The 71,745-nt window shown below is 40.6% G+C and overlaps 4 protein-coding genes and 1 long non-coding RNA gene across 5 annotated transcripts; 4 read left to right on the forward strand and 1 right to left on the reverse strand.

Annotated features, from left to right (window-relative positions):
* The first annotated feature begins 54 nt into the window (after positions 1–54).
* Positions 55–1,562, forward strand: LOC141637849 (epoxide hydrolase 1-like). The gene is made up of 2 exons (XM_074447270.1): positions 55–303; positions 1,188–1,562. Exons 1-2 carry the CDS (start codon positions 185–187, stop codon positions 1,432–1,434), a joined length of 366 nt encoding a protein of 121 aa, XP_074303371.1. The 5' UTR covers positions 55–184; the 3' UTR covers positions 1,435–1,562.
* Positions 1,563–3,464: 1,902 nt separating this feature from the next.
* Positions 3,465–17,078, forward strand: LOC141637834 (RNA polymerase II C-terminal domain phosphatase-like 1). Its single transcript, XM_074447254.1, has 17 exons — positions 3,465–4,441; positions 5,656–6,132; positions 6,394–6,604; positions 6,706–6,863; positions 6,945–7,015; positions 7,189–7,294; positions 7,401–7,484; positions 7,636–8,325; positions 8,575–8,638; positions 12,197–12,324; positions 12,417–12,470; positions 13,582–13,678; positions 14,504–14,721; positions 14,829–14,912; positions 15,411–15,476; positions 15,563–15,630; positions 15,980–17,078. Exons 1-17 carry the CDS (start codon positions 4,142–4,144, stop codon positions 16,083–16,085), a joined length of 2,982 nt encoding a protein of 993 aa, XP_074303355.1. The 5' UTR covers positions 3,465–4,141; the 3' UTR covers positions 16,086–17,078.
* Positions 17,079–19,604: 2,526 nt separating this feature from the next.
* On the reverse strand, positions 19,605–21,868 carry LOC141637844 (uncharacterized). The gene is made up of 2 exons (XM_074447265.1): positions 21,651–21,868; positions 19,605–20,304 (listed from the first exon to the last, which is right to left on the reverse strand). The coding sequence occupies exons 1-2, from the start codon at positions 21,866–21,868 to the stop codon at positions 19,605–19,607; spliced, it is 918 nt and encodes a 305-aa protein (XP_074303366.1).
* Positions 21,869–35,418: 13,550 nt separating this feature from the next.
* On the forward strand, positions 35,419–36,813 carry LOC141637824 (uncharacterized). The gene is made up of 2 exons (XM_074447244.1): positions 35,419–35,633; positions 36,099–36,813. The coding sequence occupies exons 1-2, from the start codon at positions 35,419–35,421 to the stop codon at positions 36,811–36,813; spliced, it is 930 nt and encodes a 309-aa protein (XP_074303345.1).
* Positions 36,814–57,572: 20,759 nt separating this feature from the next.
* On the forward strand, positions 57,573–59,915 carry LOC141637837 (uncharacterized). The gene is made up of 3 exons (XR_012541919.1): positions 57,573–57,726; positions 59,644–59,697; positions 59,825–59,915. It is a non-coding gene; the product is annotated as an uncharacterized LOC141637837 (long non-coding RNA).
* The last annotated feature ends 11,830 nt before the right edge of the window (positions 59,916–71,745 follow it).

The following is a 71,745-nucleotide window of genomic DNA, read 5'->3' on the forward strand; positions in this document are numbered from 1 at the left end:
ATTATATTTGTTTTTGCGTAAATTGAAGTGTTGAGGACTCAATATGTGTTGACGATTTTCCTGACAGGAACCTGGAAGAGCAGAAGCTGACTTCGGCCGTTTTGATGCAAAAACAGTGGTAAAGAACATTTACATTCTGTTTTCCAAGAGCGAAATACCGATCGCTGAAGAAAACCAAGAGATAATGGACCTAGTCACGCCTTCAGCTCCCTTACCCCCTTGGTTTTCAGATGAAGATCTTGAAGTTTATGGGTCTTTGTACGAAAACTCGGGTTTTCAGACTGCATTACAAGTTCCATATAGGTATAAATTTCTACCTCTCAACTTCAATTAATCTTCTGTAAATTGCGGTGTGGCATAACAATATCAACTCACTCATAGAGTTTATCCCCGGTTAAATATTCAACAAGTCCCCTTTAAAACGGGATTTTCCGTCCGAAATTAAGATGAACTTTTTACGGTAAAATGTAACCATTTTTGATAAAACGTTACCAAAGACAATTTTCTAATAAAATGTGAACAATAACATTTTGTCAAATGGTCACTTTTTACTACAAAATGACGACATTTCCGTCTTAATTTCAGACGGAAAAGACCCATCTGAAATGAGAATTTGCCTTTAACCTTTGCTGGATACCTAAAGATTTTTTGGTTTACTGCGCACCATTTTTATATATATGGATGTTACGACCCTTACTTAGCCGATATTTAACATCTGAATTCTGAACTCTGAAGTTGATATTGGGTTTATATATAACCGATACCAACCAATACTAAATCAAAATGGTTGATACAACGATTATAATATTCTTATCTTATTAGGAAAGATATACTATATTGAATAAGGAAACTATATATTTAGTAATATTGTATCTTTCCTAATAAGATAAGAATATTATAATCGTAAGATATAATATTATTATCTCTAATAGGTAGCAGGGGCGCTAGCCCCGCTGAAAAATGAAAATTTAGTTAAATTTTCGAAATTTTTACGAGTTTGCCTTATGTCCCTACTCGTTCACCTCAGGTGAAATTTTCCGCCCCCCTAACAGTAAATCCTAGTTCTGCCACTGACTGGCTGATAATTAACTGATCATAGATTGATGTATAAGCATATACAGCTGCTATGATATACAAAAGCTATATTAACTGGTATTAATATTGAGTTGCATTTTCTGTATGTCTAGGTCCACAACCGAGACATATGATATACTAGATCCGATACTGAGACAACCCGCATTGCTAATAATGGGTAGAAAAGATTACTTCTTCAAGTTTCCAGGAATACAAGAGAACATTGAAAGCGGAAAGGTCAAAGAGTTTGCCCCTGATTTGACCATCATATATGTACCTGAAGGTACTCATTTTGTTCATGAACAGTTCCCTGAAGTAGTCAATGAGCTCATCCTTGATTTCCTGGCTGACCATCCATAAAAACTCGACATCTTTTTCGTTGATAAACATAGCTATTTGAATCTAGTGCTGTTTGCAAAAACTTTGTAAGATGATAACTTTGCCGTAAACATTGTAAACAGTTGAATAGAGGTTTATTATGATTTTTTTTTTTTCGGTGCGCACTGGGTAAACCCTCGGGTGTACGTGATAGCCTGCAAACCACGTATATACCACGTAAGCCACCTGAGACTCCGAGAGTGATAGGCTCGAAATCTATTAGGCATGAACTCAGGCCAAGAATGCTCCACAAAATTTTGTTCTTGGGGTGGCTTGAACCTAGGTCTCCTAGGAAATTCATCGTAATAGAAGAAGTTGTTTATCGAGTCTTCTAGCTAAGAGGAAATTCCCACTCCGTAATTTTTTTCCACTTCACGTAAAATGTTTTTTTTTTTTTTTTTGGGTTCAAATGAACGTACTATGTCGCGGGTAAGATTCGAACCCCAACCTCATACTTGGAAATTGGAACAAGAGAGTTTAACCAGATGAAATTTTGATGAAAATGCATTTCCTATCTGCAACCCAACGACCCCAACTAACTACGTGCTTGTGCTTAACCGAAAAGGTCTTGGTCTTGGACTGCCCAGCCAGCCAATCATGAATAGGCTAGCCAGATCCATGGGCCGTGTAGCCTATGTACATCTCTGGTTTCTTGCTCTTTTACTTTTCAAGGGAGCCTACATGATTTATTAATGGATATAATTATTGTCCTTCTATTATTATCATCTTTCAATGGTTGGTCGCCGTCCCTTGAAAAAGTCAGTGAAAGTCGTACTTTTGTCATAAATGAAACTTAACTTTTGTTAAACAAACACTTCGTATGAGGTTGACTCATTTCAAACTTATACCTCGTATTTTGGTATAGAGAGGAGTTGTTTTTTCAGAAAAAAGAAACAAAAAAAATAGTTTGGTTGTCATTTTTTCCGAACAAAATGTTCTAAACTCCCTACCAGTCATGGGTAATTGGAAATGCCTATGGAATAAAAATTATACATTGACAATCAAACACGTTTGATAGATTCACATGAATTGTTAATTGTAAATTAATTCACATGATTTGTATTTTCTTAGGTAATTTTATTACCTTAATCAACAAAGTGACACCTTTTTATTGAGTGAACCAAACGCTCCCTCTTTAGTCTAGACCGTTAAATTCACCATTATTCCTCAATAACCCTACACCAAAAAATGATCAGGTTTGATCCAAATTTCTCCAATCTCATAATAACCTTCTAACTTGACTCGAATTTGTGTTCTTGCAAACTAGAGACATCCAATTATCCAACCCTACTAACCTACAACTAGAGTTGGACATCATTGCGAGCTGGTCTGCTCCACTCACGGGACTTCCCCAGTTCCCCTCCACTCCCTCCAGCCCGGCACCTTGGCCAACATGGCTCGTATAACCTACCCGAGTCGGTCTTGAGTTGTGATTGGTAAAGGCCGGCCCGATCACTTCCCCACCAAACCCACTAAGCCCGCTAACAAACTGGGCCGGTTTAGGGTCACCTCTTCCTCAGTTCGACCCGCTATGGCCCCAACCTCCCATTCTTGGCCCGAGGCGTAGACCGGGCCTCCTCCACAACAACCCGGCCCACCCCGTCCAATCCACCTAACCTGGCCTACCAATTACCTCTACCGACGACTAACACAATTCGCCCATATTTTTTTGTTTATGAGTCTCCCTATATTATACTCCCTCCTATTCATTATATTCTTCCCTTTATTTTTTACCCAAGAAATAAGGAAATTAATTTGGACCACACAAAACACACTACCCCACATGCCATTGAATTTGAACCACACAAATCAACCCAAAAAAGAAAATAGGGAAGAAAACCCGAATAACCGAATATGAAAATAGGGAAGAATACCTGAATAGGAGGGAGTAGTAGAATAGAAAAATAGGTGGAAGTCGAACCAAACTAGAAGTGTGGAACCTAAACCAAATCGTAACACCACTAGTCACAAAGAAGATGATAATTTAATCACAAGAAATAACAAGGTTTCTTAATTACGACCTCATTATAAAACCAATAAATTCCTCCCACCTCAATCACACAATCCCTACCTCATCACCTCAGCTTTTTTCCGGAGTTTCCCATTTTACCCCTAGGGTTTCTCATCGCCTCCCCCTTTTCCCTCTTTTAAATCGCCGATTAAATTTCACACAATACAACTCAATTTCAATAAATCGATTGATTACAGAAAACCTAATTAAAATCTTTATATATCAATCAACCAATCAATCAAATTACGAAATACAGGACTTAATAATCAATCAATCTATTGCTTCGATCGGTGTTCTTCTTTTTTCTACAGATCTGATTGTAATTTCTGCGGTTACGATTTACAAACCCTAATTTTCACCTCTTTTTGATTAGATCTGTGTTTTTTATTAATCTTTGATTGATAGATCCTTTAGTTGAAATCTGGATTTAAACACAAGAAGACCAATTGATTGATTATTTTGATTATAATCATCGTTAGTAGTAGCAGATCTAAAATTCTCGAGAACGTTCGGGTTTTGGTTGAGACGGTCTTCTCACATAAACGATAATTCTTTTGATATTTTTTTAGTTTCTCATGTTTTTTAATTATAATTATTGGTAATAATTTCTAAATCTGGGTTTCTAAAGGGTAAAATTGGATAGAATTAATTTAAATTACTAGATTTATATAAGAAAAGATGATGAAAACGGTGTTGTATGATGGGGAAAAAGTAGTAGGAGAAGTGGAAGTATACGTCGACGACAATAACAAAAACCCGAATTCATATGGATTAGTAGAATTGTTGAAGAAGGGGTTGAAGATTAAGGGATTATCAAAAGGAGGTGAAAGATGTCATCCTCTTGCTGTTCTTTATACAATTTCATCACAATCATACGGAGTTTGCTTCAAATTGATCGAGTTGAAGTCGTATTTTCATCCACAACAACAAGAAACGCAACTTTTTGGTTTGCATTCCATCTGTCTCAAAGAAAACAAGGTAACGCCAACATGACCTGGATTCAAATCCCGTCAGCACGAGAAAAAACTTTAGTTATTTGTAGTTGTAGCTTAGCGAGTAAAGACATAAGGTGACAATGAAGTTAATTTGATTGAATATGAATATTTGCAGATATTAGCTAGCTTAGCTCGTAAATACACGACAGACATGACTTGAGATCGAATCAATTAGTAATTTATGAGTTTGAGTTGAGATCGAATCAACTTAAATGAAGTCAACATACAATTAATTAGTAATTTAAATTAGTTTGCTAAGTAATCTCAAGTATATTGACCAACTTAAATGAAGTAGTATGATGAATAAGAGTTGTGATTTTGAGAGTTTTTGGAGTAATTTGAACATGGGTTTTGACCATTGACATGAGTTTTGAACTGGGTTAGTTGTGGATTGGATGCTGGACACACTAGATGAACAAACATGCCTGGGATTTGTTGATCATATAATGTAATTTTTGATTTATATTGACTAATAACCTAAATAATTGAAGAATTTGATGAATAAGAGTTGTGGATGTGATTAAAGACCTATTGGAGTAATTTGAATTTATGGGTTTTGGCCATGATTCGTGAACTGGGTTCGTTATAGATTCTGAACACTCTAAATTAAAGAAACTTGTGTTGGATTTTTGTAACATTTAAGTGTAATTTGTGATAAAAATTAGAGTAATCTTTAACTATATGGACCAACATAAAGTAATATGATGAACAGAAGTTGTAGTTTGGAACTTTCGGAGCAATGTATATAAGGGGTTTGACATTGACATGAGTTTGGAACTGGGTTGATTATGGATGCTGTATTCACTAAATGAGCCAAAGAGAAGAGGACTTTTATTATCTAATAAGTCTGCATAACATAGCTGATGTGGACATGGGTCTTGCTTAATGACATGAGTGGTGAACTGAGTCATTTGAACTAACTTAAGTGGTGTAATGTTCAATTTAGCTGGTACTGATGGAGCTGTATAGATCTGGACTTTTTCGGAGTTATGTAAATTTTGGGTTTTGACTTTGTCACTCAAAATCAGTCTATGTGTTTATTGTACATGAACTGTGTGCCATCTTTTGCAGCAGCTCCTTCCCTGATATAGTGCTATTAACTGTCACATACTGTCTTCCTGCATACAGCAAGTTGTTTGGATTAAAATTATTGATTAAATGATATTATAATGACATACTCTAATATTATGATTGCAGACTATAGTTGTGCCCTTTGGTGATGAGGAGATTCATCTTGTGGCGATGCGGTCTAGAAGGATGAATGGTGGAACCGCTTGCTTTTGGGGTTTTAATGTTGCCCCAGGGTTATATGAAGCTTGCCTTGGGATGTTGAACCCTAGATGTCTTGGCATTGTTTTTGACCTCGATGAGACACTGATCGTTGCAAACACGCTGCGTTCATTTGAGGATAGAATTGAGGCTTTGCAAAGGAGACTTAGTCTTGAAACTGACCCGCAACGTATTGCAGGCATGACGGGTGAAATGAAACGTTATCAGGATGACAAATCTATATTAAAACAGTATGCGGAAACTGATCAGGTAGTGGACAATGGGAAAGTTCACAAAATTCAAGCAGAGGTTGTTCCAGCGCTCACTGACGACCACCAAACTATTGTTCGCCCCCTGATACGATTACAAGATAAAAACATAGTTCTTACTCGAATAAATCCTCAGGTTGGTTTTCTGCAGAATTTGCCTGAAAACATGTATGCTATTTTTTTTAACTGTTAAGGGTGAAACGACTCTTTAGAAAAAGAGCAAACCCAGTGAATAAGAGCGAATTCTAGCATAGTTGCATACATGTATACATATGAAACTTGTGAGTTTATATCTCAAATGTTTTCATGCCTATAGGTCTGTTAATAACTTGGGCGATTTTTGTTATAGGCGTAAGCTGTCCTTGTTTGGTGATGTTTTAATGTTGTACATGCTCAGATACGTGATACAAGTGTTCTTGTGAGACTGAGACCTGCATGGGAGGATCTACGCAGCTACTTAACTGCCAAAGGTCGTAAACGATTTGAGGTTTATGTTTGTACAATGGCTGAAAGAGATTATGCTTTGGAAATGTGGAGGCTTCTTGATCCTGATTCTAATTTGATAAATCCAGCCGATGTTTTAGATCGTATTGTGTGTGTTAAGTCTGGTAAGAGTTAAAATAATTGCAAGTAGAGGATGTTCATGTTGATGAACTGGAGTTTTGTTATGAAATACAGTCACATTCATAGTTTTTTGTTTGTCTTATAGGATCAAAGAAGTCGCTTTTTAATGTTTTTCATAATGGCATCTGTCATCCCAAAATGGCTTTGGTGATTGATGATCGTTTAAAGGTGTGGGATGAGAAAGATCAGCCTCGAGTGCATGTTGTTCCTGCATTTGCTCCATATTATGCACCCCAGGCCGAGGTATATAATATGCTCCACCTGGTCACAAATTTCTTATTCCATTTTCCTTTTGTTTTAAGAAGTTGTAACTTCATATTGTAGGCAAACAATGCTATTCCTGTCCTCTGTGTTGCTAGGAATGTAGCATGTAATGTTCGAGGTGGTTTTTTTAAGTAAGTTTTCGAAACTTCTTTGTACTGTGGGAAATATTTTTGCCTTTTGGGAGTACTGTTTGTGCATTAACATTCTTTTACTTGCAAAAGTTTTCTCTCGAGTTCTTGCTTATGTTTGTGTGCTTCATATTTCTTTTCTTCTGGCATCATCTAACATGTGGTATTTGTCACAGAGAATTTGATGATGTTCTCTTGCAACGGATTAATGAAGTTTCTTTTGAAGATGATCTAAAAGACATCCCTTGCCCTCCTGATGTGAGCAATTATTTGGTTTCAGAGGTATTCTTCTCTTCTAAGAACGACAAGTCAAAGACGGTCTTCTGTATCTTCTCAGTTACCTGTCTCTCCTTCAGCAATATGCTAATAAGAATGTTTCGACTTACAGGATAATGTCTCTGGTTCCAATGGTAATAGAGAACCGATCTGTTTTGATGGAATGGCAGATGCAGAAGTTGAAAGAAGGCTGAAGGTAAGACTTTTATGCCCATTCTGTAAAGCTAGTTATACATTTTCTCTTCCTCTCTATGTTTTGTTGTTCCGGGCAGTCCTAACACAAGTTTGTTACTATTACTTCAAGAAAATTAGGCTCAAGGTTGTTTTTTCCATATTATGTTTCACAGGAAGCGACTTTAGGATTAACTTCTGCCCCTTCACTCTCACCTCTTACAAATGTTAATCTTGGTCTTGCACTGGCATCTTCTCTATCCTTCACTATGGCTGCTCCTCCCACAGCAATCCCTCAGGTTACTCCTCAAACATCAGTGACACCTTTCAATACCAACGTGTTCTCTCCAGTAGGACCTCCAGTTAAACCACTAGGTAGCATTGGTTCTCCGGAGCTGGGCCCGGGCTTGCACAATTCTACCGCCCCAGAAGAAGGGGAAGTGCCCGAATCTGAGCTTGATCCTGATACGAGGAGGCGGCTTCTCATATTACAGCACGGGCATGATGTTAGAGATATGTTGCTGAATGAGGCTACGTTTCCTGTCAGACCTCCACTACAAGCACCTACTATGGGCCCTGTTCCTGGGCCTCTGCCTATCGCTGGCCCTGGTCCGGGCATCGGTCCTGGCCCTGGTCCAGTCCAAGCTCCTGGTCCTGTTATGCGGATGCAATCACGAGGGAGCTGGTTTCCAGTTGAGGATCACATGAGCCCGGGACCACTAAGTCGACCATTGCCTAATGAATACCCAATTGGTCCCGATTGTGCACAATTTGAAAGGCAACACCCACCTCCTTTTCATCAAAGAATGGATAGGTCTACTCGGCCAGATCGATTTTTTCCTGAAAGACAGAGACCTCCTAGGGAGGTAAATTTGTCTTTGCATTTGGCTATTGCCTTGTGGCTAAAATCTTTGCTTCTTAAGTATCTACAGCAGTATTTTCTTTGTCCCACCTTGATTGTCACAGTAAAAGTGTGTTAATGTTGAAGATACATTTTAGAAGAAAAAAAGTTCTGTATTGCAGAAGTCAAGTGGGACAGAGTACTAAATGCTTATTCGTTGTCATATACTGCATTGCTACCAATATTATTCTAAGCTGAGTTTCCTCATCTGCAGGCTCAAAGAAGAGATGACAGACTAAGATTAAATCACTCACTACCGGGCCATCAGTCGTTCAAAGGTAATCAGTGAGTCAAAATTTAAATTTTGTCACAATAACATTGATTGGCCTGAACAGTAGCAGCACTGCCAACTTATTGGAGGACTAACCTGTTTGTTAAAACACAACTTATTAGAGGACTAACCTGTTTTTTTCAACTTCTTTGTATAAATTTTTAAATTGTAAAGCATCATTATTGTTTGCTTTCATCTGATCTTACCTGGTTAGATAATTTGCAAGACTCGTATTTGTTTTGAATCCTGGTAAAGTGCATAACTTTCTAAGTGCGTTTTTCCCCTCGATTATTAGGTTATACATAACAATTGCCTGAACTCTGAATTACTGCTTTAAATGCACCATCATAGTTACCAATTGTTCCCTTGTTTTGAATCCTGGTAATGTCTTTCACAAGGAAGATATTAGTCTATAACCATGGCTTTGGGTAGGTAATAATTAATGGTCTTCGAGAGTGGGACATTGGAATTAAGTAGCCTTGGTCAACAGAAAACAGTTGGGGTCTTGAAGGCTGAAGCATATGATAGAGGGTGGTTAACTATGTTTAGAATGTATGTATGACTATGAGACTGCGGGTTTGAATTTTGTATGTGATAGCTAGACAGAGGGATCCATGTCTTACCCCTTGGCTTTCTCTTGTTGCTCCTTTTAACTGTGGAAAATCAGTTAACGTCAGTCAATACAATTAAGCAACAGTAGAAGGTATTTTAGTGTTGAAAGTGTTTCTGTTGATCCAAATTTAAACAATTATCCTGGCACACATAATTGTTCTTGCTTGTGGTCCGGCCATTGGGATAGTTTTCACTTGCTTTGGTATGGGAAGGATACTTTGTATTGATGGGGTACAATTATCATTGGAGTCCACAACGTGTTTTGTGGAAGTAAAGCTCTTTACGGTTGTACGGAGTATATATTATTATTAAGCATCAAGATCAGACATTATCATAATTCAGAACACTAGTGTGATTGATATAAAGTTTTGAAATCCACCGCCATGTATGGAGTGTGTTACTCATAAAATGCTGGCATTTGAATGCTTACGTTAAGCCAATTTTTTTTGTAAATCAAGTTAGCTTCAGAGGATGAATTGAATATGCTGGATGTAGCATTTAATGATTTTTTAAATTAATTATGGATAATAAAATTATTAATAACAAAGCCTTCATGCTTAGTACTGTGTTTTTTACTTTCTTTGTTCTTTTGTGTTTATCCTAGGTGGCAGCGTTAGAAAGGTAAAATTTGATGCAACACAACTGTTAGAGTTTGCTCCAGACACCTGCCCCCCTGTTGTAGATGCCCAAGTTCAACACCATTTTTTCCCGTGGCCTAGGCGAATTTCTAACTATTCTGCATTTTTTGGGCATCGACGAGATAATTATAGGCCTTAGTTTGTCTACTTAGGTTTTTGTAAGTAGGTGTGAAATTTTGTTGTCATAATTATTCTTCAAGGAGGTATTCCAATGGTGCTTCTGCGACTTTTGAGAAATAAAAGAAAATTTGTTACTTGTTCAAACTGTGGGTAATCATCCTTTTAGGTATCTTTTAAGAGATCTTTTTGCTGCTATTGTTGCTTAATTGGAACGGTCAATTTCACAGCTAACCGATTGAAAATTTTGTTACTGCTAAATTCGTATGTCTTCAAAGGGTCCGTTTACTTATTTCAATGCTCTTGAAATATGCTGGTTTTACCACAACCCGGCTACATAGTGTTGTTGCTGAAACGTTGTCAAATTACTTCTTGGATCATTTGGTTACCTTCATGAAATGGGTTCAACCTAAGTAGTAATCCATATTGATGATCTTGATATCTTTTTGTCATGCGTTGAGATGCACCAGGACTCTAGTAAGAAGTTTCAAACTTTAATGGTTCTTAAAGGTGCTGCTTTCCGACTATATGTAAGATGGAGCGGTAGCTAATTGGGATCTATCTTTGTCCCGCTTGACCATCTCCCTCAACTCCTCAAGCATACTAAACATATTAGTAGCAAAGGGGCTTGTTAGTGTGACTGATTATGTTTAAGCGGCATTTGGTATTAACATCTGTTTGTACTGAAGGTAAAGTCTATCCTGATTATGGTAATGAACAAATAAAATGATGGTGAGAAGTTCTTTTGACTTGGTAAGCTTCTGTGTTATCGATATTGTTTGTATGTTGGCAAGTGTGATATACAAACACATATCGTATGTGTTCTTCTGACTGAGTTCATTGGTTGGACGACCAACATTATTGGTCTGCTGGTTGATGAATGAAGAACTGTCTACTGCCACAATTGTACTATAGTCTCTACCCGTTAGGACTAAGGATCCATGCTGAAACTAGTGTAAGCATGCATTCATTGAAGCTTTTGCTCTATTTTTCTCCACACATGGTTGAACTTATTCTCTACACTGGCGCGAGTTATCTGAATAGACTTGGTGTAAACTTTATGCAAGTTGACTTTGTGCCAAATGTGATGCTGTTCTGGTGGGTTGAGCTGGTTTTATCATACTAAAAGTGCTCATGGGATCTTTTCTTCTTCTTGTTTTAAATTGTGAACCACCTTTTTGGGTTTCTTTGCTATAACTGGGTGTTGGTTCTTGTACTTTCTCTTCAACTGCAACAAATAACGTACTCCTGAAGTGGAGATGATGTTATTGGTTGCTCCCAGTTGTGGCATCATAGAAGCAACTGTTACGGATCTTACCTTGTTAAGATTGTGCATTATGATCCTTTTATGTTTTTATTATATAATTATGTTTTGCAAGAGTTCTAGGGAGTAGGGACTATATGGCAAGCCCATGCTCTTGATGTTCCTAAATTGAATGATCACTTCAAGATTATTAGCACTTATATTTTTTTTTAATTCTTGTGTGTTATATTCTTGGAAGTATCTTTATTCTTCAACCATAGACTTTCATTAATGCTATCTCATTATGCTTCAATGAACTTGTAAGGATTGCCTGTTCATTTGAGCTTTTTTCTTGTTTAATGACTCATGATGTACCTCGTGTACTGTTTGCTTTGAGATATATCTCTCATTTTTTATGTCTTAAGCTTCTGTATTCTTGATTAGAAGAATAAGCCCTAAAAAACTTTATGTGTCACTTGTTAGTTGTTATGTATCTTCTATTAGTTCTGTAGTTGCTTTTGTGATCGTGTCTTGATTTGCATGTCAGTAGTTAGTTTGCGTGGTATTTTATATTGTGCGTCTTGATAAAAAAAAAGCATCTGCTGTAACTTAAGTCATGTAATACATTCTTCAGTTTGAGTTTCAGCCCAAAATGTGAAGTGTTCCTTTATTTGGCAAGTTTTTTTTAGTTATTAGTCCGTTCTTCTTCTTTGTTGTAAAGTTTTGGTATTGTAAACTTTTCCTCCTGTCTTCTAAACTAATTCTTTTTCTGCAATAAATTGTTTAAGTTGGTCAGGTAATTCATTCATACTTCATATGTTCAGTTAGGCATAGGTAAATTTCAGTATCTGCTGCATCACCCCTGAATATTATTGTTCCTTTATTGTGCAATTTTCTTAGTTTGCTTCGTAAATGTCAAGGGTTAAATACTTCTTTATTCTTGTCTTTTTCAAAGGTGATAACTTCCCCGTAAGTAGTTCATCAAGCAAGAAGAATTTGGAAGTTGTGTCCGAACGGAGCAATACATTTCCAGAAACTCCTTCTGGTGCTTTGCATGACATTTCAGCAAGGGTTGGAGCCAAGGTAATGCTTAGAATGCCATTAAGAGAGTTGGTAGCTTCGTTTATCCAATTGATTACCGTCTATATTTATTTGTGTATTTATCTGTTCTGTAGGTTGAATTTAGGACGCGCTTGGTCCCTTCTATCGAGTTGAGGTTCTTCATGGAGGTGAGCCTTTCTTACTTGCACACACACACACACATTTTTTTTTTGACTGTTCACATTGCCTTTTTCTTATCATCTATTTTTTTCAGTAACTCATCTCACACTACTTCTCCAATTTATTCCTTACGTTTAGTTCCTTCAAAATGATTATATTAACATTTTACTTATTACACTGCTCACTGCTCCGGTTGCTAGGATGTTTTAATCATTCATAACTGAGATATATTATTAGTTTTTGCATGATTTGCGTAGCCTTGCATAGGGGTCCTAGATCAATTCAAATAAATTCAAAATTTGCCTTTCACATGCATAGCTGGGGAAAGGCCATGTATCTTACTGTTTAAGTTTGCAGTTATGGACTTGTGACGTCTCATTGACTAGGAGACAGACCTCTGAGTTATAGTTTAACAGTCTTATCATCTGTGAATATGAAATGCGAGAAAATGTGCTGAAGTTGATAACAGTGTAGTTGAAACCCACAGGGTGCTTAGAATTTCCGTCATCTTACATTGCTGTAGTTTTGTCAAGTTATATTTTTTGGAGTTCATTTGACTTATCATTTTGTTAGTTATGAACTTATGATCTTAATGGCTTTAGTAGCCGTTTCCTTTTCGTCACGGCAACATTATTGGTACGAGCCTGTACAGCATACAGTTTGAATATTAGTGTGCCTTTTTGTTACAAGAAGTTATTTTAATATTCAAAGTTGCTAAGTAAGGTGCTGCTTTTAAGATAAAGCTTGCCTTTGTAGAGGCAGTCTTTTTAGGGTAACTAGATGAGAGTCTGTCCATTGCTTATGATGTGCATTTTTATCTGTATCTTTTTTTAATTATCTAGTAGAAAACCCTCCTGTGTAGTTTAATTTTTCTCTGGACTGTGTGTATGTGCCTGACTCATCTTATGAAGGTGTGGGTTATGTGACTGATTTTATTATGTATGCACAAACTACTTAGTGGTATCTACGATATAAAACCTAATCACTTTGGTGGTTGTCAAGTTCTTTTGTTAGAAGGCTGCCATAAAATGCAATCCATTGCATGATCATGCTAACTCCGTTGTATTTAGTCTTTTCTTGTCTTGCCATTAATTTTGGTATGGAATATCGCTTATGCAGGCTTATTTTGCTGGGGAGCGAATCGGAGAAGGAACCGGTGTTCAAAGAAAGGAAGCACAAAATCAGGCTGCAGAGGCCGCTTTGATGAATTTGGCTGGTGAGACCCCCTGCCTGGATACTAAATAACTAAACAGGAGTATATTTTTTTTTTCTGTGCTGCCTTCTTAATTATCCGCTAATATTCTTGGGAGCTTAGTATATATCCTTCATTAGTTTGCAATTGCTCATACTACATAGTACATACTCCCTCCATTCCAGTGAGGCAGTGACTCAATAAATAAGCCCCAATCCGCAAATTCCCCTCGCAGACCATATGGGACATGAGTAACTGAAGACTTGGGACATCATAGTAATTTATCTACAAAGTCCATGCACTGATTTTAATAAAGTTATGTTTATCTCAATTGTTGTACACGGATCATGTCTGCCTTTTCAATCTTCTAATTAAAAAACATGTTGCAATTGTTTTGAAAACATGTCAAGTGGCCAGTCAGTCTCTATTAAAAAGTAAATTCATTTCAAAATTTCACATGATTAAATGACAAGTGATAGGGCTTACCACAAAGGAAAACCTCATTTACATAAGCAACAATTTAAGTGCGTCATTCAAGTAAAGGGCAGGAGATGGGACTTCTTCCTATGTTGTAATAGTCTAACCAAAGCCGAAGTCAATTACAAGCATTCAAAACATGCTAAAGAAGTGATCACTTCACCTTCTTTCCTTTTCCTGATTTTGTGGTGCCCTGTGAATCTGTGATTATGTTTTGACGGGTTCCATGTATTTTTATTCTCTTCTGTCGATGCTGCTTTAGCATGGTGATGCCGTAATGCTACGAGCCTATGATCAATACTCAGAAAATTTCACATGATTTCTCGTACCCTTAGCATTTTCTATTAATGATTCCGAGATTATAATCCACAGATCGATACTTAAGCCACGTGAAGTCAGATTCTCCGCAGAGTGACATGACTAAGGGTCAGAGTCCCAATAACATTAGACAACCAAGTGATTCACATTCTCCTGGTGATAGTGCCTTAGCTAAAGAGGAGATGATACCTTCAATTGAGCCAACAAAACCAGACTCTAGTGTGGATGACTCTAGAAACTCCACGAGCCCAGTTTCAGCTCTTAAAGAATTGGTAGGTGCCAATAAATTGTATTCATACTTGTGTTTGTTCTGACAACACTTTTTTATTACTCTGTATTATTTTTATGCTCGACTTGCTGATTGTTATATATTTGACAGTGCACGAGGGAGGGTCTAGGTATTGATTTTAGAGCTCCATCTCCATCTACTAGTACCATCCAAGGAGATGAAATTTGTGCAGAGGTACTCAATATCAATTTATGTTACTTTCATATCCTGGGATATTGAGCTTTTGATGTTTATTTATAGTTTAGTCCTAAATAAGTACCAAGTGAAAATGTGCTTGGGGAAAAGTATTAACCTGAAAAATCAGATGGAGGTGTGACTAGAAATGTTGCAATCATTTCAATTACACTGGAGTTCTTTGGGTAGAAGCTCAGTTGCAACTTCCCCTCTATAAATTATTTTCACTTTGCCCGAAATACCCTCTTTGCCTGAAAAATACTCCGTAGCATTGTTAGCTTTGGCTTGAAACTCTATATGTCAACAAGCAACAACCCCCTTTATATCATCAAGTGATGATGTCTACCATCTAAACAAAATACTCACTTATGCTAATGGGTTTCGAAGTCGGGGCATGACTTTACAAACTAAGTGACTCACATTGGACTTTTAATTGTCTTGTTACTCCAAGGTATTAGTAACAAGCCATTGCTCATTATATCATTATATATAATGCAGGTGAAAATAGAAGGGCAACTTGTTGGCAAGGGAACGGGATTGACATGGGATGAAGCACAGTTACAGGTGTGAGGTTTTTCTTGGTGAAAAAGTCTTGTGCTGTATTAATTGGTATTGACAATTGACATTTTCTGTGCCTTGCTTTTCTTCAGGCCGCAGAGAAAGCTCTTTCAAGTCTCAAGTCCATGCTTGGTCAATTGAAACGTCCTGGTTCTCCAAGGTAAGTAGTTCTGTTTTGTTTTAAAGGGATTAAACTTTCTTTTTTTTTTTTCTTTTCCCTACGGGTACTTCATAACAAGATCTTAATGTCTTCCGCTTGAGATAGACAAGAATTATGTTTTCATCAATGTAATTTTGTATAAAGCGAATATAATCAAAATATTTTGGTGGTTTGCTGTTGGATTACGTTAAAATTTTTGGGTCTAAAAAAGTCACAAGAGTCAGTTTTGATGCTGACGGGTTTCAGACCCAGCTCATGAGTACCTCCTCCTAGTGGCATTAGCTAGCTGATATCTGCCAGTTGTTTAAATGTATGGGAAGTGCAGTTCTTGACTGTGTCTGAACTGCAGGTCATTGGAAGGGATTACCAGCAAACGATTGAAGCCCGATTATCCTCAGGTTTTACAGCAAATGCCATCTCCAAGATATCCGAGGAATGCTTCTCCCGTGCCTTGAAAAGTGGTGTGTATATATAACCTACAGAGTATTATTTTTCTCCTGAGAGTCGGTTTCCTGAAGGGGTTTAAAAACGATCCCTGATTTTCAAGATGAGCACAGTAATAATGGTTTCTTGTGTCAACGATAAGATATTGTAGTGATTGGAAATCGAAATCAGAGTCCCCTTTGAGGTTTTGACTTCCCCTGGATTTTGCTGAACAAGACTGGGATTTTGTCGGGATCCCCGATTTTCAAGATGAGCACAGATAATGTTTGCTTGTATCAACGGTAAGATATTGTAGTGATTGGAAGTCGAAATCAGAGTCCCCGTTGAGGCTTTGACTTCCCCTGGATTTTGCTGAACAAGACAGGGATTTTGTCGACCCTTCTGCATCCTCGGGGATGCTTAAGAGCGGATTTTCCTGTCCAGGCTGGGCATATTGGAGTCGGAGCCCCAGATTGCTGCTGTTCATGAATGTCTTGAGTATCAACCTCCAAGCGTTCAGGCGTCAGGTTAATGCACATCCAGGCAATAGATACTTTATTGCATTTAGGATGTTGCTGACGAAGAAACAGTCATACAAGTCTTGTTTCTTTGTACTTTAACGATTTAGGTATCGGCCAAGCTTGCACGCAGATGATGGGAAATCAACTTTTTGACGTGACAGAAAGCATCCAACTGTCGCTGCTTCTGGCTATTTCCTTCTGTTCAGTTCTAATTCGGCAAATCAAGTTATCAACAAACCGAATTTGGAGTTATCAACAAACCGAATTTGTTAGTCTTAGTCGACTCAGACCTGAATTTGTAAGGGTTAGGATATAGAACGGACAATGTGGAGTGCAGCAGATCGGAATTGAGCTGGTTGAGAACACACAAGTAGATGTGAAATGTTGTACAATAGTTATTACTCTGTATAAGAGTGTTGTATGATGTTTCGACCGATTAGTGGAAGCATATATTGCTCTTGTTTAGTTTTTGCTGTATTAATGTCAATTTTATTTCGTTTATCATTGGTACAAGCATGTGTAATCGCGTCTGATACTCCCTCCGTCTTAACCATTTGTTTATCTTTAATATCCCTCGTAAAGAATAGAAAAGGTGAATAAATGAACGAGATGAAAAGATTCCGCAATCCACCTATAACAAACAAGCTTTTACATGTGAGATCCTATAAGTTCAGTTTAATTCAGATCCTATAAGTTTAGTTTAGTTCAGTTCAAATCCTATAAGTTCAAATCAGATGAGTTTCAGACTTTCAGTCCAAAAGAACAGGACCAACAGGGCCTAACTAGATATTATTTGGCAGCAAATGTGGTACATGTGATGGACTCCACAAATTTTCATTTAAAACAGTAGACGGACGGACTGCACAAATTTTCATTTAAAACAGTAGACGGATTATCATATCACTTGTATATAATATATAAGATGAATATATTGCTTTTTATCTCAATCTCTGGCGATCATTTTAGTCTGTACATTTCATTGAAGAAACGATTTCTCGGCCTCTTTTGACTTGGTGTTTAAGGAGAAAAAGGAACATATATCGGATGTACTACCTCCAACTTTTTTGTTTTTGAGCATATATGTATTTTTTGAACTTATTACCTCAAAGTTTATTTGTTTTTGAGCATATTTATATTTTTTTTGAGCTTATTAAAGTTTATAAGTTAGATTTTAATTTTTTCCCATCAAAAGTCAAATTTTACTAAATTTATATGTAACTAGTTTAGATCCCGTGCAATGCACGGTATTTTAGATTGTATTAATATATAGAAATTAGCATTATTAATAATTACACTTTAAAGTTACTGTTAGAGTCTACAATATTGATGTGTTATATTAATTATTAAGATAGAAAAGCGAAAACTTGAGGACAATCTTATAACAAAAAATCAAAATATCATTACATTTACTAATTTTAATAAAAATTGTGTGTTTAGTGTTGTATTTTATGGAGATTTTCATATTTTATAAAATTACACTAATTAGTATTTCGGCCATGTATTTTTTAAATAAGAGACAAAGATAATTGTGATGGAGAAAATTCTTAATACAATAATTAAAATAAAAATGGTTAAAATGTGATAATAATAATAATAATAATAATAATAATAATAATAATAATAATAATAATAATAATAATAATAATAATAATAATAGTAAAATATATAGTAATCTTACAAACTGACATATATCATGTAATATAGCATACGTAAAATATATGTAGTCTAAAGTATTTAAGTGTAATATATTTCTCTATAAATATTGAGAAATAAGAATTACTTATATAAAGTAGGCCAACATTTGTATAGAATAAATAAAAGTTTAGGCCTAATATTTTAGAATAACCAAACCTATTTACTATTAAGGCCCAATTTGTAGTTGATGGTGATTTGAGCGGAAAAATTCCTAGTTTCACCTATTCATTTAGTAAATAGAGGATGTTTTTGAGTTTTATTGTAATATTTTAGAGCTTAATGTTCAAGTGAATAAACTCATAAACTTTATAGTAAAACTCATAATTTTTAAAACAAAACTCGAAAATTTTATCATAATGCTCAGAAACTATAGAATTGGTGGTAATACATCAGATGTATAATCCACTTACGGGTGATTAAGTGTACATATTCTCAATTTCTCACACAGTCACACACGATATCTAGTGTTCAAATTTTAACCCTCTTATTATTTCGAGATTTATCACTGCTTAATGCATTCTCAAACAAATTCATTTAAATATGATTGAGTTTGAATCTCGTTAGCATAAAAACCGTCCTTGTAACTTCTTTTATATTATGTAAAAATAAAATAAAATAATCTCGTGTAACTATATTAAAAAAAGAAACTATATCATGTGTCAAAATTAGACATATACTCCTTTTGCACCGGGTAATTTATTTATCTATTCCATTTTGGGTGTCTCACTCAGTTGTTTACCTTTCTCTGAACCGGCCTAGAGAGGGGCGGACTTGGCTGGGCCTGGCCGGGCTCACTTGCCTAGGCCCTGAACTGGCTGGGGGAGGGGCGGACTTGGATGGGCCTGGCCGGGCTGGGAGTATGTTTGACCCGGGCCAGGCTCGTGGTGGATGGAGGGCGGGCTGGGAGTATGTTTGACCTGGGCCGGGCTCGTGGTGGGTGGAGGGCGGGCTAATACGATAATACCCATAGAACTAAATTGGAGCCCAACGAAGAGGGAAAATAAATAAATACCACAACCGAAGACATGGAACACAATTATTTTGAACTTTGGCGAGGCTTATTATTTGATGAAATGTGTGATACAATGAAAGAAACTGAAAATTATTGATCAAATTCAAATTACACATGATAACGAAGTACAAGTGATGCAGAAAAACAGAAATTAAACATGATTAAGTCGGACCAATTATTCGCCCTCCCGAACATGCATATACTACTAGGCCACGGGACGCTAGTGAATGGCCGTAATCCAGGAGCGGTCACCTTTTTTTTTATTTATTTTTTTTAAGGTAGGTTTTGAAAGCACGGAATTGATTTCATTTTCATGAAATAAGTCAATTGACTTTAGTTAAATCGACTAACTTAATGTGGGCCCAAGAGTCCGGGTCTTGAGTAGCGGCTCTGAAACCGTGATCGATGCCGCTATCATTGTATATTTTACAATACCATTTTTTGGACATGCTGACTAGACCAAATGTATCGGCGGTTAGTCGATTAAGCCTGAACATCCCTCGAAGGTTGTTATTTATTCGAGGATCCTCATCTAAATCCGCCACAATCCAATCCTGGTCATTAACCCTCCAGAATTTCCCGTTGGAGACGTTTTTTACCGTAAGGATACCGTCTTTTGTACGGAAAATTTCTTGTTCAATTTGGGTATCCTTAATGTTATTGAACACACGTAGCTGGTATGGAATGCCGTTTGTAACCCGTGTCCCGAGATACTGGTTAGTCGACTGATGTTGAAATGCTACGCGTTGGGATGACTCAAACATTGATTTCCAGTCCAAAACATTGAAAACATCTCGATTCTTCGAGTCATTCTCTTCTGAGGATCCGACAATGAGGTATGAGTCGAAATTTGGGGCAGACCATAGGAGTAAATTGCAGCCATGGTGGACATGTTTGAGACGAATCTTGGTGGTATCGCCGTCTTGGACAAAGGTTGGTTTGAACAATGTACATGTCCAACTGTTTTGGTCTTCATTTGGTCTATCAGCTGATGCACTTATCCAGTACCTTTCAGGTAACCACCTGCAAATTTGATAGTATGATGCATCAGTTGGTCTATCAGCTGATGCACTCGAGCTTTTTTGACCCATAACTGACTCGATTCGAAACCACCAAATCCGAAAATGACTCGACAAAATATTACTCTAATTGAACCGAAAAGACTTAAAATGACTATTTCTCTATTTAATTGACCCAAAAATGACCCGACCCGAAACAGACCCGACCAACTTACCCGAAACAAACCCGAAACCCGAAAAGACCCGTATTAACCCGAAATCAATGAGAGACTTGATCTGACCCGACCTGAGTTGGCCCGACCCGAACCCGACCCAGTGACCCGTTTGCCAGGTCTAAACAGAGGGAGTATATACTAATAAGTGTCAGAAACCATCTCAACCAAAAGCTTAAGCTGATGGTTGGAGTCCCAAGATTGACTTTATACTCTAACATGCCGTTAACACGAATGCCCGTTGGGCTTGAAGTTTGGATGCAACTGCAGGACTCCCCAAGCCTAGTGCGAACCCGTGATCTTTTATTCACACTGACTCTGATACTATGTCAAAAAACCATCTCAATCAAAAACTTAAGCGAATGGTTAGAATTTCAAGATCGGATTTATACTCTAACAATAAAAGCATAAGTGTAACTGAAGAGAAGTCTCGAAATATGAAAACAAAAAACAAAAGAGGTCCATAGTATTTTGATCAAAATACACGTTTCATGACATTACTCGACTATCTTAGTTAGCTTTGCCATTTTAAAATAAAATATTTTCTCAATTCTTCTGAATGCAAGGATGAGAAATATGAAAAATTAATAAATAGCTAATTTATAATTTATAAATACGTCACTATTTTGTACTCCTTCCGTTCCGATCAATTGATATCCTTTGATTTTGGCACAAAGAGCAAGAAAAGAGGAAATGATCAATTATTAAATGTCAAGTGAAATAAATTGGGTGTAGATGATCAAATTGGTCATCAAGTTTATTACTCCCTCCACTTTCCTATTTTCACTTCATTTTCTTTTTTTTGGCAAATTATCTATTTTCACCCCATTTCTCTTCTTTCCTTATTTGGACTACCTTTTTCATTATTTAATCATTCTTTTCACCACACCTACATATCTTTTATTACTTTTTTCATTATTTAATCATTCGTTTTACCCCACTTGCAACTCTTTTATTACTTTTTCATTCTTTAATAATTTTTCTTAATATCAGTGTAAAAAAAATGAAGTGAACAAAAAAAAGTGGAGGGAGTATTAAAATAAAAATAATAATAATTGACTGAGACACTTAAAATAGAAAAAGAGTAGAGGACAACAAATAATCAATTGGAAAAGAGAGAGTGAAAAAGGTAAGTTACCTGGTTAAAAACTTGTTATTGTAGCGAGATTTGAGGTGAAAAAGATCATCCCCAGCTTCTGACTTGACAACCTCAATCTGAATGTAAGGATCAAGCACATTATCAGTAGAAAACTGCATAAGATCGTGTGTAACAAGGTTTGTATCTTTTTGACATCTTAAGTATTTTTTGTTTGACTCTGATTTCAGGCAAATGATTGATGGAGCTTTTAGTGCCATCTTCTTCTTCTATATTTCTTACACTTGTTGTATATATAAGTTGCTTACACTCTTTTTGCTTTGATGAATGAATTTATTCTGGCTAGCTGCTGGACTATTTATAGGTAAACCTCATATAGAGGATCCTTATTTATTTAATATTCTATGTATTCACAGTCATCTGGTTAGTGAACATAGAAGGTAATGGAATATAAATATTAGTGGGTCTCAACCTTCATGTTAATCTTTTTATGAGATGATTTATTATTATGGTATCAAAATTAGTGTGATCAAAAGTTGCGGGTTCGGCTCCTGACAGCCTCCAATATCATATAAAGTGTAATTTTAGCATATGGCACGGGGAGCTTGTGCACTAACCATTCTTCAAGTCCGATGGGTATTCGAGTAAGAGAGCGTAATGTAGACCTGGCAAAAGTAACCCAACCCGATTGATCCGGCCCGAAAAGGCTGACTCGAGACCCTAAATTAACCTGATCCGAAACCACCATACCAGAAAATGACCCGTTAAAATCTAACTCTAATTGAACCAAAACGACTTAAAATTGTTTTTTCTCTCTTATTCATTGACCTTAAAATGACCTGACCGAAAATAACTCGACCCACATGACTCGAAATAGACTAGACCAACAAACCCAAAACATACCCGAAATCTGAAAGACCCGAACTAGCCCGACCCAAACCCGACCCAATTGACCCGTTTGTCAGGTCTAGCGTAATGAAATATAAATATTAGTTGGACCGCAACCATCACCTTAAGGTCAATTCATGGACTATATAATCAGTTGTATAATGCTTATGATACAATTAGATATATAATCTTATTTGTGCCTTAAGGTTTTAATTGAGATGATTCATCTATCACTAATTATACAGTTAGTCTTGCTATAGACGGGTATATTCGTCTATTGATATAGACGGGTCAAATACAATGAAAGTGGTGACATTTTTTGCCCCCACCACCCCACTTGTTGTTTGTCCTATTAGAAAAGTGGTATTGTATTTGGCCCGTCTTTCATTATAGACGGATAGTGTCCGTCTATAATGAGAATTTGTGCTAATTATATCACGCTCTTAGTTTTACTCATTACACATACTTTTTCTAAATTTCCTTGTTTGCCCTTTTTTATTTGTGGTTTTGGCTAACTTTAACTTTTGTGTTTCTTATAAAGAATAGCAAAACTAATAGGATATTATAATTTTCCATAAAACTTCATTTAATTTTTTTTTTCTTAATATGTGTCTAGTGGGTATAGGTTAAAAAAACTGATACATATATTATTAAATGATACTGTCTTTTACTCTTTAGAAATTTCTCATTTAGTTTAAGGTTGTAAGTGGGGTGTTGCGTTGGAGATATGTTGAGATATCGAATAATAATAAAACAGGTATATAATGTTGGGCCTCACCAATAAACTAGGAGGATTAATTTATTAACAAAAACTTGTTTAAAATAGACATAGGGCAATTGTAAAGAATAGGCCGAAAATAAAATCTGAAGCAGTATGTAAGAATTAGAAGAAGTATTTAATAACAACAATGATTATATTAGAAACAAACTTGACGCTTACGAACTAAAAACATTAAAGGGTCATAATTCTGTACTCGTGTGTCTCATCCAGGCATAGTTTTAAGTGATCATTCATGTAAAAATACGAACTAACCTAAGCCGCTTCCTGGTGTTTACACGAACCAACCAAATGTGATACTTCGGATTTTATAGGCAAGTATTCGACCGAGTATGGCCTACTCGGTTGAGTAGTGTGGATTGTGTAATCTGTTTGGTTACTGCCGAGGAACACTCGGCCGTGTATGCTGAATACTCGACCGAGTAGAGGATACTCGGCCGAGTATACCCTATACTCGACCGAGTATCCGATCTGGCGTGTATTATTTCAGCGGTTTGATTCAGGAGTAATTAGGAGTTATATAATTCGATAATCAGTTTCTAAACATCATTTACAAAACCTAATCAAACCTACGACACTCTAATCACTCCCAAATCTCTCCTCTGTGTGTGTGTGGGGACACCTTAGCAATCATATTCAATCCTTCATTCATTTATCAGTAAGTCTTTATCCCTATGTTGTTGATGGTTAATTCTAGAGTTGTCTTTATTTAAGAATTGGGGGAATGAGGTTTTGCAAATTGTAATTGTGTTATGTGATTATTGTTTAGGCGAGGACTTCGTAGAGGAGCTTGATTTTCATCACTGCTGATTGTTGCTAAGGTAGGGTTTCCCTACTCAGTTTCTGTTGATTGATTTAAGATGTGATTGCCTTGTGTTTATTATTATCTGCTGATCATCGAAGTGTTGGTGTTGTGGTGGTGGTTGTGAGGTTGTGGTGTTGTGGTGATTGTGGTGGAGTCACTTGAGAGAGTGGCTTCACACCCTAGTTCGCCTTCCGTGGAACCCGTCACGGGAGGGGATGTGCACATTAAGGGACAAGGTTATCGCTCGTTGATGAGCGGGATTTAGGTGGGGATTGGCTGCGGTCCCCCACTGGCGGCGAGGATTACCTGTTGCGATGGGTAATCTGGCAGGGCTACGTACTTCGGTGTGTAGTCGGTTATTGTGTGAGATCGGGAGACCGAGGTTGGAGGAAGATCAGCTGGTTACTTGTGCGTTTGTCTTATTTTGATTGAGCAGTACTGACCCCAATGTTGTTTTGTGATATCTACGGTGATTCATTCGGGAATGGTGAGCAGGCTGTGCTTTTGGTGAGCATGGGACGGTCATGGGAGAGTCGTCAAGCCAGATTTCGCATCACCTTTACGAGTCTTAGTATTTGTTTTGTAGTTATCAGTATTTGGATTTTCATTATTGGATTTTAGAACATTGTAACCTTTTTACATTTACAGTATTTTAATAAGTGTGTTTGGGACAATTGCTTTTGATATGTACTAATCTCGGACAATCGAGATGGTAACAGCCTTTCATGCTAGGGTAGTCCTGGTAAGTTACCTTGGTATGAGGGGGTGTTACATCAGGACCATGTAAACCACACAAATAAACTTAGGCTAGTTTGTGTGGTTTACATGAAGTAGCCTTGGCTCGTTTGCGTACATCACTTGAAGTGGCCTAGCCAGTTCGTACTTTTTACAGAAAAAAAGGACCTCATATTAATCACTTTTCCAGTTCCATTAATCTAGTCATAAATAAGAAATGTGAGCAAAAAAAATTCGCCCCAATTGGACATTTAAGCGCAAAAATATGACCCTAATTTTATCAAGCATCATTTTTTGTCCTCATAGATAGCGTTGTTATTAATTATCGTTAATTCAATTTTTTTTTCTCAATTCATCGTTAATTAACATATTAATTTAATATTACTCTTTCACATATATGATTTACTTAAATCATGTACGAGTATTCTGCATTTACCCTTCTCATTTTTCCATTTACCTTCACTCATCCTTTCTGCTCTACCTTATGGAAAAAAATCACTAACACCACCCACCACCTCCTCCACCGTTAACCCCCACCACCCTAACGTTCCAACCGTTGCTAACACCCACCACCAATGCGCCTTGCATCCCCCTTCCATGTCACCGCCTTGCCACCTCCACTTCTTCCCTGTCACCATTGCTCTCCCAACAACACATATTAGAAAATCAGATTCTAATTGGAGAAAAAACAATTAAATAATTTTAATTCAAACACAATTAATTGTTGTTTTAATATAATTACAGTAAACTGCTCTTATATACCTTAACAAATAACAACTCTCCTTTTCATAAGGTTGGTATTATGTATTACTTGGAACATTGCAAAAATGGATTGTTGACCCCGTCATTGAATTCCTAGCAAACAGGATATTTTAGGTATCTGATTTGGTCAAAATAGTTTATTTGACAAAAAATTTAGTTACCTTATTTTTTCGTTAGCGTTTGACAATTAGCTTATTTAACCAAATAAGCTACCTGAAATGAAATGCTACCTAGAGTAGCATTTGAGATTTCAGGTACCTGATTTGGTTTGAATTTCCTTTTTTACTCTTTAAATCTTTACTATTAAATAATTATCATATCCTTTTACGTCATTTCATCAAAATCAGTTATCTTTTCAGTTAATTTGCCAAACATTTTTTTTATATAATCAGCTATCTTATCAGTTCCTAATTTTCAGCTACCTTTTTAGATTTTAGTTAGCTGTTCAGTTTTCAGCTACCTTCTCATGTTTCAGCTATCTTTTCAGTTAGTTTTACCAAACAGTGCCTAACTCTAAGGTGTGTTTGGATTCAGGAAATTGGAGGTGTTCCGGGTGTAATTCCAGAGCAAGTATCGTTACCACCCGTGGCTTGTAGAATGATGTCTTGGGTTGAACCCTCCTCGCTCCTATCGTCTCTCTCGGCCTTTCCTGCAACAATGAACGAACTGAGGGCTTGGCTTTGTGCCAAGCGTACCCACTCCGACGCCCAAGTCAGTGAACTTAGAGGTATAAGTTGTATACTAATTGGCTAGGAATGTATTGTAGAGAGATAAGGGAGATATTACCAGATGAATAGTGTATTTTAGGTTAAGTTGTGGGATCCTTTCCTCAATGAAGGTTGAGGAGTATTTATAGGCTTTCACCTTTTGTCACGTAGTGGCCAAGTGGCCAAGTGGCTTATCAGGTGGAAAGACCGTTCTACCCTCGGCCGATGGTCCTACGGTAGGCCGGCCGAGGGTCTTGGATGTGAGTACGCGGGTGTGTGCCCCGGCTGGCTGGTTGCCATGCCGATACCCTGGCTAGCAGGCCGATGGGTTGCATCGGCTAGATTGTCTAAGTCGTTGACTTGCTGTGGATATCTTTGACCTTGCTCAGCGTGTTGACTTGGTCAGCGGTGCAGAATATGCCCCATCAATTTGCCCCAGCGTAGTCTATGCCGTGGTATGGGCTCAGATGTATCTTTGCGCATATTTCAAGTAAATTTCGAAAATCTTTCTGTATCGGTGTCCTTGTGTATCGGCGTGGCTGTTGTTAGGCCGCACCATATACCATATCCCCCCTCCACATGGATGCGTAAAGGGTATCCGATGTGGAAAAAGGACATGTGTTGGCCGAGACAGGGCCGAGAGTCTTAGGTTGACTTTGATTGCCCTCACGGTACTCCATGGCTTGGTTGATCGGTAGCCGGCGGATACTAGATACCTAGGAATATGTTTGAGGGAGATGAACAGTCGAAGAGATGTGAATAGGCGTGTTGAAGACGTTTGGTCACTGTCGCATTGATTGACATTCAACTGTTGCGACGATTGACATTCCGCGGTTGCATGCTTGACACGTGTGTGTTGTTCGATTGGTTGACGCTTCATGGGTTGTGCCCGATTGGTCCTTCTTCATGGGCTTTTCTCTATAAATAGGGTAGTTATTCCGTGATTTTGGCCTCCATTTTATTTTCGAAAATTTTTCTCTAAAATCTTCATCTCTCCAAACTTTCAAGGGTTTTCTTCTTCTTAATCTTCGGAGTATTTGATCCGGCGAGTGTTTTTCTTTAAGGTAAACAAGCAAACTCTTTATTTTCCTTGCTAATAATTTGTTGTGAACCATGTCTTCTCGCGATCTTTGGGCCTAGTAAACTGCGTCGGGGGTCCTAGGTCTCCTTCTCCTGAAGTTGATCCTCAAATTCTGGAGGAATGGGAGGATTCTGACTCTTTTGGTGATCTTGGTGATGATTTTGTTTCGGCGTGTCCCTATGGGGATGGCCGTCGTCTGTATTCTTTTCACTTGTAATTTTGTAACTTCTAATAATAATTCGTTTCCCTCGCCCTCGGCGTGGCCGAGGTCTTTGTCTCATCTTCGTCAGAGTTGTCTTCCTGTATTCCTAATTGAGTCCTCTTTTTTTTTTTTTTTTTTGGATTGGCTTGGCTGGGGCCGCTTTAGAGTGCGTATCTCAACTGTGTTTCAACGCTTCCAAGACACTTCGTCTGTTTTTGCGAGTGTAGTGTGCGATGACCGCTACTGTCGTGGTATCCGCCTTACGAGGGTGACTGCCGCTCTTGTCGGTATGACAGTGTGAGCCGGCGTCTGTTTCTCGATAGCGTGTTACGTGGCGTCTACCACTTGGAGTGACTGCGACGGCATCAAACCTCTTGGGGTGGCTAGTGGCGTCTACTACTGGGGTGACTGCGACGGCGCTAGACCCTTGATGAGACTGCCGCTCTTGTCGGTATGACAGTGTGAGCGGCGTCGTTTCTTGATAGCGTGTTACGTGGCGTCTACCACTTGGGTAGCTGCGACGGCATCAAACCTCTTGGGGTTCTTAGTGGCGTCTACTACTTGGGGTGGCTGCGACGGCGCTAGACTCTTGATGGAGGCGCGCTCTTGTCGGTATGACGGTGTGAGCGGCGTACATTTCTTGATAGCGTGTTACGTGGCGTCTACCACTTGGGTGACTACGACGGCATCAAACCTCTTGGGGTGGCTCAGTGGCGTCTCACTACTTGGGGTGGCTGCGACGGCGCTAGACTCTTGATGGAGGCGCCGCTCTTGTCGGTATGACGGTGTGAGCCGGCGTACGTTTCTTGATAGCGTGTTACGTGGCGTCTACCACTTGGAGTGACTGCGACGGCATCAAACCTCTTGGGGTGACTAGTGGCGTCTACTACTTGCAAGGGTGGCTGCGACGGCGCTAGACTCTTGATGGAGGCTGCCGCTCTTGTCGGTATGACGGTGTGGCGGCGTCTGTTTCTTGATAGCGTGTTACGTGGCGTCTACCACTTGGGTGGCTGCGACGGCATCAAACCTCTTGGGGTGACTGCCGTGGCGTCTACTACTTGGGGTGACTGCGACGGCGCTAGACTCTTGATGGAGACTGCCGCTCTTGTCGGTATGACGGTGTGGCGGCGTCTGTTTCTTGATAGCGTGTTACGTGGCGTCTACCACTTGGAGTGACTGCGACGGCATCAAACCTCTTGGGGGTGGCTAGTGGCGTCTACTACTTGGGGTGAGCTGCGACGGCGCTAGACTCTTGATGGAGGCGCCGCTCTTGTCGGTATGACGGTGTGAGCGGCGTCATTTCTTGATAGCGTGTTACGTGGCGTCTACCACTTGGGTAGCTGCGACGGCATCAAACCTCTTGGGGTGACTGCCGTGGCGTCTACTACAGGGTGGCTGCGACAGCGCTAGACTCTTGATGGAGGCTGCCGCTCTTGTCGGTATGACGGTGTGAATGGCGTCATGTTTCTTGATAGCGTGTTACGTGGCGTCTACCACTTGGAGTGACTACGACGGCATCAAACCTCTTGGGGTGGCTGCGTGGCGTCTACTACTTGGGGTGACTGCGACGGCGCTAGACTCTTGATGGAGACTGCCGCTCTTGTCGGTATGACGGTGTGAGCGGCGTCTGTTTCTTGATAAATAAGCGATGGGAAGAACTTTGCTTTGATGGAAGGCGTGGATGGTTTTTCACTAGGTAAAAACATGCGTTGGGGTGTCCTGACCATCTTGGACACCTCCGTAGCTACATAAAATTTTACAAGACTACCAATGCCCTAACGGCCCATCACAGGTACATCCCCCAAATCAGCCACTAGTCGTATCCATGAGGTCGCCCCCCTGCTGTAAGGACGGGCTTTTTCCTTTTTCGGACTTCTTCGCCTCTTTGAGGGATTGCATGTTGCAACCTCGGGCAGCTATCTGGACGTTGACCACCTCATCCTTCTCGTCTTTGGAGACGAGCTTATGCGCTTCCCCCCGGTCCGAGACATACATCAGTGTTAGGGCCCGGATGGACATCACTGCGTCAGCCTCGCTCAGGGTGACTCGGCCTATGAGAACGTTGTAGGCAGACGAACCGTCGATGACGACGAACTCAGCTAGGATGTTCTTAGCCGCGTTCTTCTCGCCGAACGTCACCGGGAGTTTAATTGATCCCAGCGGCACCAGGCCGGCCCCAGAGAAGCTGTATAGGGGGTTGGTGCAGGGGCTTAAGTCCTTGATCCTCAGGCCGAGGCCGAGAAAGCACTCTCTAAACATTATGTTCGTGTATGCACCTGTGTCAATCAGGCACCTCTTGACCAGGTGGTTGGATATGTCCAAATTGACTACAAGCGGGTCGCTGTGAGGGGCGATGACCCCTTCGTAATCCTTTCTTCCGATAGTTATATCGGGGATGCTTGCAGATGGGATCCTCGAGTTGGGCACAAAGTTGATGGCCAGATATAGCTCGTTTAGGTGCCGCTTGTGCCCATGAGCGGACCCTCCGTTCTCGTTGCCCCCGATGACAACATGAATCACGCCTATCCGCTCGAAGACGGACTTCCTATCTGAACTGCCGGCGTCTGTCTTTTGGCCTTTGCAACGTACTTGCCGAGGCTTCCTTCCGGATCGGCTCCTCTATAGCATTCTTGGTGGCGGCGATCGTTGGTTAAATGGCCGGTGTGGCCGTGGTACTCACGATCGGCTCGTGTCACCGTCACTTTTTGGCTTGGGGGTCTCTCCCACGCCCGGCCCTCGTTTTGCTCGGGCGAAGACTTGGCGGCCGATACGACGAGAGGGGTTTTTTCACTATACCGCCTCCGGTGGTACGTTCTGAATTCCACCCGCACTGCCGAGTCTTGCTCCGGTCGGATCGTCCGATCGTGATGCAGTATTCTCACGGCGTCGGCGTCGGACCGCGAGCCGTTGTTGTCGCGGCGTCCTTCGTCCGATCGTCCGCCTGTGACTCTTCTTTTTCGATTGCTCGGCCGCGGGGATCTTCCGGGTCTTGTGGTAGTCTTCCACCTTGATGGCTTGGTCGGCCAACTTTTTCGGCGGCGTCCGGGCCTGGGCCTCCGCTCTTGATGAGCTCGTTTTTAAGGCTCCCCTTGGGAGGCCCTTCATCGATGCGAAGGCCGCCGGCTCGGGGTTAATTTCTCGAATCTCTTGGACCTTTCCGTCGAACCTCTTCACATAGCTCGGGAGAGACTCGCCCCCTCTTGTCGATGGTCGGGAGGTCGGATGTCTCTACGGCCCTTCTCCTATGCAGAGTCTTGGGCTAGGAAAGCGCCCTTCGGTCGGCGTAGTAGTACACCGAGCCATCGGGGAAGCCCTTTGTACCGGCTCCGAGCCATCCCATGCAAAGTTGTTGGGAAAATTCGGCACTGAGACCTCATCGGCCGTGCTCCCATACCGACATGTAAGACTCGAAGGCCTCGGGCGTGGTCGATCGGATCACCGTCCCCCTTGTATGACAGGGGGTGGCGGCTTGAGCTTATTTGGCACCGGGACTTCTAGGACGTAGGCGTTAAGGGGTGCACGACCACGTGCCGAACGACACGCGGTGATCGGCTCCTTGCGTCCCTAACCTGGCTCCTCCCCCCGTAGCGGGAGGGGCTCCTTCTTCGGCTCGGACTTCTTCTCCAACTCGCCGAGTCGGACTCCTCGGCTCCTTCGGGGTGAGCCTCGTTCGTGCGGCGGGGACGCTGTCCTCCCACGAGTGCGGGAAGGACTTAGGTCTACCGCGCCCACTTTGGGCTCCCGGCGACTTGGCGGGTCGCTTCTCCTAGTGCTCCGTTCAAATTTCTCGGAGTCACGTTTTGGGCCCCGGGTCTCCGGGCAGTTTCATTGCTCTTGTCGGCGTGACGGTGTGAGCGGGCGTGTTACTAATTAGGTCAGGAGCATTTTCGGCTTGGCTACGTCAACCATACGTCCCGTGATGGTGACCTGGTTGGGGCGGCGGCGTGTCGGGTATTGATGGCATCCGAACTCCGGTTGGATTACTCCACCGGTGGAGGGCTGTATGACTCCAGAATTGTTGAAAGTATCATCTTGGTAAAATGCAGTTTCGTCGGTTACGACTGCATCTTGTTGTTTAGACATTTTCTTAGCTTTTTGGGTGGGTTTTTGTTGGGTTTTTTTTTTTTGTTTGGGAATGAATGTGACTAGCTTCTAGTGTCTTTTCCCACAGACGGCGCCAATTGTTCCGGGTGTAATTCCAGAGCAAGTATCGTTACCACCCGTGGCTTGTAGAATGATGTCTTGGGTTGAACCCTCCTCGCTCCTATCGTCTCTCTCGGCCTTTCCTGCAACAATGAACGGCGAGGGCTTGGCTTTGTGCCAAGCGTACCCACTCCGACGCCCAAGTCTGTGAACTTAGAGGTATAAGTTGTATACTAATTGGCTAGGAATGTATTGGAGAGAGATAAGGAGATATTACCGGATGAATAGTGTATTTTAGGTTAAGTTGTGGGATCCTTTCCTCAATGAAGGTTGAGGAGTATTTATAGGCTTTCACCTTTTGTCACGTAGTGGCCAAGTGGCCAAGTGGCTTATCGGTGGAAAAGACGTTCTACCCTCGGCCGATGGTCCTACGGTAGGGCCGAGGGTCTTGGATGTGAGTGCGCGGGTGTGTGCCCGGGGTTGGTTGCCATGCCGATACCCTAGCTAGCAGGCCGATGGGTTGCATCGGCTAGATTGTCTAAGTCGTTGACTTGCTGTGGATATCTTTGACCTTGCTCAGCGTGTTGACTTGGTCAGCGGTGCAGAATATGCCCCATCAGGAGGGAAAAGAAAAGGAGGTAGAGTGGAGGATTTAAAATCCTTTATTTGGATATCAAATGAGGATGGATGAAAGTGAGGTGGGGGGGGGGCAAAATCTCTCCACAATAAGTCTTCTGGTTCGTTTGCAGTTTTCTAATAAGTCAGCAGAAGATCAACGTTGTTATAGATCGTTATATGGTTTTACATATTTTGTCCGATTCATGGCTACAATCAATCACGTCAGAAGAAATGGATACTCGTCAAGGAAGATTCGGAGACCCTCTTATGGATGAAAGCCTTTTGTGGCGAATCGATGATCGAGACTCTGTTGCAGTGTTTCATTCTTTGAACAAGAATTTATTTCCTATGGTTGTAATCGATTTGTATCCGATTGAGCTTGGCATATGTTGTAGATGTCGTATGACTTTTTATTAATGATAATGATCTTTTCTAAAAAAAATCTCTCCACAATAGACAATATTTAGACGGAAATTGTATCCAAACAATCACCACTCCATTTTCCCTTCCCTTCCCTTTTCTCCCTTTCCCTTCCTCCTTCACTCACTTTCCCTCCACTTTTACTATATCTCTAAGCCGGACAAGATAATCTTAAAAAACTTACGGCCTATCAAAATAGTCAACAAATTTAAGCATAACTAGGGTAGGGATTATTGGATAATGGAGTTTGTAATTATTGTTACATAATTGCATGTGAGGCTTCGTTAATAAGCATGTGAAAGTCCATCAATAACGATGTTGCTATTTAATCAACTAATTAATAAGCATGTGAAGCTTGTTCAGGAGTTTAGATCGATACTAATTTTAATATTAATATAATTTTACGGAGTAGCTATTAACAAGTCTACGAAGCTTCGTCATATAGGACAAAATCATGTGCCTGTAATCCTGTATGACAACGAAACGATAATGTTAATTACTCCGTAATCAACTACGGAGTATTTAATAAGCATGTGAAGCTTCATCAGAAGTTCAGATCCGATACTAATTTTAATGTTAATATATGAGTTACTCGTATTAATAAGCACGTTACTCTTCCTCAAAATCGATGTATACTGGAGTACGGAATAATTAACGGACGATAATTAACAAGTCTACGTAGCTTCCTCATATAGGACAAAATTTAACACCAGAGACGAAAAGTCGGTCGTGTCTTGTGCCGATCCCTCGTGTCTGGTGGAGAAAACGGTACAGCCCGGACACCGGAAGATGGTTTCAGAAATATAGTGTAGGTGAAATGGAAATGAAAGTCTTGGCATAGACGGTTATTGAAAGAGGCCATTTCTTTGTACTTTTGTGTATCTTTTATACCTCTTTTATTTTTAATGGTGGTGGTTAAAAATGACTTAGTAGTATATGTAACTAGAGCTGGCCATCAGTACGGGCTGACTCGGCCCGGCCCGCCATAACCCGTTATTTTATGCAGCCTGGCCTGAACCGGCCCGGCCCGGCCTTAGCCCGCCTCTGATCCTGGCCCAGGTCAAGCATATCCCAGCCCAGCCCGGCTCTTCCTCCTGGCCTGGCCCGAGTTTGACAAGGAGAGCCCGGCCCGTCTCCTGGCCAGCCCGGCCCGCCTCCTGGCCAGCCCGGCCCGAGTACATGTCTATATGTAACAATGACAACTAGAGTTCTAGCAAAAGATGATTATGCAACGAATTCCTCGTGCATAGCTTCTAATGTTGCAAGATCAGTTGCCCGAGCTACTCCCTCCCATCCACTCCAAAGGTAACATGGACTCACTTTTCCTCTCACAAAAAGTGGGTCCATGTTACCTTTGGAGTGGATGGGGAAAGTATTTATTTGAAGAAGTTTTTGCGTCCGTGGAACAACGTTCAGGATTAATAGGAAATAAATCTTAACCACGAGAAGACTTGAGCATAAGCAAAAAACAATACAAGAAAATGACGAGAAATGTCTCAAGGATCAATGGGTTCCTTAAGACGGACTAACCTAAAATCAAATAAGTAGAAATATACCGTTTTCCAGGAAACGGCGCTAAATTTTGGCTGGGCTAAGTTGTATCCCTACACAAAAATATCCCTAAACGGACACTAAAAATGCAGATAGTGGAGTCAGAGGTCGAACTACAAGGAAACGTGACTTCTAACTAATTACCTGTGAATAGATTAAAGGTTATTGGGTCACAAATCGATTGGATTGATTGTAACTACGATATCAATATATTAAACGAGTCAAGGTAATCCGTTTCACAATGAATATCATTTAGGGATTTATAAAGTCAATTAACTAAAATAGATCAACTACCTAAAGTCATATGTCCGGTCGGCACGTATATGTTTTTTAAGTACAGTGCTTAGCATGCGGTCGTTATAACTAAGTCGTCTACCTGATAATTGTAAGCCTTTCTTAGTATTAATCCGGTCAGTAATACTACTTAGTCACAATACTAATTAGTTAATCCTGGCCAATATTTAACTAACCAGATTTAAAACAAATAATCAAGCGATAGTCTCTCTACTACCTGTAATACCCCTGATTTTCCAGTTGTGCACTCGGCCGAGTATGTACAACAGAGTACTCGACCGAGTGGCACTCACTCGACCGAGTTGCGTGGTTGAGTGTCTTCTGGGCTTAAACCCAAATTCTGTTTATGTGTCACTCGACTGAGTGGATGGTGCAGTCGAACAAGTGTGATACACTCGACCGAGAGCCTTCGAGCTGTACGGGTTCAACCCAGATTTTTTATGAAATGTAAACATATATCGGCCGCCGTTATATATTGAAGTTTTCCCAAAACATCAGAAACAGCCGTAAGTTAACCGTTTTTGCAAAAAAAAAAAATAATGTACTATACATTGCCATGTAGGCATGTACTGATGTACATACTCATGTAGTCATGTGCAACATCACACAAGTTATAAAAAAAAAAAAACAAATTAAACATCAGACATCACTAGTCTTGTGCATATAAATTAAATACCCCCAAAGCCAAGAAGATTATTGAGCTATTTTTTAATTCCAATGATTTCTATATAAATAGCCAAAGCAGTTCCCAGAAAGAAATATATCACAAAAGTGAAAAATATACAAAAGATAAGGAAAAAAAAAAAACATACAGAGAGGAGATATAATGGCATTAAGAAATAACAAAAATGTATGTTTAAAATCACTTGTAAACAACAAATATTTACGGTTTCAAAATGGTCAGGTCCAAGCGTATAGTCTTTTGCAGTTTTCGGTCGATGATGCCTTCGATCCTTATGTTCAACTAGAAGTCGTCAAAACTGAGGGTGATACTGATCTTGTCCACCTTAAGTCTCGTTTTAACAACAAATATTTGGTCAGGTATAATAACATCGCTTAATTTTACGTAAGTTGTATATGTAATATGGTTTAACACAAATAAATACTCGTATTATTTTGCCTAATCATATTTGGTTCTAAGAAATTTTGTGTAAGATCAACTTAAACAAGTATCTATGTTATTACTGTATAATATACTTTGTAAGGTTAGAAATATTTATAACATTTTTAACGGTATTTACTCATGACTTGAGTTCTAAAGTTATCAGCAATGAGCTAAATATAAAGCATGTTTGGCCTAACTTGTTGAAAATGAGTTTTTGTTTTTCAAGATTAATTTTTTAAAAGTAGAAGCACCAAATTGCTGCTTCTATTTTTACGTCTTGTTTAGCTTTTAGATAATGATGTGTTTGATCAAAAAGTGTTTTTAAGACCAAAAACATTTTTAAAAGTCAGGCCAAACATACACGTTATGGAAAACTATACTAAATGTACATTCATCTACAGATGGGCACCGGATAGCAATTGGATAAGTGCATCAGCGGATTACCCGGAAGACGATCCGACAAATTGGGCTTGTACGTTGTTCAAGCCGATTCTAATTAGCGACGTTGGTGGTACCAAAAAAATACGACTTCAACACATTCAGCTTGGGGGCTACGCAAGTTACGGGGTGGCCCCCTTTGAATCCTACTTATGGATCGGGTCAGGTAACGTACCTGACCCGGCTATGAAACAAGACGTATTCGAGGTCATAGATTGGGAGTCCACATTATCATTCATCAGGCCCAAAAAGGTAGTATTCAAAGGGACTGACAGCGGCAAGTATTTGGGTAGTACCGTTTTCAAGGACAAAAATCGGGTTAGATTTATATTTGACGATATTAATGATCCAAAAGTCGAACATGAGATAATCCCATCTAAGGACGGGTTTGTTTGCATTAGGTCATCTTACTTGGGAAAATTTTGGAGGCGTGACGAGGATGATTATGATAAGATTGTGGTCGACCTTCGGGATGACCCGAGGTTGACGAACAATGACCATGGTATGTTTCGGGTTAGTGTTCTTGGGTTTAACCGTATTGCTCTCCTCAATGCCAGCAAACCCATGTACTGTAAGATGCACCATTCGGCCGAGACTGGTTCTGATTTCTTATTGGTTGTTGTTGGTCCGAGAGTAGATCAATGGACTCCACTTCAGGTCATTGAAAAATCAACCTAATAATACGCTGAAAACGATGCATGTGAGAGTGTGATACTAGGAACTTTTATAATTTCTGTGTTATGTTTTACTTTGAATTTAACGCGAAGTCTTTATTGGCCTTTTTTATGTACCGTATGTATGTTATTTTTATTGAATAAGGTGTTTGGGTAACACTTCCCATAATCATAAGTAGCTATTGTCATGTAAACCCTTTATTTGTAAGTTCTTGCATCTTCAATTTCTTTTCATGATATGGATGACTAATGATTACGAGTACGGAGTACTAGTTATACTTATGATGATGTATGTCACTTATTCGAGCATCTTTGTCTAACATATCATTTTCAAAGTTAGAAGTATCAAATTAGTACTTTTAATTTAAAGTATATATTGATGGTTGTGTGTTTCAATTTGTATGTTTTTTAAAAAAAAAAAAAAAATTACTTTAAAAAAACAATTGGTCTCCTTTGTGAGATGTACTATCCATCACACGGGAAAGACGGGTGAGTTTCACACCAAATTGCAATAATATGGATAAAGTTGACCCATTTGTAAATTTGACAATACACATTAATTGGATAAAATAAAGGGAAGGTCCCCATGAAAAAGAGGCACCAACCCAATTTGCTTTGCTCATTTCCATAGCTATGTCAGACCATCATCATTCATCACACCTTTTTCATATTATTTTGAAAACCCAAAATTTACGTTTACATCTCCCTAAAAAAATCCAAAATTTTTTTTTTCAATATTTTTTCAAATCAAATCAAATATATTGTAAAATGGTTACATATTCTGATTAACATGATAACTTAACAATGGTTACATACAAATTGTAAAACATTTTGTATAATGGTTAAATATTTTGATTAATATAGTAATATTTTATACACAAACTCTTATGGCACCATTTATATTCATATATGTCATTATTTCAAGATCATTTTAAATCAAATCAAATCTATTGTAAAATGTTTACATATTCGACCAACATGGTAACATATTATACACATACTCTTATGTCACCATTTATATTCTTACATGTTACCAGATTAAGATTATTTCAATTTTAAATAAACATATAGTACAATGGTTACATATAGTGACTAATATGGTAACATTCTGAATAGTATTGTTACATTTTTTACTAAAATGGTAGCGACAAGTGTTAGTTTTCAAGTGTGACCACCTTACTTAAAAATGTAATTATTATTGATTGTATTGCCTTAATACCTTATGAAATCTTAACATGTTAACATAAATTGCTTAATATGGTGACACTAGTTTAGGACCCGTGCAAAATTGCACGGACATACCTAAAAAAATATATAAATAATGTTTTAAAATTATTACATTACTCCTTAGCAATAAAGAAGTTTGGAGTTTTCTAACTTTGTTAGACTACATCAACTTTTTAATTATATACATTTACTTGCCTCATTCTAAATTTTCTATTAAGAGTAAAGTACCAAAACTGTAGTAACATGAAAATCCCTTAAACTCTATGCCTTGATCAAAGTGAAAATAGATAAGGCTGTCTGGTTCTAAATCCCATTTAATGGAGGAGCTTGTCTGAGTCTTTTCTTCTCGATTTGAAAATTGCTATTAACCTTCTTTCGCCAACCTTCTCAATCTTTCACAATCAATAAGACAACAATTAAACCCCAATTAATCAGATACTTTGAATCATAATTTAAAAAATGAAATCTATATGATACATGAGAATAATATGGCGTAGAGGTAAAAATACTCCTAGCTAAGCTAGTACTCTGTACTCTAGTAGATTAAGCAAACATTATCTATGGGATTGGAATAATATGGCGTAGAGGTAAATTAATTGTAGCCTTGTAGGCAGTAATATATGGCAATGTACCAACAATTTCTCAACATACAGTAGCTAAATAATGAGCTAAACAATGAGTTAGCCACCAAATATATAGATAATACGGAGTTCAATTGTACAACTTTATAACAATCACTCTTATATTTACAATGGTATATAAAACCTTGTGAAAAACTAAGATAAACAAAAATAATTGATCTTGTTTAAGACCGTCTTAAACTAAGACCACTCACAAGTCACAACCTCGTTTTATTTCACCTTTATTTTAATCGAATGTGAGAACGGTCTTAAGTTAAGACGGTCTTAAATAAGAATACGTTAAATAAAAAAAATGATAACACCCATGTACAACGGTGGTATTTCAGAACCCCATTCAGTCATAGTATTTCGGATTTGGTCTGAATTGCTTGTCTATTAAACCTTAAAAGCTTTCAGCTATGTTTCAGACGGTATTACCAAGAATCCAAGATCCACCTTGAATGTCCTTGATAAACCATATGAAAAATTTATAGAATTAGTACGCAATTGTCCTTTCCAATGTACACTGGTTTACCAAGCCATCAGCCTACTTGTTGCATGATAAGATATGTGTTAGTGCAGAATATGTGACCACTTCGTTGAGAATTGTACCTATGTTTGTTGGTGTTGTTGATGATTCAATTTTAAATGAAGATTTTTACGAAAAATATAAAGATTTAGAAGGTAAAGATTTGAATTTTGGAGCATTGGTGTAGGGAAGGAGATGATGGCTTACGTCAAAAAGACTGAAAGGTTGTGATGTGGTGGGGTTTCTTGTGTAAGGGCTACTTATTCCCTATATAATATAATATTACTCTATTGTACTCCCTATAATCACACAAACAATAAACAATAAACACTTGCTCAAAGTGTATCCGGCCCATATTATTAGAAAATGCTACTATCCGCTCCGTCTCTACTTGTGACGGATAGTGTCTGTTACAAATGAGAGATTGTGTTAAAAAAATTAGGCCAAACATACATTCAGTAAGCTAATTAAGCTGAATGATACGCTAGCTTGGTCAAAGTTGATTTGTTTCAATCAAACGGATTAGTTGTTGCAATAGAGGCGTATTTAGTTGATTAGGGCAATAAGAACAAAATAATAATGAATAACAATAAAATTGACATAATACATGGTTCACCAGTGAAATTAAATCAATGTCTATGTGTCCACCCAGGAGAACAAATTCAGTATTGTGGATACAATAGTACAACAGTAGACTAGTATAAACCCGCTCATAGTAATTACCAATTCTACCCCAAACAGAGTTCAACTTGGAAAGAACTCAACAACGAGATGAAGGAAAACATCCCCCGGCGATGCCGATTGTCCAGTTCGACGGGATAATGTACCCAAACGATCATTTGGCTGCATATGAGAGCCATATGGGAATGTATGATCTAGAGGATGATGGCTGGTGCCATGTCTTCCCGAATCTCGATGACACTCATCAAGCTAGCGCAACCCTGATTTTAAGGGCTACCAGACGATTTCATCACATCCTATGATAGTCTGAGCAAACACTTTCGAAACCTGTACGTCGGTAATAAAAGACGGGAGAGAACCCCCACACGCAGTGCTACTGACAATGGGCAGGCAGACCGAGACTATATTTGTCGCTTCAACCTAGAAAGCCAACAAATCAAGGGTCTAGACTCGAATGATACTGGACATACTTCAGGATCAATTCTATTGGCCCAGAATGATAGGAGATGTCCCGGTCATTCTCAGGAGATGTTCAGTGTGTCAACAAGCCAAGAACTCTTTCCAGGCTGGGCCATATACTCCCTTACCAGTGCCTGCTAAGCCATGGGAAGATGTGAGTATGGATTTTATTGTTGCACTACCCAGGACTCGGAGGAGAAAAGATTCTGTGATGGTAGTTGTTGATAGATTCAGCAAGATGGCTCATTTTGTGGCATGCAAGAAGACTGAGGATGCTGCTAGTATTGCTGAACTCTACTTACAGGAAGTGTTGAGGCTGCATGGGGTACCCAAGACCATAGTGTATGACAGGGACACCAAATTCATGAGCTATTTCTGGAGGACCCTGTGGAGGCTTCTGAAGACAAAGTTGTTATTCAGTACTTCTCACCATCCTCAAACTGATGGCCAAACTGAGGTCACCAACAAGACATTGGGGAGGATACTGAGGTGCATAGTCATCAAGTCCTTGAGGGATTGGGATATGAAACTGTCACAAGCTGAGTTTGCATTCAATAGAGCACACCATCTGCTGCAATTGGTCATAGTTCATTTGAGATAGTCTATGGGGTTAATCCACTCATGCCCTTAGAACTTACCAATATTCCAAGGGGAGAGGTGAACTTTAATGCTAAGGCCAGAGTTGAACAGATGCTAAAACTACATGAATCAGTCAGGAAGCAGATTGAGAAGGTCAATGAGAGGTACAAAAGGCAGTCTAAGGTCCCTCAAAAGAAGAAGGAGTTCATGCCAGGGGATCTGGTCTGGATTCATCCGACAAAAGAAAGGTTCCCAGCTAGGAGAAAGAATAAGCCGATGCCAAGAGCTGATGGCCCCGTTGAAATTGTTGAAAGGATTGGGTCAAATGCCTACAAGGTTGATTTACCAGGTGGCTATGGAGTACATGACACTTTTAATGTGGGAGACCTCAGTCCTTATTATGAATCAGATGATGAGGAGGCTACAGGCTTGAGGACAAGCCATGTTCAACCAGGGGAGGCTGCAACAGGAGCCAGGAACCAGGCTAACACTGATCAGGAATCAGACAACAATCCTAACAGCACTACCCTGATAACAGCCACTACCAGGCCTGTTTTGGAAGGTCATAAATATCAGTACAAGCACAACCACCAGCTGCCACCTTGGCCAGCTGAAACTTCGACCAACTAAGCTCAGAAAAGTCCTAGGGAGCCAGGCTTAATTCACACTGCATCCAAGAGAAAACCAAAGCTGAAGACAAGTTGTTGAAAGGGACATAAAACACAAAGCAGATTGCCATTTCTGGCTAAATAAAGGGAGAACTGATACTAAGGTCCGTTTTGTTTGTCTCTTCATATTTCAGATATCACCTAGAGGCAAAGTCAAGGCACCAGCTGCACCAAGTCGTCCTTATACTCCCAACCAAAGCAGCATAGCAGCCAAGGAGGCAGCCTGTCACTATCAATTGCAGTTTGCTTTAAATCATTTTGTTATCATTTGTAAAATATTTCCAACACTTTGTTTGTATCCTAAGAACTAATCCTGGCCCTTATATGAGATTTCTAGGGTGAAATTGTAACAGAATACCAAGGGAGAGGCCTATATAAGGACCTCTACTCCAACTGCATTCAGGCAGCTTTTGATGAATATTAAACCTGAGATTTCTCTCAATTTCAAACCTCTTTAACTAGTGCTTAGTCTGTAGTTAAGACTCAAGCTTGGTGACAACCTGTGCTAGGCTATGGTTGTTGATCAATAACCTGTGGCAAAGTTTATTCAATCCTGTGCACTGACTGTGGGTTGTCTGATCTTTGTTGTTGATTTAAGTTGTGAGTTACCTATGCATAGACTGTGGTAATCCTCAATTTAAGTCGTCCAAATTGTTGGCTTACTTCCCTGTGAGTATTCTGTGGGATTTGAGTTGATAATCTTTTGGTCCTTGTTCAGTCCCAAACAACACTCCTGTGTCAAGCTGTCTGATCCCTTCTGTCAGTCAGTCTTATTTAATCCATTTAAAATACTTAGAGTGTCTCTAAAATCCGAAAATCTCACTCAGAGTTAGTTTACTCAGTTAAATGACTTCCCACCAAGTTTCATGAATTTAGCAGCACATTTGGTATTTTTAGTACATTTCTGAAAGCTCATTGCATTCTTGAAAAGCTTCAGAAAAGTCAATCCAACTAAAGAGAAGAAGCAAGCCATAATCTGACCAAATACCAAGTCAGAAGAAAGCCAGTAGTGTGTCTTAGGAGAAACAATTCCAAGTAGGGGACTACGTCTTAAGAAAAGCAGTGGTTATGGAGCAAAGAAAAATCTAGGGAAGTTCTCGGCCAACAGTGAAAGACCCTTCAAATTGGCAAAGTCCTAAGGCCCGACACCTATATACGAGTCGACGAGAAAGGAAACGAGTTTGTCGGCCTAGTAGTGGAACACATACTAGATTAAGAAGTACTTTTGTTAAGTAGCACTACGAGAAAAACAAACGACGAAGGACGGTCAATGATGTTGGCGGCCCCATGAAAGTTGTATGAAACTCTATGAAGTGAATGTAATAATGAGACGGGAGTTTTATCTACTCATCACTTATTCTTTATGTTTACAAATAATATGGGTAATAAGGAGAAAAGAAGCCCTTATACAAATATATGGTATCATGGACACCCCAACATAATTATGAAGGCACACTGGACCGACGACTAACGAAAGTCTTACCTCTCGTGAGATAGTGTGAGTGTGTGACCAAGCTAAAAGGAAGCATGGTCGAAAGGCGTAGCGCATCCACACTGAAACGGAAGGTTAAAACTTACTAAAGTATAGACGACTGGGGGCAAAGACCCTCAACGCTTTTCAGGGCCAGCCGCCTAAGTCAAACGAGTTACTCCCTACATTGGGCGACATGGCGAAAGTAAGCATGTAACATCCTTTTCAGGACTACTCCTCTAAGACATGTAATCGGCCAAGTGGTAAGGTAAAATAAAAATGAAAAAAAAAACTCACATTTTACCACAAAAAAAAAAAAAAAAAAAAACAATAAATCAACAAAGAAAAGGAACACAACTTTGTCCAAATCAAAAGATAAAGGTTTAATTACACGAGATCCAAAAGTTTAAAAACTACAAGGACTGGAAAATCAGCATTCGTCCACCACTTAGATCAAGCGCCACCTACAAATAAACAAAACTACATCTAAGAAAAAAAAAAAAAAAAAAAAAAAAAAAAAAAAAAAAAAAAGATAAGATGAAGGTAGGCTGCATATTAAGGCATCCTCAGGCATGCTCCCGCAGGACAGTGGCAGAGCCGGGACTTTGAGTCAGCAGGGCGAAAAATTTCAGCGGAGGCAGTCGGGTAATAGTATAGAATAACCTCGAAAAAAAATTGAAAATTTTAACTAAAAACTTCAAAATTTTCACCGACACTACATGAAACCCATCTTCCAGTGTCCAGGCTATACCTGTGAAGAAACTCAAAGTTCCACATGTGAGGGTTGTCCTATGGGTTGTCCCACATTGATAAAAGAGGAGAAGAATTACCACCTTATAATGCAAGGGGTTACTCCCTCTATCGCCAATTGGTTTTAGAGTGGAACCCTCTTGGGCCTAAGTTGTGGACTATTTCTCCTCCGTTTGGGTGCGGCGGCCCAGGCCCGTTGTTGAATTTAACAATACCGTTTTCTCCTCTAAACATGATGGACCGGCACAAGACACGACCGAGTTTCGTCTCTCAAATTAAATTTTGTCCTATATGACGAAACTACGTAGACTTGTTAATTATCGTCCGTTAATTATCCGTACTCCAGTTTACATGCATCGATTTTCAGGAAGAGTAACGTGCTTATTAATACGAGTAGCTCATTAAAATTAGTATAGGATCTGAACTTCTGATGAAGCTTCACATGCTTATTAAATACTCCGTAGTTGATTACGGAGTAATTAACATTATCGTTTTGTTTTTGACGAAGGCTCACATGCTTATTAAGAGTTGACTACTGAGTAATTAGTTTACATTTTTAGTCTTGATGAAGCCTCACATGCTAGTTATTAGTCTATTTTCCCAATACTCCGTACGCTAGTTATGCAAAATTGGTTTGACTATTTTGTTAGGCTGTGTTTTTATCGGTAAGTTCTTGCTTAAGACAGATATTATTCATTTTAAGTTTAAGAGAGGTCAAAAAATATTACAGCGTGTTAATAAAGACACAAAATTTGGCATTTACAAGATAACTTGTTATATGATTTGGTATGTATTTGACTCGTTTTAAACTTAAGAATGAACACTATTTTAATTCATTCTCATTTGTGTTTTAAATATATTTGGACCAATGATTTCGCAATACGGTAGAAAATGTTATGGATAAGCCAAGTGTTAACATCATATAGCCATATAGCACATGGAATTTTGTCCTATATGACGAAGCTTCGTAGACTTGTTAATAGCTAAAATAATATTAACATTAAAATTAGTATCGATCTAAAATTCTGAACAAGCTTCACATGCTTATAATTAGTTGATTAAATAACATCGTTTTTGATGAAGCCTCACATGCTCATTAACGAAGCCTCACATGCAATTATGTAACAATAATTACAAACTCCATTATCCCAATACTCCGTACCCTAGTTATGCTTAAACTTGTTGACTATTTTGATAGGTTGTACTTCCTCCATTCAACTCCACTCTACCACTTTCTTTTTTCACGTTTGTCAACGCATGTTTTACGCGCTAAATATCGTTAGCTACGTATTTGCAAAAATTATAAAAGTTAAATATTTTTAATGTACTCGTAAAGACGAATCAAACAAGATCCCACATGAATTTATTTTCACTTACGTATCGAGAGAAAATTGAAATTGAATACACTCTTGTGAATAGTGTACAAAAATGATATTGGTAGAGTGGAGTTGAATGGAGGAAGTATGTTTTTTAAGATTATCTTGTCTGGCTATTAACTCCTCCACATGGCATTTCATGAGTTCGAATTACTAAAACTGACACAATTCAAATGACGCAGTTTGAATAACTCGACCTAAATTTGGCCTGCACTCAAATTGAGGCCTTGAGTTAGACCCGAACTCTGAATCCAACCCAGCCTGAATTCTTACTATCTAGACCCAAGTCAACCTGAATTCTTGCAAATCCGAACAACTCCTCGAATATGATTAGAATTCATCTCGATTGACCTATTAGTCAGGTGTAGGTACTACCGTACTACTAACAAAATTTACATAATATTAAGGGATGGTTTGGAGGCAAGGAAATAAAGGTTTAATAGGATGTAGAGAGGAAAATATTATTAAAGGAAAATGAGATAGCGCTACTCGGTAACATTCATTTTGAGTATCACCGAGGGCGCTCTGGTAAATTATACATAAATTTTCATTCCCCTTCTCCAAAATTTGAATTTTAAAATGAGTAATAATAAACGGTGTTTTAGGAAATTCAATTTATAAATTTGTTTTCACAATAATCCAAAATTGATGCACGATCTTTCCACTTTCCATGAAATTTGTAAGATGTTGATTAAATTTTCATGGTGATTTAATTGCACCGCCAAAAACTAGAAGCAAAATTATGTTGCGGAGTGTGCGTTTCCGCAAGTGATGTTCAGATGTATAATAATTAATGATGATGATGATGATGATTATGATGATGATGATGAACTTAACGATGACGATGAACATGCTGCCAATCTGAAAGTACACACCAAATCAATCCAAAATTTCCTTCTTATGATGTATCCTAATTAATGTTGAGTATTGAAACAATCAATCAATCAATCAGTGTTAAAAGCCATCCACAATTTGCATCAAACAAGTATACCTGTATTAACATCGAAGTAGTTGAAATCAACATCTTTGTTAAATCTAAGAGATAAGATAATTCTCCTAATGATATTACAATTTTACCCATATATGTTTGGCGCTAAAAATGAAAAGTCAGTTTATTATTTTTTTATTCTTCCATTTTTTAATTAGGGTGACGCTCTATCGCTGTCCATTATTAATGGGATTTGTGAGAGAAAATAAAAAGTATCTTAATTGCAATGATTCTTAAGCATAAAAATAATTTCTTACCTTGCTGTTCAAAAGAGTCCACCTACTCTTGACAATCTTATTTCCAAAGGTATTTGTCATGTGAGGTGTTGCCTCTTTGAGAATGTTATGAAGAAGCATAGGCATTTGTTTTTCAAATGACTTTTTTTTTTGGTTTTGATATATACAACTCATTGGTTTGTATTTAAACATTTAATATCTTTCATATTTGGTATTAAGTTAAGAATTCAAGACTAAATTATACACAATCCAACGCAATTAATGCATATCTTAAGAACTTATTTTCATATTTAGTTTCTTAAATACAACCCATTGGGTTGTATATATCAAAACCCTTTTTTTGGAAGGAAAAATCAATTCATTAATAAATCGTCAAACGGTATTTACAAAAGATAGGTATAATCGAAAACAAATATGTTAGAAACCAAAGGAAAAATTCCTCTTGTAAAGTTAAGGATCTCAAAACATGATCTGACAATTCGGTTTGTCCTTGTATCGCTCTATTCATGTACTAGCTTTTAAGGAGATCCTTCAGTTAATTCATTGATGGAGAAAATTTACCTTTTATTTGCACCATAGATAATCAGCGAATAACACGTATCCATTATAGAATCGTATGACGAATCATCAACAACCACTCTTATCATCTAAATTTCCAATAAAACTAAATCCTAGAAAGATATAAAGGATAGAAAAAAACCCCGAAAATGGAGATTGACAAACGGATCTCACAAAAGAGAGACTTTATTAATTAATTCATATTTTGCATACTAATAACTAGTATAGAACCCGTATATATAGAGTCGTACTAATAACTAGTATAGAACCCGTATATATAGAGTCAACATATTCTGCACCCGCTGACCGAGTCAACATATTTTGCATACTAATAACTAGTATAGAACCCGTATATATTGACAAACAAAGCAGTATTGTTTACCACGCAAGCTTGGTGAATGGATGTCCTTCCTTGCCTTGACTCTTCCTCTCGGTCTCTCCTGAAACAATGAACAAACTGAGGGCTCGGCTTTGTACCGAGCGAACTCACTCCGACGCTCAAGTCAGTAAACTTAAAGGGATTAAGTTGTGTGTTACTTGGCGAAGTATATATTGTAGAGAGATAAGGAAGATATTGCAGTTATGAGGTGTTTAGGTTATATTTTTGGATCCTTTCCTCAATGAGGGTTGAGGAGTATTTATAGACTTTCACCTTTTGTCACGTAGTGGCCAAGTGGTCAAGTGGCTAGCAGGTGGAAAGACTGATCTACCCTCGGCCGAGGGACCCATGGCAGGCCGGCGGGCCCTGTTGACTCGCCGCCGAGGGGTCTTGGATATGAGTACGCGGATATGTGCCCCGGCTGGCTAGTTGTCCCAGCCGAGGCCCAAGAGACAGGCCGACAGGCTACGTCGGTTAGGCTGTCTAAGTCGTTGACTTGCTGTGGATATCTTTGACCTTGCTCAATATGTTGACTCGGTCATCGGGTGCAGAATATGCCCCATCAGTATTATTTATAAATTTAAATCGAGATGACTTTTTCATATTTCACCCCCTTAGTTATAATATGAGAAAAAAAAAATTGAACTGGAATACTAATAAATTAAAGAGAAATGGTTGAAGTTGTGGAATGTGTCATCTTGGTAGAATTCATTTTCCACAAGCACCATCTCTGGTTGTTTCGACATCTTCTTAGCTTGTTGGGTGGGTTTTGTTTTGTGTTTTTTTTTTTGTGTTTGGGAATGAATGTGACTAGCTTCTAGTATCTTTTTCCCCACAGACGGCGCCAATTGTTCCGGGTGTAATTCCAGAGCAGTATTGTTTACCACGCAAGCTTGGTGAATGGATGTCCTTTCTTGCCTTGACTCTTCCTCTCGGTCTCTCCTGAAACAATGAACAAACTGAGGGCTCGGCTTTGTACCGAGCGAACTCACTCCGACGCTCAAGTCAGTAAACTTAAAGGGATTAAGTTGTGTGTTACTTGGCGAAGTATATATTGTAGAGAGATAAGGAAGATATTACCAGATTATGAGGTGTTTAGGTTATATTTTTGGATCCTTTCCTCAATGAGGGTTGAGGAGTATTTATAGACTTTCACCTTTTGTCACGTAGTGGCCAAGTGGTCAAGTGGCTAGCAGGTGGAAAGACTGATCTACCCTCGGCCGAGGGACCCATGGCAGGCCGGCGGGCCCTGTTGACTCGCCGCCGAGGGGTCTTGGATATGAGTACGCGGATATGTGCCCCTACCGGCTAGTTGTCCCGGTAGAGGCCCAAGAGACAGCCGAAGACGCTCGTCGGTTAAATTTGTCTAAGTCGTTGACTTCTTTGTGGATATCTTTGACCTTGCTCAATATGTTGACTCGGTCGGCGGGTGCGAGAATATGCCCCATCAATTTGCCCCAGCGTAGTCATGTCGTGGTATGGACCTTCGATGAGTGTTGAGCGTATTCTGCGCAAGTTGAAATTTTTTCGCCCCGCTTCTTCTACCTCGGCTTGGTTACGCTTAGGCCGTACCGTATCATATCCCCCCTCCACATGGATGTGTAATGGACATCAGATGTGGAAAAGAAAGTGGCGCTGGCCGAGACCGAGGTTGTGAGTGCCGTGTGCTTTTGATTGCCCCCAGCCGGTGCTGCCAAGCTTGGTCGAATCAGCGGGCCGTTTTGGCAAGTAGATACCAAGGGGCGTGTTGAAGAAGATACGTCGATTGGCATTCTGTCAAGGAGCGTGTTGAAGAAGCTTTGTAACTGTTTGTCGATTGACATTCCATGGCTGCATGCTTGACACGCGGCTCGGCGTTGATTGGTTGATGCTTCATGGGCTTTGCCCTGATTGGTCCGTCTTTGTGGGCTTTGCTCTATAAATAGAGCAGTATGCCCCTTAATTTTCCGCACAAAGTTCATCTTCTCAAAAATTTTCTTTCTTAGATTTTCAAGGGTTTCTTTCTCTTCTAATCTTCAGAATCGTTACTTCGGCGTAGCACTTTTTCTTCAAGGTAAACAAACAAATTTACCAACTTTTTAATTGTTTAAGTTTTTGTTGTGAACATGTCTTCTGCTGATGCCGGACCTAGTAATATTGCGCCGGGGGGGTTCCCCGTCGCGTCTTGATGAAGAGGAGGCACTAGCCACCGTTCCGATAAGGTCTGGGGCCCTAGGTCTCCTTCTCCTGAAGTTGATCCACAGGCTCTGGAGGATTGGGAGGATGATGATGATGTTGATGATGACGGTGATGATGAGGAAAGGGCTCATCCTGATGACGAGAGGCCGTACGTCCTGGATCACGGCGACGCCTGTAAGGTCGGCCCTGACCGTGCTTGGACCCACAAATTTGCCAGTTGTTCTGGTCCTGACTTCTTCGAACATCATTTCTCCTTCGGCAGGGAGTATAAGATTGTGATTCCTAGAGAGGGTCAGGCCGTCTGTTGCCCTCCTCCGGTCAGATCGGCGTATACATCGACACCGGAGTACGGGCTCCGGTTTCCTCTGAATGAATACGTTATGGCCATAATTAAAGCCATGAACGTCGTCGTGGCCCAACTGCACCTGTTGGCCATTAGGACTATAGTCGGCTTTGTGTGGCTCTGCCTTTTCAAGGGGGAGGTCCCAACGGTTAACTTATTCCGCCGGCTTCATCACCTTCGGCCGTCAGCCCCTGGTCGCGTTGGGTGGTACAGCGTGCAGACGGAGCCGGGTTACGTCTCCGTTGATAAGCTTTCTTCCTTCAAGGACTGGAAGCCGCGGTGGGTGTACGTTGAGGTTCCGGAGGATTATCCATCGCCCGGTCCTTCCAAAGACGGCGTCAATTTGCGGTGCGAGTAAGGGGAGCATGACAAATGGGTCTCCGGAGTAAGCTTAAGATGGACGCCTTGACAGGTCCCTCTTAATGCGGATGAGAAGCGGGCGATGAGGCTGTTTGAGGCTGAGAAGAACGGGATGTCGAAGGGATGGATGCCCCCGACGCAGATCATTCTTCAGGATGAGCTGCTCTGCCACGTCGGCCTCATACCGGCCTTCGAACGGGGTGAGTGGGGTCGGTGTGAGGCCCATCTCTGCTTTTAATGTTTCTGTTTTTTGAACTTTGATTTATTTCTTCTACTTAACCCTTGCTTTTTTTTTTTCCTTTGCAGACCGTTTTGGCCCGGATATGTCTGAAGATATCCTTAGGAGAATGGGACTTGGTAAGGACAAGCAAGTTGTCGATTTGCATCCTAAGGCCCAGACCCGTGATCGCAGACCGGCGCCAAATGATCTCATGGATCATCAGCTGAAGGGCTTAGATACGACGGTGGCCCAGGCGAAGGTTGCTGGTAACATACCGCGCCGAACGCGGAAAATAAAGTCTTCGGCGGCGACGGCTTCAACATCAGTTCCACCTCCAATCCCCTCAGTTCAAAAGGAGACGGTGGAGATCTTCGATATTACCGAGGAGGTGGTCACCTTGGCAGTGGAATCTCCTCTCTTCCGCAAGAGGAAAGAGACTACTGCTGCCGTTGCTGCTACTGCTACTACTGCTACCGAGGCCGGCAAAGAAATGGGTCCTCCGGCCAAGAAGGCCAAGCCTGGTACAGATCTATCCTGTGGCTCAGACTTAGCCGGTTCATTAGGCGTTCTTGATGACAGGCTCTCTGGTATGTCCATGAATGTTGACACAGATGCCTTGATTGAATTTTTTGTAGATCAACCGCCGCCGTCTACCGGACACGCTGTTGAACGGCGTGCTGAGAAGCGAACTGCGCAGACAGGTGGTAAAGATGCCACCGTCGTCTCCTCCTTCCCGAAGCCTACCCCCGCCCAGATTAGGTCGGAGGGCCTGAGTTTGTCCAGGATGCTGTCGAAGTGGGCTGAGGTGGCCGGTGCTCTTATTGTGGAGCAAGAAAAGGCCATGGCTGAAGCTGCCCCACAGCTCGAGCGGCTCAGGCTTGAACTCGCTGCTGCGGAGAAGGAAGCTGAGAGGGCCAAGGCTGAGGCTGAAGAGGCGGTCCGTGCTGAGAGAAAACTTAGGGAGGACGCTGAAAAGGCAGTCCTTGCTGAGAGAGCCAAGGCTGAGGCTGCAGGGGCTGAAGCCGCTAAGCTGCTGGAGGAGCGTAACAAGCTTCAGGCCGTCGCCGACTTCAATGCTAAGAAGAGGGAGGAATGGAGGGACATGTTTAGGGCTCAGGGGAAGGCGCTTCAAAATAAGATAGCTATCATCGCCCAGAGGGAGTTGGACATTGAGACGCTCCAAAGCGAGATTCTTCCTAACATGTGCGCCCAATACCGGGACCTGGCCGAAGAAGCTGCCAGGGAAGTGATAGGGGAGCTCTTTCTTGATGGCTCCTTTCCGTGGCAAAAATTTGACGAGCTGCTTGATGACAAGCTTGAAGCTAAGGAGAAGGCCGCGGAGGCGAAGGCCGCTGAGGAGGCAAGGGTGAAGAAGGAGGAAGAGGAGGCCGCGGAGAAGGCGGCCCTTGCTGAGAAGGCTAAGGCGGCCAAGGAGGAAGCTGAGAGAATGAGGGCAGCTGAGGCTGCTGAGGCTGAAGCTGCCAAGACAGTTTCTGGGTCGCCTACCAAAGATGATGCTGCTAACGTCGGCGATGGCAAGCAAAGAACAGGCATATGGAGACGGGCGGTCGTCACCGGGTTCACCGGCATCTCGGATAGCCAATTTGTTCGGGGGCCAACTATTAAGCCTTTCCTCCCTGCCATCTTTTGGCGCTTCAAATGATATGTCTGTAACCTTTTGTTCTTCTTTTCCTTGCTTTTTGTAAAACTTTGGTAGGTTGCGTTTTGGCTTATCCCTATGGGGACGGCCGTCGTCTGTATTCTCCTTACTTGTAATCATTTTCAATAAAGCTTGTTTATTGGCCCTCGGCTTGGCCGGGGCTTTGATCACAATCCTTCACTTGTCTTCTTACGTTATTAATTGAGCGTTTTTTTCGTTTTTACCTTCGGCCTGGCCGAGGCAGTTAGAATGCGTATCTCAACTGTGTTTAACGTTTTTCAAACATGTTGGCGTGTTGGTCGCTTCCTCTTTCACTCTCGGTCTGGCCGAGGCGTCCGATTTGCGCTTCCCAACCGCCGCCGTGAACATGTTAGCGTATCGACCGTTGTGTCCCCTGCCAGGCCTTCGGTTGGCCGAGGCGGCTAGAGGTTACGGCTCGACAGCGTTCGTATCTGTAGACATATTGATCGCTTCCTCTGCCAAGCCTTCGGTTGGCCGAGGCGGCTAGAATTGCGTCTTAACTGTACTTATACGTTCCTAAGGCATGTTGGTCGCTTTCGCGAGTATCAACTGCGCTGGTAGTGACTGCCGTGGCGTCTACTTCTTGAGGTGACTGCCCGGCTTGGGCCGTGGCGTCTACCTCGATATGACTACGGAGGGGATAAACACTTTGATGGGAAACTTGGATGATTTTTCAATAGATATAAACACGCGTTGGGGTGCCAACAACAGTTTTTGGACACCTCCGCCGCTATACAAAGTATTTCCTGAGGTTGTTAGTGTTCCAATGGCTCATCAAAGGCACACCCTCCACATCTGTCAGCCGGTATGTACCCGGCCTCATTTCTTCAACCACTTTGTAAGGACCCTCCCAGTTGGCCGTCAATTTAACATGAATGTTTCCTTTGTTGGTGGCGGCCGACTTTCTTAGGACTAGATCCCCTACTTTTAAATCCCTTTTGTGGACTCTTCGGTTGTAGGCTCTTCTCATTCGGTTTTGGTATACTGCCAAGTTGAGGCGTGCTGTATCTCGGCTTTCTTCGACCAGGTCTAGGGAGGTTCTCAGACCTTCCTCATTTTCAACCGGGTTAAAGGTGGCCGTTCTGAATGTCGGCACCGTTGCTTCAATTGGCAGGACTGCTTCGGACCCGTAGACTAAGTGGAATGGACTGTACCCCGTTGCTTCTTTCTCCGTGGTCCGGAGGGACCACAGGACGCCGGGTAGTTCGTCGGCCCATCTTCCCTTTAGGTCTTCAACTTTCTTCTTCAAACCGTTGAGGATTGTTTTATTGGCTGCCTCCGCCTGTCCGTTGCTCTGTGGGTGGCAGACGGAGGAGTATGCAAATTTGATACCAAGTTCCTCCAACCAGTTCATTATTGTGTCACTCCAAAACTCTCGGCCGTGGTCAAATACCATGACTTGGGGTAACCCAAAACGAGTTATGACATTTTCCCATATTACCTTTCTTACGGCCGCCGTGGTCTTGGCAGGTACCGCTACAGCTTCAACCCATTTGGTGAAGTAGTCAACGGCGACAATCAAGTACTTTCTTCCTCCGGATGCCGTTGGAAATGGCCCTAGTAGATCCATCCCCAGCGTGCAAAAGGAAGGGGATTAAGTACGGTTGCGAGTCTCGGAAGGTGCATGTATCACCGGAGCATGCATTTGACGGTTGTTGCACTTCTTGGTTTTGGCTCGGAATCCTCAAGCATGGTGGGCGAAGTAGCCGGCTCGGAGAGCTTTGTGGGCTAGTGTTCTTGCCCCCATGTGATGACCACAGATGCCTTCGTGAATTTCGTCAAGTATTAGCTCCGCGTCCGGGCCGACACATTTCAAGAGTGGCCTTATCACGGACCTCATGTATAATTCTCCTTCAAACACCAAGTACCTTCTTTGCGATCCTCTTTATCTTCTATGAGAGACTGCGGTCCTCCGGTAATTCATTCATCAGTTTGTACTTCATTATCGGAGTCATCCACGTTGTCTCGGCCTCTATGTCGCCCACCATGCCGACGGTCTCAGTAATGCTCTTGGCATTCCTGATGTCCACCAGCACGGTTCGACTGACATTCTTGATGGTTGAACTGGCAAGCTTTGAGAGAGCGTCGGCTCGGTTGTTCTCAGACTTGGGAATGCATTGTATCTGGAAGGATTTCAATTTTGAAGTGTCAGCTTTTACCCTTTCCAGGTATCTTACCATCCCGTCGTCTCGAGTCTCGTACTCTCTTCTGATTTGATTAGCCACTAAAAGTGAATCTGTTTTCAAAATGATGTGCTCCGCCCCGGCAGCTCTTGCTAGCTCGACTCCAGTTATCACCGCCTCGTATTCGGATTCGTTGTTTGAGGCCGAGAAGGTAAATTTCAAGGCGTACTCAAACTCGTCCCCGTTTGGGCTGATGATAAGGATGCCGCTCTCGAGTGTTCGCCGTGGAGGACCCGTCGGTGTATACTTCCCATACTCTGGGGTTTTGCTCTTCTTGATATGTGCACTCGGTCAGGAAGTCTGCAAGTGCCTGTCCCTTTATCGAGGGCCTCGGCTTGTATTGAATGCCGAAGCCGGATAGCTCTACTGCCCATTTGATGAGCCTGCCGGATTGCTCAAATTTTTCCAATGCTTTCTCCAATGGTTGGTCGGTTAAGACCGTCACGGGATGTGCGTCGAAGTAAGGTTTCAGCTTCCTTGCGGCAACGACGACAGCAAAGGCTGCTTTTTCAATCAGCGGGTAATTTCTTTCGGCGGGCAACAATGTATGGCTGACGAAGTAGATTGGGTGTTGCTGTTTGTCTTCTTCTCTGATGATCACGGCACTGACCGTGGCCGAGGTAACTGCTATGTATAGATATAGCGTCTCCCCAAAGATCGGCACTGGACGGGGTTGGGAGAGTTTGAAGATGAGCTTTCAGTTGCCTGAAAGCTGTGCTCTGTTCCTCTCCCCAACTGAAGTCTTTATTTCCCTTCAACACTTTGAAGAATGGGGTGCTCTTGTCGGCTGACCGAGAGATGAAACGGGTGAGAGCCGCCATCCTCCCGGTCAACATCATAACCTCTTTTCGATTCCTCGGCTCCGGAAGGTCCAGGATTGCTTGGACTTTCTCTGGATTGGCATCAATTCCCCTGGCGCTGACAAGCACGCCGAGGAACTTACCTGACCGGACACCGAAGTTGCATTTCATTGGGTTAAGTTTCATCTTGTATTTCCTTAGTGAACAAAATGTCTCGTGTAAATCGGCTAAGTGCTCGCTGTCAGACTTGATTTTTACAATAGCATCGTCGACGTAAGCCTCAATGTTTCGCCCTTTTTGATTTTGGAACACTTTGTCCACCAGTCTTTTGTAAGTTGCGCCGGCGTTCTTCAAACCGAACGGCATCATTTTATACATGTATGTGCCGTTACCGGTGATGAATGCGCATTTAGGCATGTCTTCTTCGGCCATGAATACGATGATACCCCACGAGAAGGCGTCCGGCAGGCTCAAGATAGTGTAGCCTGCCGTGGCGTCGATTAAACTATCTATTCGAGGCAAGGGATAGCAATCTTTGAGGCACGCTTTATTAAGATTGGTAAAGTCTACACACATCCTCCACGCCCCCGATGATTTCTTCACCATTACAACATTAGCTAACCACTCAGGATAAGTACAAGACATGATAAAGCCCGCCGCTAGTAATTTATCTACCTCGGCTTTGATGGCCTCATCCTTCTCGGCCGAGGAGTTCTTCATCTTCTGCTTGATAGGGCGTGCGGTGGAGAGTACGTTCAGCTTGTGGACAATTACCTCCCGGCTCATGCCTGGCATCTCGGCTGCTGAGTAAGCGAAGACGTCTTTGTTCTTCCTCAGCAGGTCTAGGAGAGCGGCCCGATTTTGACTCCGGTTGACACCGAAAGCGATTACGGTGCGCCCGGGTCAATTTCCACTTCTTCGGTCTCGGCTCCTTCGACCATGCCGACAGTTGCATCCATGAGATCGCCCTCCTGTTGTAAGGATGGGCTCTTCCCCTTTTCTGACTTCTTCGCCACTTTGAGGGATTGCATGTTGCACCCTCTGGCAGATATCTGGACGTTGACTACTTCATCTTTTTCGTCCTTTGAGACGAGCTTATGCGCTTCCCCCCGGTCTGAGACATACATCAGTGTCAGGGCCCGGATGGACATTACTACATCGGCCTCGCTCAGAGTGACTCGGCCTATGAGAACGTTGTAGGCGGACGAGCCGTTAATGACCACGAACTCAGATAGGACATTCTTAGCCGCATTCCCCTCGCCGAACATCACCGTGATCCGATTGACCCGGGGTACAGGCCGGCCCCGGAAAAACTGTACAATGGATTGGTGCAGGGGCTCAAGTCCTCAATCTTCAGACCGAGATTGAGAAAGCACTCCCTGAACATAATGTTCGTGTAGGCGCCTGTGTCAATCAGGCACCTCTTGACCAGGTGGTTGGCTATGTCCAAGTGGACTACAAGTGGGTCGCCGTGCGGTGCGATGACTCCCTCGTAGTCCTTCTTCCCAATAGTCATATCAGGGATGTTGGTGTGAGGTAATATCCGTATACTACCCTATAAAATTAGGACTATAACGATAAATTTACATGTGATTATGGTCATAAAACGAAAAACATAATGAAACGATAAAGATCAAAGAAACAACCTCGGGTCCTTGAGAATTTGGCCTAAGATCAGAAATCAATAGAGATTTCCTCCTAATCGAAACACCCAAGACCGTCTGAGATTATGCCCTTGTGCTAGAAGTGAATTCTCTAATTGCCTTGCAATATTGAGAGAATTTGTGTGAGGTTTTCTTAGATGAGAGATCTAGGTTTTTCAGAGGAAAGCACTCTTCAAAACCCTAAAAATTTTGCAAATGAATCATTAGGTTACAAAAGAGAGTGAGCCTCTCTTTTGTTCACTTGATTCGGCCAAACCGAGTCCAAGGGGAGGAAATGGGCTTTTCCATTTCCTCTTCATTTTAACTCGTAGTCCGACATCCAATTCGCTAAATGTATATGACGCGGTTTCATTATAAACTGTCATCGGTTATCGGATATTAAAGCATCAACTAATAATACGGATTAGTTGAATTATTAATACATGTCCGACAAAGACAATATCGTATAATTAATTTATCCAATATACATTAATCAAATATAAATCGCTTATATTTAATTTACGAATTAACCGCTTAATTCGTCTTAGCCATTTTTATTTAATCCGTATCTACTCACCTTATCCTAAATGTCTCCAAGGCTTGCTACTGTTCATATGAACAGTTGCTGTGCGTCGTTTTAAGTTGCTCTACTCATGTGCGCTGCGTTTTTGTTTACATGTGCTTGTGCTATAAGTGGGCTCCTCACGTGGCCTTTTTTTTGGGTTAAACCTCACGTGAGCCTTTACGTTCTCTCTTTATTTCACTTTGGACTTACTACTCCTCGCTTTCCCTCACTTTACCCACACTTAATACTCCACTTCCTATCACCTACTTTCTTCACTCTCTTGTTCACTTTCTTCGTTGCTCACTAATTTGGGTGTGATTTCAACTTCCATCCAGATTTTCATATCATCAACGCAATCGGCGATCAGTTCGCCGTCGTCATCATCGCCTTATCATATACATTCAACTCTCTTGCTTTTCTTTTGTGAGTATCCATCGTCATCTATTCCTTAATTTAATTTTCGGTTTTTCTGAGGTTTTCTACTCTTGGTCCGAAGATTTGATGCTATTTATTTTCAACTTTTAATTTAATTTCGTCAAGTTTTGGTGTGATTTTATTAATTTGGGTGTAATTTTTGGTGGATTATCAATAGATAAATGAGAATTTTGCTAGAGAAATCATTGATCAAAGATTTCTTTCATCATCCTAACATTATAAGATTTAAGGAGGTATCTCCTTCAAATCATTTAATCTCGAACTGCTGAAACCATGATTTCCTCAGGAAAATAAATATTGAAACTTTAGTGATATAGGCGGTGAATGGTTTGATTGGTTAATAGATTGGTTTTGCTTTGATTATCTTTACCGTATTTTCTTAACCAAGATGTTTGATTTTATCATTAAAAAATTGAAACGATATTAGCTTTACCGTGCTGTCTTTAGTTGAGATTGATGTGAAGGGGGTTTGTTTTGTTGGGTGATGATCCTTACAATATTCCCAATTGTATGCGAGCAGTGTAATTTATAGTTTACTAGAGCCTTTTTTGGGCTATTATTGCTGCGTTTTTTGTAGGAGGGATTAATTTTGTTGATGATTAATGGCTTAAGAGTTATCGTCTTATGGATCCTTTTTTGTTGGCCAAGTTATGGATGAGAGTTGTTGAACTACTGCTGGAGAGCATGTGTTAGATGAGACGATGGTTTACCTATACAAACAAGGGAAAATAGTCCGTAAATGAGAATAGCTTAGTCAAGCTTAGAAGACCATCAAGTTTGTTTCTTTGCCGCATGAACACTGATTCAAGTCCAAGGATCCATAAAACTATGAAAAGGGGTTTGTGATTTGATAAAATTGTGACTGTCCATTTCATTTATTCAACTTTTTTGGTGATCAAATAGTGAGAATTTGAGGTTTTTGGGTGTATTTATGAGGAAATTTGGAACCTTTTTAGTGGGGTTTAGTGGAATAGTATAGGTAAGTGAAGAGTGATGAAGAATTTGAAAAGGATCATTGAGGTTAAGGGTGATTTAGGTGAGCAGATGGGGATTAGTGAGGAGAGATGGCAGAATCAAAATTAGGTGTGATGAATTTGTTGGAGTGATTTGGAAGGGAAGATGGTGGAATCTATTGTTTGTGTAGTAGTGATTAGTATTAGCTGATTCGGGGAAAGTTAATTAGATTACTTTAGAGTTGGTTTAGACTCTAAAGAGGTTTTTAAAATGGACTTGGTCAGAGAATAGGAGTAATGTTACCCTTTGCCTTAATAGTAGTCGATTAAGTTTTCTAAGAGACCATTTTTTACTAGATTAGTCAGCGACATAATATTTGCTATACTACAACTAACAAAAACAAAACAAAATGTTAAATAATATAGTAACTACCCACATCATGTGAACGGTCTTACATGAACATTATTGAGTGACCATCTCATATGAGGATCAGTGATAGTACTCTCGTTATCCTCACCAATGGTGTTATAAGGGATATTTAGAGTGATAATTGTATATTTACTTTATGAACTCTTGGAAGTTTTCCGGAATAGTCCTATAGTGGCCACTGTGAGGCCACACCGCTTGTTCAAAAAATGAGATTACTGTTGTTAATGACCGTGTTAAAAAAATGAGATTGCTGTTGTCAGTGACCGTGTTTCACAACATTTTTATACGAATTTCATTCCAAGTTTTGGAGATACAGTCTCTCTGTTCAGACTAGGGTAGGTTGCATAGATTTTTAACCCCAGCATAGTTGAGGACATTTAAGCTGATAGCATAACGTGACTGTTATCATTGTTGTTACCTTAAGCCATATGTTGGATGATTGTATGACAAAAAAACGGTCTTCATGAGTTATTTGGAGTGATCTTGGTTTAATGGGTTATTAATTATCATCCTTCTTTTCAGATCATTTGCAATTCAGATAGCTTAAAAGGCATGGTTGGCCAGTTTTTATCTCAGGTTGGTACTCTAGAGTTTAGATTGTCAGCGTGGCAGCTAGATGAGTGGAACATTGAATGTTGAGTGGGGGACGCAAGAAGTTGTGTTATTGTTGAGCTTATAATGTGTAAATGTATACTGTGGGCAGGTCGACGAAGAGATTCAGACCAGAAAAGAAGAGATTTGAGAATTTAGCATTTCTGGATTTGTCGCAAAATGCAGTTTGTTTGATCTGATCCTTATTAGTAAGCTTCTGTTCTGTCATTTTATCTCTAACAAAAAAATGAAGCAAAAAAGTCAGTTGACACGTGTTTAATATTATTTGGTTTTCTGAACACCTGCAGTGATAGTATTTGGTCGGGAGGAGGTAAGGGAGGTGCTCTGTGGTGGAGTTATTGGAGTGCAGGGATAACGGACACGACTGAACCTGCAATGGGGGTCGAAGCCTTGAAGAACATTGGCTATCCTCCTCAGGTTTTTGCTTCATTCTCTCTTCATTCTCTCTGTATCCTCAGGTTTTTGCCTGCAATGTTCCATCTTATTTTTCCTTCCAGTCTGCAGTTGGGACTGCAGCATCCGCAGCCGAGCAAGCTTTCATGCCATATGCAGATAGTGTTCTGGAGATGATGAAAACTTTTATGATCTGACCAATGATGAGGACCTACGATCACGAGCAAGGTCAACTGAGTTAGTGGGTATTGTTGCAATGTCAGTTGGCAGAGCAAGGATGGAGCCTATTTTATCTCCATACATTGAAGCTGTAATTGCTGTAAAATTTTCTTTTGCTATTCATTCACTTTACACATGACTCCCTGTTGTTGAGACGTGGACTTACTCTGTCCCCATTGACTTCAGGGTTTTGCATTGGAGTACAGTGAGCTGCGAGAATACACCCACGGATTTTTCAGCAACGTTGCGGAAATTCTTGATGATCCCTTTGTGAAGGTAACTCTGTAACTATGGAAAGGGGGAAGGAAAAGGAAATGTGTGTAATAAGTGAACAAGGGGGAGAGGGGGTCTGAACAAAAGTGTGGGAGACGGATAGGTATGGAGGAAAAGGAAATAAGTGAATATGTGGTGTAAGAGAGAGAGAGAGAGAGAGAGAGAGAGAGAGCCAGTGGAAAGGTGAGAGGAAGGGAAATTATGAAATACGGAACAAGTTATTAGGAGTTAGCATGGTGAAATATGTTAGATATGTTAGATACAAGATATAAGGAGTTAGCACGGTGAAAACTCGACATTTATGTCAAAGAATAAGTTACCCGGTTGAAATTTGACATGTTTGTAGTCTTTTTGGTGAGGACCTGAAACTAAATAGTGTTTGAAGTCCTTTTTTTTTTGGTAAACGACTCAAACTTTTTAAGGTGGCTGTCTCGGGGAAAATGGGGGCTACAACATTATTGAGGTTAATCACTTGATCCAATAAGTGAAATACTCAAGCTTTAGATTAAGTTTTGAGTAAATATTCTTCGCCTCACTATTTTTCCCAATAGCGTTGGAGGAGGAAAGAAAGAGTGGCAAGCAGCAAGTTGTCCGCAATAAAAGAACACACACAACAGCCAACGAGAGGAGAAGATAGTGAGTTCATCATTTTACAGCCTAATTTTTATTTGCTCATGAATAATTGAGATTATATGATATGCTAAATGATTGCGTGATAAGAAGGATCTTTATTAGTTATTTCAAGTTATCTTGGTGTGATGGTTTGTGACGTCTTCATGTTAGTGTTGTTGGGCAGGTGATTACAAAGACCAAGTAAAGAGGAAAGAGGAGGCAACAAAATGGGGAGACCGAAAGCCTGAAGATAGATGAGCTAGGCTTAGAAGTTTAGGCTTCTTTAGAGCAAGTAATTTAGTCTCCACTTAAGTCTGTTGCAAGTAACAGGAATTCGAGATGACGTGAATTTTATAGCGAAGGCTTATATTCAATATCTCCGAGTTTTTGTCAAACATATTGTACAAAGTGAAGTTGTTGCTATAAAGAATCATAAGCGGCATACTTCATCTTTAGTTTCGTAGAGATTGTTAAGTTAACATTCACCTTGCAAGTCGGTAAATGTTGCTTATTTGTACACAAAATAATGGTGCTTGTGTTTAGTGTCTCCATAATTCAATGGCACATATGTGGGTACTGGTATTTCTCGCCCGATTCAACCTAGGGAACTAGAAAATCTTCAATCTCCAACTCTGTAAAATTAGTATTTAGGGTCTTTATAATTATGTTAAACAACTAACGATTCGTTCCAAAATAACTATCTTTGTTTAGAACTTTACGTTAATACATTTACATGTCTCGCCATATAGTCTTGTAAATTAGCTAAGAATGTTATTTGGTTTCAAGGAAATCATTCAACTAGACGAATAGAGCTTTGTTGTTCAACGAATTATTATACACTTAAGATGGTTCCAAGAACACATGTTTGTTTGTAGTGATTCTTGTGACCTCCCTAAACTCAAGGAATAACACTACGGTGATGTAAATTTCTTGTATGTGCTAAAATGAAAGCAAAGTAACCATTGAACTTACGCATTGAAAACAAATGCCCTTATAGAACAATTATCATCCTTGCTAGCTCCAATGACCATTGACAACCTAATAAACCAAAAGAAACATGACTAATAATCAACCATAACTATAACGGTTCACGAGGAAACCGTACCCAATGCATGAATCGATACTAATCCAAATAAACGAGTCACAATATCTTGGGAAATCGCGCGCACCGCGCGCGATACAACAACTAGTTAAATAAAATATCTCAACATCACATTTTGACTAATTATTAGTCAAATAACTCGGACTAACTGGTTAGTCAAATTTGGCATCTACATGACTGTATTTTCATACCGTCACATCTCTCAAACGTATCCTATAGGTGTGACTTTTAGGGACCAGTTGATCACCGCCATCTGTATGACAATAACGTCAAACTTATCTAGCAAGCCAACCGTTATTGATAAACGTGGACCAACTGATTATGATACAAAAGTATACCCTTTGATCCTTTTAGAGATTTATAAGTCCTTGCACTAACTGTTAAGGACACCAGCCCCAACAAGCTCCCACTTGTCCGTACAAGTGTATGTGCAATGACGTTATCCGCACTAGCTGGAGGACACGGCTCAACAAACTCCCACTTGTCCGTACAAGTGTATGTGCGATAACCGATTCTCATATTCATTTAAAATTTCTCCCACTCAATGTAAAACAATTTGCAGATCTGGATCCGCAAAGGTCGTATTTTACAATCGATCTGGATCAAGAGTGGTTTCCCAGACTAGAGAGTAACTTAACCGATAAAACGAATCCGTATCCGAGCATGGCCATGCATTTCGATTCTGACTCCTCGAGTGGCCCCGAGAAATATCGAGTACGATAAAGGCTGAATATTTCCTTCAACTCGAACTCCTTCCGATCTAAGCACAGCATGAAATGACCCAGAAAAAATCTACTTGGCCCCCTGTTACGGATGACCGTGAGAAAGAAACCAAAGTCACCCAAAATCTGCCTTAGTCTCAAGAGACAGTCGATAGTCAAAAAATCGACTACGAGGATCACCATGGAGGTCCTATCCACGACCGGGCACCGAATGTTATAAAACATTTAGGACTCCACGTCGATGTCACAATTGTGTCCTACGAAATATCCGTATAAATCGCCTCTGTGATTGGTCAGTCAACCGGTTGACTTATGGCTCGTTGAACCCACCATCAACCAACGTCACAAAATAATTGCCGAGTTATCAGCTCATGTGGGCAATCAAGGACTGAAAATATAATGTTCGTTCGAGTTCACTTTGTGGTGTTCAAAAATTGTCGCACAATTCCACATGAAAAACAAAATATATAAATATCAAAACGATGATGTTGTATAGAGTACAAAAGGAATGAATCGATCCATAAAAGAGTACTACAACTTAGGAACACGTTTAATTCCCATGGAATTAACGTGCCCTTCATGCTTATCTTGTCGTAATGGTTTAGTGAGAGGATCTGCTATGTTATCATCTGTAGCAATCTTTTCTATCACTACTTCCTTTTGCTCCACGTAATCTCGGATTAGATGAGCTTTCCGTTGTACATGTCTAGACACGACATAGTACTCGGACTCAGTCGTAGAATCTGCTGTAACACTTTGTTTGGAAATCTTCCAGCTGACTGTAGCGCCATTAAGAGTAAAAACGAATCCGGATCCCGAGATTTGAGTCATCTCGATCCATGAGTCAATGCCCGATCTTTAGTCCTCCGTAGGTACTTAAGATTGTTCTTGTGACCATCCAATGTGATTCACCTGGATCTTTGTTGGAATCGACTTGTCATACTCAATGCATATGCCACGTTCGGACGTGTGCATATCATGGCATACATGATTGATCCTATAGCCGAGGCATAAGGAATCCGTGTCATGCGCTCTTTCTCTTCCGGTGTCTCTGGTGCCTGAGACTTGCTCAAATGCACCCCTGGAGCCATAGGAAGAAACCCCTTCTTGGAGTTAGTCATGCTGAATCTCTCTAGGACTTTGTCTATGTAAGACTCCTGACTGAGAGATAGCATCCGTCGTGATATATCTTGATAGATACGGATGCCTAGAATTCTTTGTGCCTCTCCCAGATCTTTCATCTGGAAATGGTTTTTCAACCATACTTTCACCGAAGTTAAGAGAGGTATGTCATTCCCAATCAGGAGTATGTCGTTAACATACAATATTAGGAAAACAATCTTGCTCCCACTCGACTTGATATATAGACATGGTTCCTCGACCGATCGAGTAAATCCATTTTCTTTTATCACTTGGTCGAAGCGATGATTCCAACTCCTTGATGCTTGCTTAAGTCCATAAATGGAACGCTTAAGTTTGCATACTTTCTTAGGATGTACTGGATCGATGAAACCTTCGGGTTGTACCATGTACAACTCTTCCTCCAAAAAGCCGTTTAAGAAGGCGGTTTTCACGTCCATTTGCCAAATTTCATAGTCATGAAAAGCGGCAATCGCTAAGATAATCCGAATGGAACGCAGCATGACTACGGGTGCAAAAATCTCATCGTAGTGCAAACCTGGCACTTGGGTGAAACCTTTAGCAACTAGTCGTGCTTTGTAGATATCTTGTTGACCTTCCACAGAATGCTTTATCTTGTAAAGCCATTTGCATTGAAGGGGACGAACCTTAGCAGGTAAGTCAACAAGATCCCACACGTTGTTCTCATACATGGAGTCCATCTCGGATTGCATGGCCTCAAGCCATAGCTTTGAGTCGAAGCTGGTCATGGCACCTTTATAGGTTGCGGGTTCACTACTCGTTAAGAGTAGAATGTCATCTATGTCATGTTCCTCGACCAGACCAATGTATCTGTCCGGAGGAATAGAGACTCTTCCCGACCTCCTAGGTTCCTCAGGAATATTCACCGCAGCCGGGATTGAAGGAGTAGGTTCCTCCAATAGTTGCTCGGTACTTGGTTCTGGAATCTCCGACAGTTCGAAGGTTCTATCACTCTTTGCATTCTCGAGAAATTCCTTCTCTAAGAATGTCGCACTAGCCGCAACAAAAACACGTTGTTCGGTTGGCGAATAAAAGTAATGACCAAGCGTTCCTTTAGGATAACCTATAAAGTACGTCTTGACCGCTCGCGGGCCGAGCTTATCCTCGTGTCTCCACTTGACATAAGCCTCGCAGCCCCAAACCCGTATAAAGGACAAGTTAGGGACCGTTCCCTTCCATAGTTTATATGGAGTCTTGTCATGACTTTAGACGGACTTGTTAAGTATTAGAGCGGTGACAAAAGAGCATAAACCCATAATGAATCGGGTAAAACCGTGTGACTCATCATGGATCGAACCATATCAAGTAGTGTTCGATTTCTCCGTTCGGACACACCATTCAATTGAGGTGTTCCGGTGGAGTTAAGCTGTAAGGCAATCCCGAGTCTTTGAGGTGTTGATCAAACTCGTGAGAAAGATACTCGCCACCACGATCCGAACGCAGTGTTTTAATCTTTCTACCCAATAGGTTCTGTACCCTATTCTGGTATTCTTTGAATTTCTCAAAGGATTCACTTTTGTGCTTCATTAAGTAGACATAGCCATATCTACTTAAATCGTCCGTGAAAGTGATGAAATACCTATAGCCTTCTCGTGCGGTGATTGACATAAGGCCACATACATCCGTGTGTATGAGTCCTAATAGGTCAGCAGCGCGCATTCCAACACCTTTGAAGGAAATCCGAGTCATCTTACCGATGAGACATGATTCACACGTGCCAAATGATTGAAAATCAAAGGCCGAGATAGCTCCATTTTTGATGAGCTTTTTACGCGTTTCTCATTAATGTGTCCCATACGGCAGTGCCATAGATACGTTTGATCTTTGTCACCAACCTTTAACTTTTTATTCATTACGTGTAATATTTCCGTGGTCGGATCTAAAACATAAATTCCGTTCATGGAGACGCCTTGCCAGTAAATCATATCGTGTAATGAGAAAATGCAAGTATTATTTTCTATTACAAATGAAAAACCAAGTTTATCAAGTGCAGAACCTGAAATAATGTTTTTCGAAAGACTAGGTACATAATAGCAGTCATATAATGACAACTCAAATCCGCTAGGAAGCTGGATCACATATGTCCCCTTTGAGATGGCAGCCACTCTTGCTCCATTCCCAACACGCAGGTCCACCTCACCCTTTACGTGGGGTTCGATGTTCGGAGCCCCTGCACATGATTACATAGATGAGAACCACAACCGGTATCTAGTACCCAAGTTCCGTAACTTGCGTGGTTAATCTCAATCATATGAATAAAAGTAGAAGAGGATGAAGACATACCAACAGGTTTAACGCGACCTGCCTTAATGTCCTCATGGTAAACAGGACATGTACGCCTCCAATGCCCAGTCTTGTGGCAATGATGGCATTCCATGTTTTCATTCTTGCTCTTTGTCATTCCTGATGAGGTGCTCGACTCACCAGGCCCACTCTTACCTGAACCCGACTTCTTGAACTTCGGTTTACCTCGCTAGGTTTGCACGAGCTTTGCCCTTACCTTTCCTTTTTTTGTTTGTCACAACGAGAACATCTGTTTCATGCTCCCACTGAACTTCATGTCCTTCTCGGTCGTACGAGAAGGAGTGCGGTTCATGGGGAGTTTTCTTCAAATCATTCATATAGTAATTCGCTCTAAAGAGCGCAAAACCATCGTGGAGTGAATGAAGCATGCGGTCAATCACAATGTTCTCGCTGATTTTACAATCAAAGGTCTCGACTTCTCGACATTCTCAATCATGCGAGAATGTGTGGGCTAACCGGTTGGCCCTTCGGAGTCTCGCATCAAAGAAGCGAGTGGTATGCTCATAGGTCACGATTCTCGGTGCTTTCGAGAATTCCTTAGTGAGCGTGGTGAAAATCTTGTTTGCACCATGGGCTATGAAGCGTTTCGGCAAATTGGGTTCCATTGCAAAAATGAGTACGTTTTTAATCGCACCCGCTTCCATACAGAAATCATTAAACTTGGTGATTTCAGCGGCTCTAGCCGTGGGACTGGGTTTTCGGGAGGGGCTCTAATAGATATTTGAGCTTCCCATCGCGCGCGGCATTCCGTAATGCCGCCTCCCAGTCTCGAAGTTTGATCCATCATTCTTGATCGAGTAGGCGATTCATCCGATTCATGAAGATCCGAAGCCGGGACTCACGGTCCAATGTGGCACTTGGCATTGGGTTATCGGTAGAACGACCATTTGTTATTAGCGATTTTAAAAGTTCGTGATCTACACTTTGAAAAAGAAAGAAAAACAAAAACGAAATAAGCAACTCATCGAGGTGATTTAAGTCTATTTAAAATTCATTTTAACGTGTAGACTCAATGCACTTGCATAATTGATCTCCCTCAAGAATGATACAAGTGATCCCAAGACTCAATTTCTGTAAATTGATAAGCCAACTGTTTAGCTAATTCTTCCGGAAGAACTCTTGGTCGATAGATTTCCGTAAATCCTATCTATAGTCCACCATAGTCACAGGATCGTACGAGTGACCATAGTGTTGAGATAAAATAGGTCAATCGGTTCCAACTTACCCGACGTAGAAGGGGTCATATTATGCCTACCGACGAAGAAGGGACTCATTGGAGTTTGACCTATAAAGACCGTTCTCAATTTTTGTTTATACGAGGAAGATCCCATCAACTTAATTATAATTCATTTTAAGTGAACGAATAACTAGCGTCTGTGTGAATGAATCAATTTAGGTGATGGCTTAGCATGATCGTGTGACATGAGAATGTCAAAAGAAAACTAACTCGTGACCTCTATATGTGTCAGTTTTCATGCAATAATTAGGTGGTTTGGTTTTTAGGCGGAATATGATGCATATTATCGTTACGAAAAATAAATAAATGAATGCAATACGTAAATAAAAAATTCCTAGTGTGGCCTATCCTAGTAAAAAAAAAACATAATACAACTTTGGAATCCACCGTTGGACCCGAAAAGCTTGTCTTGATGTTCCATCTTGGTCCATGTAGCGGGAGTGAGCATCCGGTCTCCTTCTTTAGTCTTCTCAAAATTACAATTAAAATTTACAAAATATAAACCTATTTACATTCTAAATAAAACTGTAATTAAAAGAAATAAAAATGGAGATACGAGATCTCAAAATACAACCAAGACCGTGTTCCATCATTACGGTAACACGTTCTACTAAAGCCACACTAAGTTACAACCGTTTGCAAAAATAAATAAATACGTAATGAAAAACATTCAAATTAAAGAAGAACGATAAATAAAATGCATCAACTAAAATTAAATTTATTCGTGACATAATTCCGTAATTATGTTAAATTTATCCAAACCACCAAAGATAATTAAAATTATATGACAAACCGCTTGATCAAGTTAATTTTAATCCGAGATAATCCGTTACTATAAATCGTTTTAGAGTAACTTAATTTTACGTGGGTGAACCGTTTCACTAACAAGCGAGAGCATAAAAACGTTTTATGCAACAAAGGCCGAAAGGAAAAAAAACAAACTTTTTTTTTTTTTTTCTTCTGTACTGCTGTACGTGAACAGTACCAGAATTTTTTTTTTTTTTTTTTTTTTTTTTTTTTTTTTAAAAAACAAAATGCCGAGAGCCTCAAAAGGCCAAAAAAAAATCAATCGGCTTTAAAACGAGAGCAACAAGAGATCAAAACAAAACGGTTTGATAAAACACAATTGTAATTTTAATCTAATCCGTATAGAAATCAAACTACAATTGTTACATCTTCAACATATTGCAATCATTATCGGTTAAAATTACAACATGTGAAGAACGATAGAAAACAAGAGATCGAATGATCTAACAAAAATTGTGTGGCACGCATAACGATGCAAAAAAAAACAGAAAAACAGGCCGTGTTCATGAAGGCCACACGGTTTTCTAAAATTTTCAAGACAAAAATTTGTGCCGCACGAAATGTTATGCAATCATTTTGATCGATCTTTAACATATTGCAATGAATATCGATTACAATACAATATGCAAGGATCGAAAAAGAAAACAAACAAAAGACAAACATCACCGTGTAAACTTGACACGGATCCCAAGGCTAAAAAAAACGCAGCACGCAGCAAAAAAAAAAAATTAAATGCCGAGGGAAAAAAAATTTCCAGCCGTGACATTTTTGAACAAAAAACATCGATTCAAAAAATCGTTTGATGAAAATCACATAGAAAAATTTACGTGGCCTCGCTCTGATACCACTTGTGAGGTAATATCCGTATACTACCCTATAAAATTAGGACTATAACGCAAAATTTACATGTGATTATGGTCATAAAACGAAAAACATAATGAAACGATAAAGATCAAAGAAACAACCTCGGGTCCTTGAGAATTTGGCCTAAGATCAGAAATCAATAGAGATTTCCTCCTAATCGAAACACCCAAGACCGTCTGAGATTATGCCCTTGTGCTAGAAGTGAATTCTCTAATTGCCTTGCAATATTGAGAGAATTTGTGTGAGGTTTTCTTAGATGAGAGATCTAGGTTTTTCAGAGGAAAGCACTCTTCAAAACCCTAAAAATTTTGCAAATGAATCATTAGGTTACAAAAGAGAGTGAGCCTCTCTTTTGTTCACTTGATTCGGCCAAACGAGTCAAGGGGAGGAAATGGGCTTTTCCATTTCCTCTTCATTTTAACTCGTAGTCCGACATCCAATTCGCTAAATGTATATGACGCGGTTTCATTATAAACTGTCATCGGTTATCGGATATTAAAGCATCAACTAATAATACGGATTAGTTGAATTATTAATACATGTCCGACAAAGACAATATCGTATAATTAATTTATCCAATATACATTAATCAAATATAAATCGCTTATATTTAATTTACGAATTAACCGCTTAATTCGTCTTAGCCATTTTTATTTAATCCGTATTAAATAAAATATCTCAACATCACATTTTGACTAATTATTAGTCAAATAACTCGGACTAACTGGTTAGTCAAATTTGGCATCTACATGACTGTATTTTCATACCGTCACATCTCTCAAACGTATCCTATATGTGTGACTTTTAGGGACCAGTTGATCACCGCCATCTGTATGACAATAACGTCAAACTTATCTAGCAAGCCAACCGTTATTGATAAACGTGGACCAACTGATTATGATACAAAAGTATACCCTTTGATCCTTTTAGAGATTTATAAGTCCTTGCACTAACTGTTAAGGACACCAGCCCCAACAGTTGGAAGCGGGGATCGCTGTTTTGGGCACAAAGTTGATGGCCTGATATAGCTCGTTCAGGTGCCGTTTGTGCCCATGAGCGGACCCACCGTTCTCGTTGCCCCCGATGACAACATGGATTACTCCTATCCGTTCAAAGACGGACTTTTTATTTGAGCCGCCGGTATTAGTCTTTTGGCCTCCGGCAACATATTTGCTGAGGCTCCCCTTCCGGATCAGCTCTTCAATGGCATTCTTCGATGCGGCGAGTTGTCGATTAAGTGACCGGTGTGGCCGTGGTACTCACAAGATCGCTCGTGTCACCGTCCCCCTCGCCTTGGGAGGCCTTTCCCACTTCTGACCCTCGTTCTTGCTCGGGCGAAGACCTCGGCAGCAGATACGACCGGGGGTGTGACCATTGTACCGCTTTTGGTAGTACGGTCCCGAACTCCCCCGACGCCCGTCGAGTTACATTTCTGGCGGACTTGTCGACCGTGACCTATTATTGTCACGGCGTCCTTCATCCGGGTTGTCCTCCCGGCGGCTCTTACTCTCTGAGTGCCCGGCCTCGCTGGGGCCTACCCAGGTCTTGTGATAGTCCTCCACCTTTATGGCTTGGTCGGCCATCTTCCTGGCGGAGTCTAGGTTCAGGCCTCCGCACTTGATGAGCTCGTTTTTTAAGTCCCCTCTTGGGAGGCCTTTCATCAGTGCGAAGGCCGCCAGTTCGCTGTTCAGCTCACGAATCTGCTGAACTTTGGCGTCGAACCTCTTCACATAACTTCGGAGAGACTCGCCTCCCTCCTGTTTGATAGTCAGGAGGTCCGATGTCTCGACGGCCCTTCGCTTATTGCAAGAATACTGGGCCAAAAATATGTCCCTTAGGTCGCCATAACAGTATATCGATCCATTGGGTAGCCCCTTGTACCAACTTTGTGCCATCCCATGCAGGGTCGTTGGGAAGACTCGGCACCAAACCTCATCGGGCTGCTCCCAGACCGACATGTAAGACTCGAAAGCCTCGGCATGGTCGGTTGGGTCGCTTTCTCCCTTGTATGATATGGGAGGCAACTTTAGCTTAGTCGGCACCGGGACCTCTAGGACATAGGGGTTGAGGGGCTGTCTGACCACGTGTCGAATGACACGCGGCGATCGGCTCCTCGCATCCTTAGTCCGGCTCCTCTCCCCGTGGTGGGAAGGGCTTCTTCTCCGACTCTGGTGAGTCGGACTTCTTCTCCGACTCTGGTGAGTCGGGCTTCTTCTCCGACTCTGGTGAGTCGGACTTCTTCTCCGACTCTGGTGAGTCGGACTTCTTTCACTCCTCTGGGGTAGGCCTCGTCGGTGTTGCGGCGACGCTGTCCTCCC

The sequence above is a fragment of the Silene latifolia genome, unplaced genomic scaffold, assembly GCF_048544455.1.
Source record: "Silene latifolia isolate original U9 population unplaced genomic scaffold, ASM4854445v1 scaffold_150, whole genome shotgun sequence".
Classification (NCBI taxonomy): Eukaryota; Viridiplantae; Streptophyta; class Magnoliopsida; order Caryophyllales; family Caryophyllaceae; genus Silene; species Silene latifolia.

What these genes read in the sequence shown, in the direction of transcription:
- LOC141637849 (XM_074447270.1), top strand. Translation starts at nt 185, where the DNA reads ATGGACCTAGTCACGCCTTCAGCTCCCTTACCCCCTTGGTTTTCAGAT. An exon ending in GCATTACAAGTTCCATATAG is followed by an intron (nt 304 to 1,187) that starts GTATAAATTTCT and finishes CTGTATGTCTAG; the next exon opens with GTCCACAACCGAGACATATG.
- LOC141637834 (XM_074447254.1), top strand. Translation starts at nt 4,142, where the DNA reads ATGATGAAAACGGTGTTGTATGATGGGGAAAAAGTAGTAGGAGAAGTG. An exon ending in TTACTCGAATAAATCCTCAG is followed by an intron (nt 6,133 to 6,393) that starts GTTGGTTTTCTG and finishes GTACATGCTCAG; the next exon opens with ATACGTGATACAAGTGTTCT. An exon ending in TATTGTGTGTGTTAAGTCTG is followed by an intron (nt 6,605 to 6,705) that starts GTAAGAGTTAAA and finishes TTTGTCTTATAG; the next exon opens with GATCAAAGAAGTCGCTTTTT.
- LOC141637844 (XM_074447265.1), bottom strand. Translation starts at nt 21,868, where the DNA reads ATGGCACTAAAAGCTCCATCAATCATTTGCCTGAAATCAGAGTCAAAC. An exon ending in AATAACAAGTTTTTAACCAG is followed by an intron (nt 20,305 to 21,650) that starts GTAACTTACCTT and finishes TCAAATTTGCAG; the next exon opens with GTGGTTACCTGAAAGGTACT.
- LOC141637824 (XM_074447244.1), top strand. Translation starts at nt 35,419, where the DNA reads ATGGCATTAAGAAATAACAAAAATGTATGTTTAAAATCACTTGTAAAC. An exon ending in AACAACAAATATTTGGTCAG is followed by an intron (nt 35,634 to 36,098) that starts GTATAATAACAT and finishes ATTCATCTACAG; the next exon opens with ATGGGCACCGGATAGCAATT.